We start from the raw sequence: 72089 nt of genomic DNA on the forward strand, positions 1-72089 counted from the left end.
ATTTTTAAACAACTTTAAATTTGGACTTCATTGTATTAAAATTCATTGGGCTATAAAACTGCATACCCAATTTTTGTTTTAGAAGTTATATTGAAAAACTGGAATAACGATAAAAAGTTTTTTAGATTTTTCTAATTTTTGTATTAAATTTCAAATTCGGATTTATTTGGGTTTCTTTAGACAGTGAGCTAGGATTTTTCTTAAAAATAATTAACATTCAAAGAAAAACCTAAAATTGATCAAAATTGGTCAAAATGTTGAGCTGCTTTAGTTTTTTCACTTACTGTTGATACAAATGCGCCAGCGCTTCAAGTATTCGGTGCGGCGGTACCTGGTAGTTCAGGCAAAGAAAGTACTAAGCGAAAAGGCACTCCACTTTGTTTTAATTTTTCTTATTTTTTGGGGGAAAAATACGCAAAAAATATCGAAGCAAAATTCACAGTAATATTGCGCTGCACCAAGCTAAAAGAGGATGGCTAACAATTCGCCTACGTGTTAAGGGTTTAGGTGGGAATAAAAATAAAATATCTTGAAAATTTACAAATATGTAATTCTTATATTTAGTATTTCACATACGAAGCGTCTGGATAGCTTCCATGCTTCGGATTTCATTCCTAATTGGCGCTAGTGAGCATGAGAAAGAAGAAACGATTGGCGCATTTGACGACGAAAGCTTTCAAGCTGAAAAGAATAAATATCGCGATAGTGGAAACGAAGATCCATTTGTGAGCCACTGATAAGTGGAGCTCTCAATTTTGTTTGCATATTTTCAAACAGTCCAGATGAATGAGCAACGAGTACCCGCATGCCTGTTCAAAGCTCATTTTTCGAAAATTATCGAGCGTGAGCAAGAGTATATGAAGCTTTTGCTAGTAGTTCGAGCGGTACTTTTATTAGTTTGACTATTTTGTCCGGCCTTTTTTTAAATTTTACAAACTATTTACCCGCAGTGCGAGTGTCGTTGGAAAATCAAAGTATGACTGACAAATGAGCTGATGGCCTTGAAGCGCTGCTCATCATTATTCCATTAAGCTTTTATTTTGTTATGAGTCTAATAAATTATAATAATGAAATTAATAATAAGAAAAAAAAATACAATTTTTGTTTATCTGCTCAATTTCCAACAAACATTTGAGCAGTTGAGCAACGAAGGAGTTTCAAGCTACTCGCACTGCTCGATACCCGCGTATCTGAATCTCTACTGCTAAGTGAGCCACCGAAAACTAGGCATTAAATTAAATACAAAATTCCGCACGTGCCTTATCGTGCATGTTTCGGCACCTCATTAACACCTATGGAAAACCTACAAAAAAATCGACAACGGAATTATGCACCAACCTCCTCTAAGGACAAGGACACATTTTTGGGCGAAAACACTAGAAGCAAAAGCAAAAATACTCGCTCATCATTAAAAAAAAAAAACATTTACAAATCAACATAATAATCAAGACATTGACAATGCTCAATTTCATGCTCACCTCACAAATAACATAAATATGCCAATCAAGAAAATAACTTCGAAAGAAATACGAATAGCAATTCAGAGAAAAATTGACGTAAATAAATCCCCAGGATGTGACGGAATCACATGAAGGATTCTAAAGGAGTTACCTGACAAAGCCACTCTCTACTTAAGAAATATATTTTACTCAGCATTACAAATGAAGTATTTTCCACTGCCTTGGGAGGTTACTGAAATCATCGCAATACCCAAATCTAAGAAAGACGCTCTGAAGCTTCTTCATACAGACCAATTAGCTTATTACCATCATTATCTAAACTTTTTGAGAAGCTTATACTTGACCGCCTTGACCACATACTACAGGCGCGAAACTTATTTCCTTCACCCCAATTTGGATTTCGTAGAAAATATTCAACAATAGAACAGGTACATAGAGTAACAAATAAAATATTGTCAGAAATTGATAAAATAAATACATGCGTTGCTGTGCATCTTGATGTAGCGAAAGCTTTCGACAGTGGCTGGCACAAGCGTTTAATATTTAAACTTAAACAGTATATTCCCCCCGAATACTATTTGTTAATGAAAAGCTATTTAGCAAACAGATACTTTTATGTGAAATATAGAGACAAATACTCTAACATGCAACTCATGGAAGCCGGTATACCTCAGGGCAGTGTACAAGGGCCTGTACTACATATCGTCCCCTTAGTATTAAAATAGCCTATACATTTTTTGATGTTTTGAGAAAATGAATTTCAAACTTTTTGTCGAAAGTAGCTCTCACTCAAATCTCGTTATGTCTGTAAATATTTATCATTTTTTGACTGACGTTTTGACCCACTTTGTGGAACTAGAATTTGACAAAATTTTGACCACGTATAAAATCGACGATGGAGAATCCAAAATTCAATAAAAAAATAATAGCCTATGAGCACATAGGCTATTGTTATACTAAGGGGACGATATATTGTATGTGCTGTACACAGCTGATATTCCCTTGCCTGCAAGTAACGACATGATAGCAACTTTTGGCAGCTCATAAAACCTTAGAACCAGCAACAAACAAGTTACAACAGATTTTGAACAAAACTCTAACATGGTTTAATGCTTGGGACATACTACTGTGGGCAAAAAATAAGGTGAATTTGGTTGTAAAATGAAAAAGAAATTGGAGTGGTCTCTTGAGTTTTGGGAATAGCCAGAAGTCACATGGAGCCAAACCAGGCGAATACGGTGGTTGCGGAACGATATGCGTGGAATTTTTGGCGAAATGGTCACGAAGAACGAGTGCAGTGTGAGACGGTGCATTATCGTGATGCAAAAGCAAGAGTTGTTGGCCCATAATTCTGGTCTTTTTAGACGAATTGCTCCACGTAAACGAAGCATAACGCTCAAATAATATTCCTTATTAACAGTTTGGCCAGATGGAAGGAATTCATAGTGCACCACACCACGAAAATCGAAAAAAAACTGTCATCAAGACCTTTACTTTTGAACGACTTTGACGTGCTCTTTTCGGTCTGGCCTCGCCTTTAGCACGATATTCGCTTGATTGGTCGGTTGTTTCAAGGTCTTAAGCATAAATCCAAGTCTCATCTCCCGTAATGATGCATTTGAGCTTGTCCTGAAAGTCTGAAAGCATTGTTTCACACACATCAATGCGACGACTTTTTTCCAAGAAATTGAGAGTTTTCGGTACCAAACGAGATTTGACTTTCAATCAAATCAGACATTGTAAAAATCGAAAAATGCACTCTTGGTCGTTTGGTAAACATAAGCGTAAATATATTACTGATAATGACATTCACATGAAAGTTGACCCAGATGTTATTAACAGTACTGCCAACTCATGAAAAAAATAGCTAGAGCGAAATTTTAATCCCGCGAAGTTTGACAAATAAATTCACCTTACTTTTTGCCCCCAGTAGTAAACTCATACAAAAACTTAAGCAAAATGTTATATTCATAATGATTAATGTTATGAAATCCAAGCTGTAGAAAGAATTACTTAGTGTCAGACGGCAGGTATAATTAATAAAGGAGGCAAAAAAAAAAATAACATTTGCTCCACTGCATGATTTTTGAACTTTTATACTTAAGCAAAATACCTCTCGTGCGTCATTTGCGTCAATGGATAGAGGCACTAAGTCGTTCCATCAATTTTTCTTCAGTCTTCAGTTCTTCAGTGGAGGATCCACCATCTTTTGAGTATATCAAACTATCAATTAATGTTTCTAATCAAACTTGCACTTGAGAAGTTTACGATTTCACTGTGTAACCTAAATTCGAGTAAGTCTAAATATTTTTAAATATTTCGAAAAATTTCCGTCATTCAATTTTTCCATATTATTTCAATACATATTTTTACTGTACTTATATTACTTTGTCATTTCCGTCAGTCGCATATTTTCAGGGCTTGCATGACGAGAATAAATAAAAAACAAAAATGTTGTTGTCGTTGCCATTCATCAACAATGTATAAAGCCATGCAATGCCACCAGCGCACTCTATACACACACATACAATACGTGTGTATATGTGTGTATGCATGTGTAGACCATCATTTTTCTACATCAAATTTTTCACCCATACAGCAAATTTTTATTAGAATTGTTTCGTTTTTCTTTCGTTTATTTTTCTTTTTCAAATTTCATTTATAACTTTTCAGCGAAACTTTTTTTTTGAGTAGAATTTCATTTATGTAGTTTTTTGTTTCTATTTTAGTTTCTATTTTTTATGTTTTATTTTCATGTTTGGTTGCCTGATTGGTTGCATGCAACGTCTGTCATGGGTGCTGTTATGCAGGTGATAAATTTATAATGAAAATGCGCATATGACAGCGCCAAATAACAAGAACACCAACAACAATATCAACAGCTGAGTGTGTGCCCGTTTGAGTGCCGCATGTAAACTGACTTGCCGCAATAAATTTTAGCAAAAGCAAGCAGGCGCATTCAAGAGCCCATAGGGATGCCGCATATGCAATGATGCAGTGGGTGTAAAGTTTTTAGAATTGTTGTTTGTTTTTCCCCCCGTTTTGTTTTATTGTTGCGCAGAAACAATCAATTCACAGCAATCGCCCAAAAGCGATTGACTAGACCACATGAAATATTTCTGGGGTATAAATGAGATTGTGTTCGTACAAAAAACTTCAAAAAAAAAATAGAGAAATTAGCTGAAGCCTACTTCTTGGCGTTAGGCCACTTTTGAATTGATTGAAATAGCTAGATGTAAATGAAAGTCGTTTATTTGATTATTATTGGTTGAATTATAGACCCCTAATGACTGCAATTTTGTTTTGGGTGGAAAATGATGTCCCACGTTGCATAAAACTAGGCGTATCACTTAAAATAATAGCTAGTTAACATTGTTTTTCGTGCAACAAATTACTAATTTTGTAGCTCTATATTATTATAATTATTAATAGAAGGCCACTACGCACTGCGATCAGAGCTGATCTATTGTGAAAGGCCTATTTTGTAACCCTAGAGTTTTAGGCTTTTTAGAAATTTTAGCACAGTTTTGGGTTTGTTGTTCCAAAGATTGCATGGAGATACTACGATACCACCAAGGGGATGAAGTCTCTCTCTGCCCAACGCAAGACATTCACAAATCACATGTTCTGAGCTTTCTATGTCCATTTCGCAAAAGCGGCAGACATTGGTCTCAGATAGACCAATATTATTTAGATGATAGGTCAGGCTGCAGTGACCTGTAAGATATCCTGTTAAAAGACGCAGATCTAGTCTGTCTAGTGAGAGAAGCTTGTCAGATATTCCTTTGCTGGAACTTAGGAATAGTTTGGCTTGACGCTGACCGGCACAGTTTAGCCAGTGTGCAGCAAGTTTTCTTTCTTCCCATTTCCAAAGGAATTCATTAATGTGACCTTTTGTGAGTCCACAGAAAGGCTCAGGACCAGTAAGTTGCATATTTGCTCCTTGTTTTGCAAGGTCATCAGCCATTTCATTTCCCTCATGTCCCGGAAGCCTAGTGTTACTATGTTGAGGTTCCCTAACGTGTTGAGAAGGCTTAGGCAATCATTTACCAATTTGGCGGTGATAGTTGTTGATAGAAGGACTTTTAGAGCCGCTTGGCTATCTGAAAGTATGTAGATGTGAGTACCTCTCATTTTCCTGCTAAGGCATTCTCTCACACATATTTCGATAGCATGTATTTCTGCCTGGAATATTGTTGGGTTGAATCTCATCGGAATCGATTTTTTGAATTTAGGTCCATTGATTCCTGCCCCTGTTCTACCATTTTCCAATTTGGATCCATCAGTAAACCATAGCTGGGAGCCAGGTTTGAAAGTGATAGAGTTAGTTCTCCAGTCTAGCCCTATAAAATTTTCAATATTTTTTATACCTACGCGCACTTAAGCCTAAAGTTATAATGATTTCCTTCACGTAACGGTTGCATTTAATAACAGAAAGAAATCGAGGAAGTTATTGTCACATAAAGTATAGACCAAGATGCTCAGAACGATAAGAAAAGTCGATTTATCCATCGCTTTTCGTCAATTCGCACGGAAATCTAACAAAAATAAATATTTTTCATTGAAAACTCCTGCATTTTGGTATTAAAATAGGCTCAAAACTGCGCAATAATCACGCCTCCCTCCCATATAATGGTAATTTCCATGACGTGACATCTCTGTTATACGTAAATTCAGCGAAATTACTTGAATTAGGTAGAAAAGATTAATCCAAGAAAAATAAGTTGGCGTAAAATGAAAATAAATAGGCGGTGCCACGCCCACCTCCTTTGGATACGACATAATTATTATTTTTTCCTTGTTCACTCCTCTCGGGAGCATAGAGCCTCGACAAGACTCAGTCTTGCGTGGGTTTCGTTAATCTGTTTTGATTTCTGACAGGGTAGGTGATTAGCTACCAGTCCTAAGTAGTGGGTATGTCCACCTGCTGTTGCTTAGGAACAACGCCTTCTTACTGCTTGGAACGCCATCTGTGTTTCAAATTTTTCTGGCAGAAGGATCGCACAGATGGTTGCAAACTTCGCTAAATTTGGTGTATCTGCGCTATTATCGCGGTCGCCCGCTTCCTCTTGCTGTACTGCTGTCTTGCGGCACTGATGCAACGTGTAATTGTGTGCTTTTCTTAGTTTTTTGCTTGTTTTAGTAGCCACAATGCAAGTAGTGCGCTGACTATTTTGCGGGAGTAAGGATGGTAGGAAAAGTTTGGGGGGTTGAGAAATGGAATTGGAGATTTTTTTTTTAGAAACATGGAAAGTAGATAAATTTGGAAAAGTGCGAGGACCGTGCATTACGTGGGATTCGAACTCACAATCTCTGGGATGGCAGGCTAGTGCACTTACGCTAAATTACTTACTGAAGTCATATAAAACCACGGCCAATTTCTATATGTTAAAACTAAGTTTCCGAAAAAATTTCATTTTTTTTCAAAGTTTTAATAATAATAGAAAATAACTGTAAAGTTTTATTAATCCACACTGATGGCAAACATTTCAAGGTTTTATAGCCGAAAACGGCATATAAATCGGTTGAGCCGTTCCCGATTTATGGCAGTTTGAAAATAAATTTTATGGTTTTTTAATAAACTTTTGCTCATAGCCACACCCCTTTTTCAGATAAATGCAACTTATGTCCAAAAGAACCTTCCAGCAGAGGTTAGCTTCAAATTGCAAAAAATCTGTTGCAAATCGAAGTGTTCTGCGCAAAGTTATTAGCGCACATACAAATTTGTAACTTTAATTTGGAAGATGCACAGATATATTTTTTATTGCAATTAGGCACATTTACCGTAAACTATGTAGTGTTCATTGTATTCAAATTTCTTTGCAACTTTGTTCACGCATTGCGCGCCATGCTGCTGTTATCCTACAACTATGCAATAGAAATGACAAAGTACCGTTTACAACAATTTTAATGCACTTTTCTATTGTCTCTGGTAATACTTTTTTACGCGAAATTTTGTGCTACATAATAAATGTTTCCTATTATCATTTTCCAATCTACTTTCCTCATTCATTGTCGTCGACTTGGCGTTCGCTTTTCCGCCCATAAGTATGCAACAAACTATGCAAATTCTTGCTATTTTAGTTTTTGTGTCGTTAAAGTTAAATTGCGTTAAATATTTTCATTTAATTGTGCGTAACAACGAACGCAACGGCGAGGTTGCTGTTTTTGCCATTATTTTGCGTGTAATTTATGCTTACAAATGTGTAGTCACCACCAGTGCTTGGCAAGGCATTTATGTTCAAGTGAGCGGTGGTATTAGGACATACTTTATTCTTTGTGGGAATCGGTATGCTGAGTCACGACAAACTGAAGAAATAAAATATGTAAAATATGAAGAAAACAAATGCAAAATTAATGGAGTTTTAACTGAAACGTCTCAAGCTGCGGTCTAAATTACAATGCAAGGTGACGTTAAAACTTTTTCGGTTGGACTTTAGTGTACTTTTTTATATTTGATGGCTTAAAGTTACGAAATTCAAAAAGAAAAAAAAATTGGAATGTTTTTATGTAATAATTCGTTAGTGGTTCCAACTCAACGTGTATTTCCGAATAAATATTCAAGTCATGAAGGACGATTCGGCATTTGGCGGCTCGATTTGAACATCCTTTGAGCCATTTCAGAATACTGAAATCAACTGAATGACCTTAAATAATTCGGTAACTTGGAAACATCCTAGCTGTGAAGAAAATTGGCACAGAACAGACATTAAAATCGACATAAAAAGCATAACGCGAGGACATTCTTTCAAAGAATTTTGAGCAATGATATCTTCGTACAAAACTTAGACGGCCCAACTGCTTATGGCAACCACCCACAAAACCCGTGAGTTTTGTGTTCCAAGTAAAAGTATTCGCTTTAAATTTGATTGCTGTGGAGCTGCTCTAAAGAGGACAAACGGAAGGTGTGAAAGTCAATTGCTCGGATAGCAAGAAATGTTCGGCTGTTTGGACAAGGCTGTATGAAGAATGCCCACCAAGCCATTTACGTTCAGAGTGAGCGAGTTTGACATGCACCTTTACAGTTGAGAGGCTTATGTGATTGTTGAGACGTGAAGCTGTTCAAGACAGTAAGAAGAGCTCATTCAAAAGCTGGTTCGCTAGAAAAATTCATTGGTTAGCAACTGGCTGAGCGATGCCGCTCAACTCCGCAAACGAATTTTGGTACAGAAACGTTATGACTGCAGGTACCTACTGGTAAACTAATCAATTACTTAACACTCCAAACAGCCCCATACAACCTGCTGATACTGGGAGAATGTTATTTGGGGTCTATGGATTATTGGCTGAATCACGCGTTTCATTTCCTTGAACGAACAACTCAACAAAATTGGGATAAAATATTCATATTTAATTGAAATGAGTTAAGAAGATGTCAAGACTGCGTTCGATTACATTTGTGAAGGTTGATTGATGCACAGTAGAATAAGAAAATGTGTTTTAGCAGAACGATTTCTATGCATGCTCAACCTAATGAGACTCTTTCGTTTAACGAGAGCACCGCTTCACCTAGTTCAGGCTTAGTTGTGTTGGGAACCTTAAGAGAAGTGGTTGATAAGTGATGTCAATCCGCCGAGCATAAATAGAAGAAGAAAGCCGAGATGGTCGAAATGGCAATGGATCCAAGAGTAGCCTAAGATCCCCGCCTGCAAAGAACGCACACATTTTGCATACAGCTGGAAGCGGACCAGCCCCCACTGCGTTCAAAAATACCCAGTGAAAAGAACACCAGCGGGCAACCACTTCAGCTGAGCTGTAAGAAAGTCCGTGCAAATGAACTCAGCGGGAACAAAACAGGAGGGATGAGAGCTGGCAGACAGTCACTAAGAGGGGTAATCAAAAGTAGCCGAAGATTAAGCTAGCTGAGCCAAACAAAACGAGCAACCCGCGAACACAACACGTAAAGCCAGAAGCTGTTGTGATAAAACCTGCAGAAGGCCATAGTTGTGCAGATGTGCTGAATGATTTGTGCGCGAAGATTACGACTGATGAGTCAATCAAAGCGAGGCCTGTCAGGAAAACGAAGGCTGGGGCTATATTTTTGGAGTTTTGGTGGGGGAGAAAAGGTTACGGCAGAGGTCGTGCATCAGCTGAAAAGCACTCTGCAGGACACGGCTTCCATCCCGGAGTTAAAACCGAGCGCAACGATTAAGATACAAGATCTCGACGCTTTGGCGGCCAAGGGGAAGTGAAAACAGCAGTCCAGTCCAGCAGCAAACTGCTCACCAACCATGAGGAATAGTGCTTTTATACTTGCTCTATGAGATCAAGAGAAAGTCATAAAATAAAATATGGAAAATCGTGACAAAAACAAAATAATTCGTGAAAAAAGCTTTTTTTCTTTTTAAATCAAACTCATGTAAAAAAATTATTAGTATTAGACGCTCTTAGCTATCAACGTTCGCTCTTTATAGACAAAAGCACCACCTAATTGTAGTGTTAATTATTCTTTTCTTTGAAAATTTGGGTCATTTGTTATAATTTTATGTAGAATTCGAATTTACTGGCAAAGGTTTCGAGAAAATTCGTTTCATACAAAGGGGACCACCCCAATATATTTGTGGCAAAAATCGCGGCAAAAATAGATGCATGCATTTATGTGAAAATGAGAATAAAAGGTGGTTAAATTTTAAGGGCCGATGTTGAGTGTGAACCACACCAAAACGTCAAGCTTTTTTTTACATTTCATTCAAGATTTCTCAATCTAAGACTAACTCAATTTGAATCATGGAAAGATACACATACGCGCAACGCGTTACAGTTATTCAGGCTTATTTTGAAAAGGGGCGTTCAAATCAAAACGTATATCGCACACTTCGAAGAAAATCATCGTGATGAGGCACATTTTCACCTCAGTGGATTCGTCAATAAGCAGAATTGCCGCATTTGGGCGAATGACAATCCAAGACTGATTACCGAAAAACCAATACACTTACAAAAAGTTTGGTGCAGTTTATGGGCCGGCGGTATCATTTGGCCGTATTTTTTCCAAAATGAGCCCGGTCAGGCAGTTACTGTGAATAGTATTCACTATCGTGAGATGATAACGAACTTTGTATAGCCTGAATTGGAAGAGATGGATGTGGACGATATGTGGTTTCAACAGGACGGTGCCACTTGCCATACAGCTAACGAAACAATGCCTCTTTTGCGCGAAAAATTTAATGGCCTAATAATCTCACGTCGCGGCGATGTCAATTGGCCGCCAAGATCATGTGATTTGACACCGTTGGACTTCTTTCTTTGGGGTTATTTGAAAGGAAAGGTGTACGTTGATAAGCCAGCAATAACTCAAGAGCTAAAGGATGAGGTAATTCAGCACATTAACGGCATATAACCTCAATTATGCCTCAGCGTCATCGAAAATTTGGACCATCGGATGGGGGTATGCCGCCGAGGCCGCGGCGACTATTTGGCCGATATTTTGTTCCATACGTAATTGAGCCACACCAATATTATCATAATAAAGAGAAGTGAATAATTTCCTAAAAGAATGTATTTTATTGAAAATCCACACCGGCCCTTGAAACTTAACCACCCTTAAGAATTCGAATTTACTGGGAAAAGTTTAAAGAAAATTCGGTCCATACAAATGGAACCTCCTCAATATATTTTGGACAAAAAGCGCCACAAGCATTGATGCATGCGTTTATGTGAAAATGAAAAGAAAATATGTACAATAAAGCAAACATATTTTGCTCTTTTGAAGGCTGCCAGTGGATTAGATTTGGCAAGAAATTTAAATGAGCAATTAGTAAATAATATGCGATTTCCCGATATTGTAAAAACCTACTCCTTTTTGAAAACCACAAATCTCAATGTGCAGCGTCGTTATGTCTACCACAATTGAATAATCATAACGCGAAAAAAAAACAAAAAAAAAAACAAAAACCAATAATATATTAGAAAAGTGGCAAAAGTGGTGATATCTAATGGATTTCTAGGAGTCACTATTTCACTTTCAGCAAATGGCAATAAAACGTGTAATTGCTTGTATAATGAGATTGATGTTGTTGGTTTTGCTTGCTGCTGTTGGTTCTTTTTCTTCTTCTTCTTCTTTCGCTTTGTTAGTACTACTGGTGCCAATGTTATTTCAACTCTTACGTAGCAAAAGGCTTTCATGCACCTACATAGTTGGCTGTTGTTGTTAACAACGCAAACAACTCGAGTTAGCAGCTCCAAGGTATTCCTGCTACACACACACACACACACGTTTGCAGTCCTTGTTGCTCAACATACCATTTTGTTGTTGCTGTTGTTGTTGTTTATTGTTTTCGAAGCATTGTTTGTCTGTACTTGTTGTTGTGGCTGCTACCGTTCACTATACCAACAACTTTGTTTGCGACTTGCGTTAGTTGCTTATGCAAGCAGCTTAGAGTCCAACCAAACCAAGCCAACCGAACCAAACCCAAGACCCAATGCAATGAAATCAAGGATCCAGAAGCAGCCCAAAGCCTCAAAGAGGCATTGCTGATACTTAGTTCCGAAGTAGAAAACAATAACTCCGTGTGGGACGTTGCATTTCAGGAAAGTTTGCGCAACATCAGAAGTTTGTACCTGTATCGATGCAATTGCATGCATAACCAGTAGACGGATGAGGTGGGGTATGTGCTATTATATGACTGCCCTTTATGCTTCTTCTTATTCTGCTTCTTCTACTGTTGACGCTGGCAAACAATGCCTAATCACACAAACACTTATGCACGTATGTATGTGTTTGCGCATATACGTAATTTTAAATTGGAAAGTTGAAGTTGAGTGGCTTCGCTTGAAGGTATATGCGTGTACGTATAAATGTATGTGTTTGCATGGCTTGGCACTTTTTTCCTTTCTCTCTACTTTCTTGTTGCAATTTTTCTTATAACTATATTACATATTTTGTTTTTCTGCTTCTACCTCAGTGTTTGTAGAATATTTCGATTTTCCTTCACTTCAGCGCATTTATTCAAGCCGTTTTTTAGCTTTGTTATTCAGCTGATTGGTAGCATTGCTGGGGTAATACTAAAGATACATGCATATGTGTGTGTTTGTATGTATATGTATACATGTGTATGTATGCTTGTACCTGCATACAATTCCTAACAGGCTTCAGCCCTTCAGTCAAGTCTATGTGTTGCATGCAACGCTATTGTTGGTGCCAAAGCGTCCACCAAAAACATGGTAATAGTAATAATAACCTTAATAAAAAATCATAAAAATTCTATGCACCTTATTTTCTGCTGAGGAAGACTTTGATTGAAAGGGGAAAAAATAGTAGAAGAGCAGCTACAGCATTTAAGTCTAAGTTCGGCGCATGTTTTGTGTGAAATGACGTGGGCATAGGCTAAGTCATATGGAAATAATAATATTTACAACTGAAGATTGTTTTAAATATTTGGAGGCAGGGATTAGAGATGCCAATATTAGTATTTCTCGGGATTCGCGATTCGGCATATTTTTCGTATAACTCCGAAATCCTAAAATTAGCGCTTGTGCATTAATTTCTCAAACAAGGATTTAACAAAATTTTTGCTGGATAGGTTTTGATTATTACTTCTTCTTGTTCTTAATTGGCGCGATAACCGCTTACATGCTTTTGGCCGTTCGTTGCAGAGGTCGTTATCAGTAAATGAAGTTCTTATCCGAGGTTTGGTTCGTGTTCTCATTGGGTGGAGATTTTTACGAGGTGGGCCCCAAACTTAGCGCACAACCAGCTATCCTGCCACGCTTCGCCTTCTCACGGTGGCACGCGCCCGAACGGGTGTTCAGAAGCTTCCCAGAGGATACTTGGGCTAATCCCGGAAGCTGTGAGCTGCTTGAGCCATACGTAGAAGAATCGTCCTGGCCACTCCCAAGTGAATGGCGAACAGTAACTTTCCCCACTTGCGTGGACTTCTACATATGGAACCATCCTTCAAAACAACGAGACACGAGGATCCCGTGATTGGTATCTCTAACGCATTTCATTGTCGCTGAGTGAGCTCTCAGGATGTAAAATGCAATCAATTCGAGTTTCAGGCTTAATTCGAATAAGTAAAAAACAAAAATTCAATAAATTTACAACAGCTCAGGTTAAGTTAATTGGTTGCCCATATAAGAGCCCACTTGTATAAAACATCGAAATCGTCCCTTGTGACGTATACGATGGCTTTGCTTTAAACGCTTCGAGATACAGATGTGTGTTACCTAAACCTGCTATATTGGCAGATGTAGCAAAAAAGTGAGTGGCCTATTATCTGAGTCAGCATTGATTACGAGGTTGTAAGAGACTTCGTTTATATAGAAACCAGCATCAACACCGATAATAATTAAGTTTGTTCTATTTTGTGGCTCAAAAGCTTAGACGATGAAAACATCTGCTGTGGCGTTCCTTACCATATTTGAGAGAAAGATTCTAAGAAAGAATTATGGACCTTTGTACGTTAGCAACACCGAGTATCTCAGGCGATGGAAAAATGAGCTTTACGACGACATAGACAAAGTACGGCCACTTCGTTGGCTGGGTCATATCGTCAGAAGATGGATACAAACACTCCGGCTCTGAAAGTATTCGATCTGGTATCAGCTGGTGGTAGCAGAGGAAGAGGAAGGCTTCCTTTATGTACAAAAGATCAGGACGAGAAGGACATGGTTTCACTTGATGTTTCCAACTGGCGTTGATTAGCAAGAGAAAGAAACGACTGACGCGCTTTGTTCAACCCAGCTAAAACTGCTTCAGCGGTTATCGCGCCAACTAAGCAGAAGAAATTGTCTGAGTCTTAGCCCTGAGACAGCAGGACAGCTGAGGAATAATTCGAAGCAATATCAACTGCCGGCTGAGCTATTCAAACATGGCGGCGAGGAGCTGGTAAGGTGCATGCATCAGCTCCTATGCAGAATATGGTCGGATGAAAGCATGCCTGCCGATTGGAATTTAAGTGTGCTCTGCCCAATCCATAAGAAGGGCGATCCTGCAATTTGTGCCAATTACCGCGGGATTAGTCTTCTAAATATCGCCTATAAGGTTCTAGCGAGCGTATTGTGTGAAAGGCTGAAGCCCACCGTCAACCAACTGATTGGACCTTATCGGTGTGGCTTCAGACCTGGAAAGTCTACCATCGACCAAATATTCACAATACGCCAAATCTTGGAAAAGACCCATGAAAGGAGAATCGACACACACCATCTTTTCGTCGACTTCAAAGCTGCATTCGACAGTACGGAAAGGAGTTACCTATATGCCGCTATGTCTGAATTTGGTATCCCCGCAAAACTAATACGGCTATGTAAGATAACGTTGCTCAACACCAGCAGCGCCGTCAGAATTGGGAAGGACCTCTCCGAGCCGTTTGATACCAAACGAGGTTTCAGACAGGGTGACTCTCTGTCGTGTGACTTCTTTAACCTGATGTTGGAGAGCATCGTACGAGCCGCAGAACTTAATCGCTCAGGCACAATATTTTATAACAATTGTTGGCGTATGCCGATGATATTGATATCATCGGCCTTAACAACCGCGCTGTTAGTTCTGCCTTCTCCAAACTGGATAAAGAGGCAAAGCGAATGGGTTTGGTGGTGAACGAGGACAAAACGAAGTACCTCCTGTCTTCAAACAAACAGTCGGCGCACTCGCGTATCGGCACCCACGTCACTGTTGACAGTTATAGTTTTGAGGTTGTAAAAGACTTCGTGTATTTAGGAACCAGCATTAACACCGATAACAATGTCAGCCTTGAAATCCAACGTAGAATCTCTTTTGCCAACAAGTGCTACTTTGGACTAAGTAGGCAATTGAGCAGTAAAGTCCTCTCTCGACGAACAAAATTAACACTCTACAAGACTCTCATCATGCCCGTCCTAACGTATGGCGCAGAAGCTTGGACGATGACAACATCCGATGAAGCGACGCTTGGAGTGTTCGAGAGAAAGATTCTGCGTAAGATTTTTGGACCTTTGCACGTTGGCAACGGCGAATATCGCAGACGATGGAACGATGAGCTGTATGAGCTTTACGACGACATAGGCATAGCGCAGCGAATAAAGATCCAGCGGCTTCGTTGGCTGGGTCATGTCGTCCGAATGGATACAAACGCTCCGGCCTTGAAAGTATTCGATGCGGTACCAGCTGGTGGTAGCAGAGGAAGAGGAAGGCCTCCTCTGCGTTGGAAAGATCAGGTGGAGAAGGACTTGGCTTCACTTGGTGTGTCCAATTGGCGCCGGTTAGCACGAGAAAGAAACGACTGGCGCGCTTTGTTAATCTCGGCCAAAATCGCGTAAGCGGTTATCGCGCCAATTAAGAAGAAGAAGAATATCAAGTTTAACCGCATAAATACATAGAGGACAATGTCCGGTGAGAAAAACCCACAAAATTCAATAACAGCGGCTTTGTTAGTCTAAGAAATTCTCTCGAACACATTCGTGTCCAGAAGGATCTTGCGACTTCGCACGTTTGCGTACTGACTCAGCGCTCACTGCGTTGATGCGAGGGCCATCTTTCTAGGAGTAGATCACAGTTTCTCAAAGGAACTCAAATCCCTCCAATTTGCGAGAAAACCGCTTCGAGGTTCCCCTGTTTAGCTAGCTCATCTGCCTTGCAGTTCCCTGCTATGCCACCAAGAACCCAAATGCGCGTACTATCGAAGTATTCGTATACAACTGAAAAAAATCAGGTATTCCCCAACTAATTTTGGGCATTTCAAAAACGAGCTCAAGACTCTAATTACCGCTTAGCTACCAGAGTAAATGTTTACCTCTCTCACAGTAGTTACAGAAATAAGCAACCAATCCGCTTCTTTTTCGATTGCGACTACTTTCACTTGGTCTTGTAACCTAAAATATGATTTTTTAATCTGGAGCTGATCGTAGAATAGTCCTCCACCAATTCTTCCCACCCATATTCGAGCTATCCGTAAGCATGTCTGCCATGCCCTGTCTCCAAATTCTGCGCCCTGTGCACTCCTCCCTTAAGGAAATATGAGCTGAAAAAGTATCACTCGGACCGCGCAAGGATGTGCATTGAAAATGTCCATCAAAATATTAAATTTTTTAATCAGAAAATTTTGAAGTAATTGCAGTATGCAGTTAATGTTTTATATTTCGGTTGATTTAGACTAGTTGCGAACTAGTTTCCAACGCACTAGTCCGTAATTGGGGAAATAAGCATATATCCAATTTTTAAAAGTTTAATATAAAAATCTTAATGTTTGATGTAATTCCCTGTTTCGCTTGATTTAGACCAGTTGGGAACTAGTTTCCAACGCACTAGTTCGGAACTGGTGAAATAAAACTAAACCTAGCTTTAAAAGATTAATCGAAAAAACGTTGTATATTTAAGTTTCGCCTTATTCCAGTTCATTTGAATCCGTTGGGAACTAGTTCGCAGCAGTTCGATTTTGGCGGAATAGTACTAATACCCAGTTTGTAAAAGAAAAATCAAAAAATCTTAAGATGGAATGTTTTTCCCTATTTCGGTTGATGTGGACCAGTTGGAGAACTAGTTTCCAACGCACTAGTTCGTAATTGGTGAACTAGCACTGAGGCACGATTTGTACAAAGCGATTGCGTAATATGTTGTTTTACTTCATTTGATTTGTACCAGTTGGCGAGCTGGTAGTGCACTAGCTTACCTCGCCTTGAACAAGCATTGTATAACCAGCTACTTAGGCGCTCCCTACTCAGACTTTCCCTGACTTTGAGAATGTTATTATGTATTTACGTATTCATATGGGTAGCTACGTATTCATATGGGTATGTGGTATTAGGAAACTGCTGCAATTGCAATCATAAATTATTGAAAATAACAATTTTGCGCACAAGCATGCATACCTGCGAACACTGCGAGCATTTGTTTATATACAGTTATTTTCTGCCTTCATTCGGTTGCGGTCAGACTTAAGCGGAAATTTGCATTTGACTTTATGTCAAGCTTTCGCAACAAATCTGCCTGAATTTCTTAAACAACGCATTACTTCATGGCACGACTGTTGTAGCAGACTTTTGCATACTTCAAGGCGCACGTAAATTGATTGGATTTTGCATGCCATTAGTTTTTTTGTTTTCATATCAATTTTAGTTATATTTGACTGCACTCCATCGCATTTCAATTAATTTCGTACAAATTTTCTCCAATTTCTTTCATTTTTGGTGGCAAAAACTAAATAAAAACTTTTGCCATCCAACTTCTTTTTTGTGCATTCAACATGCAAGTGCACTAATTTAATTGAAGTTGCATTTTAAATGCATTCGAGCATGTGTTTTTTGATTAAGCGCACAAAAAGCGTAAATACAGATGTATAAGCGATGGTAAAATGTGCACTTGGAAATAATGAGTGGCACTGCTTCTGTAATTTCGTGCAGCAAGTCAATGTCCTGCATTACTTTGCTAGTCACTACGGAGTGAGTTCTTGTGCACACATACACACACGCAGGCATCCACAAAGAAGTTGTTGCAAGTAACACGCACGCAAGAGCTTTCAAGTTGTTTTTGAAAGGATTCTAAATATTTAATATTGTAACGAGTTTAATAACAAGCGCTTTGTAATTAGTACAGTCATTTAATTTTTTGCATGCATCGCCTGTGCCAACACGGGTCTGTGGAAATGTTTAATTCGGGTAAATGAAAGCTCACGCGAATGTTGGTGGTACGTAATTTTGAAGTTAAAGGGAATTCTCACTTGCTTCTTGGCGAATATTTTTACAAAAGAGACAGGAAAGAAGGGGGTTCACTTATTAAAGGCGTAAAAAAGCAAATTGGAAGAATTGGAGTCAGGTAAGCCTTCGAGAAAGTAGGTGAAGCTCTAAGCTTCGAAAAATTATATAAAAGTTACTGCTATGGTCAGACCTGCACCTGAATTGCGCAATTAAAAAATTTAAACAATTATTTAGATGTGCTGAATTTACTATGCGCGAGCTAAATTAATAAATTTTGCAAATAATTCCTAATTGGCTTTATAAAGGCCAGTAATGCGCAACTTGAATACTGATCTTGAGATATGATGTATATCACCTCTTACTGCCATTACTCCCAACTTGAATTTTTCTAGCGGTGAAACTGATAGCAGCAACATCAAGCTGGGTACCTCACAAAGTGGGAAACCCCAGTGGAAGGGAAGGAAATAAAAGAAGTGGATGATGTGGCTCGCCTAGAGGGACGATCCTGAGGCTGGCAACCTGATGCCAGTATTTGTTTTTGAATTCTCAGTGAACCATTCGATGCTTCTGAATTGAAGTAATTCCAGTCGGTTTATCGATTTTCCTACTAAGAAGAGCTCTTTTTACAGAACGAAAATCCTAAAACTTAAAGCCTTCTCTATTCTTGTTACAAAATAGTGAAATACGCCTTCCTTCATGATTCTCTAATACGAAGATCCACTTTCATTTCAACATTTTCATTGTTTTCAGTTGGTTAGTTCAGGTTACATTCGATAAATTTATTTTGGGTTACGATAAGTTAGGCCACGTCACACAGTGCGGCCGATTCCCAAAAAGCTGGCCAAAACTCAAAATTTTAAGTAATTGATTCAAAATTTCTTACTCGGGGGTTGTCGGGGTCGCTGATTACGAATTTGATCTTAAAATTTTGAAAATCCACCCCCTTCCACCCCTATTGGCCACCCCCCTCACGTGAAATAGCGTATATTCTAGAACATAATCAAGATGCATGTTAATGTATATGTTTTCAGGGTCGCTGATTACGAATTTGTTCTTAAAATTTTGAAAATCCACCCCCTTCCCCCCCTATTGGCCACCCCCCTCACGTGAAATAGCGTATATTCAAGAATATAATCAAGATGCATGTAAATTTATATGTTTTCGGGGTCGCAAGGTAGCAAGTGGTAGCAGCTGAATCTTGTTTTATTCAGTAACCATTACTTTTTTGAGTAACCTTTATTAGGTTTCAAAGCAGCATATGACGCATATGTATTACTATACAGTTTGAAAACTCAAATTTTATAAAAAAAATTGCAAAAAATGTATCTACGTATTGCTGCAGCTAAAAATTTTGTGTCGAGGTATTGATATGTACTAAAGATGTCTCGTATTTTACTAACCTTCCGAAGATGATTCCATATGGGTTTGTTCAATTTACTCCATTACATCTTTCAAATGTGTACAACTTTCACTATTCATCGACAGTAATACGATGCTCAAACGAAGGCCACATTGCGACTGAAAATACAGAGGATACTTAGGCTACAGGACGTTGCTATGAACGGTTTTCACTACTCAAGGCATTACTGTAGCCAACTCAAAGACAAAAAAACTCTATCTAGAAACTTTTTTTTCGACTTTTGGCCAGCTTTTTGGGAATCGGCCGCACTGTGCGTCAAGCTAGAACAGGTTATGTTGGATCACTCTAGGTTTAGTAAATCTTATGGCATGGGAAGATACTTAGCTTTCCGCCACGAGTGCGGATGGTATGGCGGAACATGCATCAAGGCACGAGGAAGAGCAACAAGAATGCGTTAACGACCAATCTTGAATGGCCTTCATGCAGAGTACAGAACACGAAAGCAGGATCTGAAAAAGCAGTAAGAGAAAGCAAAAATCGTTGCTTCAAACAAATGCGAGATGGTGGCGACTGGCGTATAAAACGGTCATGCAAAAGGTGAATGGCCCTAGAGCACCGCAGCCCACGTGTCCACAATTGCTGCAACATATAATAGTGGCGCTCTTTCCACCACAGGTCGAAACAAGCGACGCGGAATATGAACTAGATGCAATTCCAAACGTGCAACCGGTGACACCGAAAGAAGTGCTAAACACAGTAAAACGTGAAAAGGCGGCTGGCCCAGATGAGGTTCCTAACATTGCACTTAAAACCGCGATACGGGCAAAACCCGACATGTTCGCAAGCCTATATCATGCTTCTCTGGCCGAAGGAACTTTACTGAAGCGATGGAAATTGCAGCGCTTGGTGATGCTGCTTAAACCAGGCAAGCAACCTGACCAACCATCCGCATACAGACCTCTTTGTAATTTCAATACAGTAGGGAAAATTTTTGAACGTATCGTATGTGATCGCCTGCAGCAGGGCTTAGAAAGCCCCAGCGGACTCTCTGATAAACAGTTTGGCTTCCGACGAGCAAGGTCAACCGTGGATGCCAACTGAATAGTCACAGTCACAGCTCGGGAAGCTATCAGCGGGGAAGCTCCTCCATGAAATATTCCGCAGGATGTAAAGAATGCTTTCAATTCGGCAAAATGGTCTAACATACTGCTAGGCCTAAAACTTTTGAAAGTGCCATGTTATCTCTTGCGCACGATCAGAAGCTATTTCAGCAACGTTAGGTATGTACGATGGGGTCTTAAAATTGAAACTTCCCGATAAGGTGGAGATCGTAGGATATGCTGATGGCTGTAGACAAGCGGCTAGATCAGCTGGAAGCAAAATGTAACGATGCAGCAGCGAGAGTACAGCGATGACTCGGTAATGTGTGCTTGGAGCTGGCAGCCCAGACAACAGAGGCCGTGCTTATAAGCGCGCGGAAGCAAAAAGGATTATGAGAATCACGGTTGGCGGACATGAAATATTCTCTTAAGTATCTTGGAGTCATGCTCAGCACGAGGCTATATTTCAAGCATCATTTGGCAGCAGTTTATTATAAAGCAGCGACTGTCAATGGTGCACTCGCAAGAATTCTGCCTAACATAGGTGGCCCACAAGGAGAGAGGAGACGACTCATATCGATGGTGATGGACTCTATCGTATTATGTGCAGCGCCGATATGGGCTGAGTCTTAACATAGCCATATGCGTGAGGTAGTTCGCACCCACAGACGCATCGCATTACGCTTACAGAACGGTATCAGGTTAGGTTACTTGCGGCAAGGCAAGGTTGTTTCAGTTAATGTAGCCTCGGTAAGGTTAACATCGTTCAACTGAAGTATGCCGTTTTGCAACAGTGAAGAGTGAAGGCCATCGTAAGATAACTTAGTTTATTTCACTCTATGTTTGGTTACGTTAGAGAAAAAAATAACCTGGGTTCGGTTAAGCTGAGCTAGGTTAGGTTGAAGCATACCTGTATATGTAGGCGTAAGCTGAAACTAGGTTGGATTAGACTCGTTGAAACTAGTTACGTTAAGTTAATGTATGCTGGGTTTTCATTTAAGATAAGTTAGAATAATGTCGTTGAAGTAAAATTAGCCTAAGAGACATTACATTTCATTATAAGTTAAAGCAGGTAACACTTAAGTAAATTAGTCTAGGCTAAGAGGGGTTTTGTTAGGCTTCAGGATTAATTAGCTTAAGTAAAACTGGGTTGTATTTGATTTACGTTTATGAATACTTAATAGCTCGCACTTTTTAATTAAAGATTGGTACTTAAGTGATATGAAAGCCATTTCAACCTGATCTACCTGATGTCTTAAAAACTTAGTTAAACAGTTTAAAATCTCGACGTTTAACCGGACGCTTGCCTTTTGCAACCCATGTCCACTAAGTGTAAAAGGGTAACCATTAGATCTATAATTTCTGATTGGTCTACAATGGGCAGCATTCGCGCAGGGCTCCGCAGAGTACTCTGGAAAGTCAAAATGTCATTTGGACTTTCAATGCAAGTAGTTGGGCTTTTTGAGCGAAACTTTAGTACCTGAAAAGTAACAGAGTTTTTTTTAATATTACTGCAGAAGTTCAACAAAAAGTACCTTTGAGCTTTACTGATGATATTCTTGAAGATTTTGTAGTCATGTTTGAAAACTTTTGAGTCAAGTCTGAGGTTTTCGCTGAGGAATTTCTGGCAATTTTTTTACAAACAATTCATAAAATTTAAACCGTTTTTGGTTTCAAAACGCACTTCTGGTTAGGCAACTCTAAGGCCTGTATTAAATACTCATTCTGCTGTTTAATATTCGTGTGGCTTGGCTATAGCTGGTAGGGTAGATATCTCTGAGTTAATTCTAGTATAACCGCAAAGTATTTGTAATAAACTGCGCAAAGAACTTTTTAGATATCCCAACAGTCGCTAAACCACAAAAAAATGATCAAATCGGGGACTAGTAGATTCTTTTGTGAGATTAATTTAATTTAATTTCTTTCTTTGACTTAAAAATCATTCACATACACATATATCTACTTAGGCATCAGTGTATTATGTAATATTCAGCACACCATAGTGAAACGTCTTCATTCCATTTAGTAATTTTAAACATCAACATTCCTCCCTATGCCCCTACTCCTCCCATCCAACCAAGCGCCATTTTAATTAAATTGCTGCAAAATGAATTGATTTGCATTGTAATTTATGTATTTCACCAACAAATTTGTGCTTCTCTTGTTTTGCTTGTCTTTCCTTAATTCATTATTCTTCACTGCTTAACGAAATTTCCTCCTATCAGCATTTTGAGGCTATAAATTTGCCAAAAGTTCATTGTTAGCATATTTGAAGGGACTAAAAGCCAGTCAGTTGCTATTTTTATTTCCAACTTCTCTTGACATATTTCTTGCACCAGCAAAACATGTAAAACTATGCAGAAAACAAGCGAAGAAGAATAGATTAAAAGGACAACAAAGAAAATTGTCACGTTGGCACTCAATTCATGTCTGCTCGTGGTTGCCTTCTTGACCTGTTTCAGGGCGAAAGGAGCTGGTGCCCGAAAAAATAGGTTAGAGTGGAAAATTTTTGAATGCATGCAGCTAAATAAATCTGAAAAGTAGTTGAGTTTAAAAAGTTTTGAAACCATTTACACACATACATGGTGATGAATTAATTAGGTAAGTAAGAATACATAGGCTATTGACATGGTTATCATAAAAAGAGCAACATAAATTAAATGAAGCGATAAATTTAATTTTGTTTCTGAATTTTAAATCAAGCTGCTGTATCAATAAATCTACGCACTAAATATCTTAGAGGAAAAATTAAAAATTGTGCATAGTGAAGGGGAGTGAAATTACATGTCAAATTATATTTTGATTTTCTTCTTCTCTCCGTTAAGGGGTTAGGATACCCTAAAACTTGCAAATTATATATTTTTTTGCTCAAAATAGAGCAAAATTTTAATTTTAAATTTTCCGCAGCTCTTTTCAGTGAGATACATATCGTATGGAGAACTTTTTAAACAAGGTGGCGCAAAATTAATCATCTGTTTTGTTTTTTAACAATTTTTTTCCTAAATTTTTGACAAATTGAACCAAGAAAAAATTATTTCGAGTGATGGTAAATTTTATATTGATCTTCACGCGTTCCATCGCCTGTCGGTTTGTGTACCGCAGCTGTGCAGAACACAAGTGTCAAAAGTGAATGATGTACAACACCATTTGTTAAAAATATAAATCTTCCGAAAAGGTGATTAATTGTGATATATACCTATGAAATTAGATTTTTTTCAATTTCAAACGTTTAATAACGAAAAATGGTTACAAATTTAATCTTCAAAATATTAGCCATCGCTAGCGACACATTTCTCCCATCTCTCAGGCAATTTGTGGATGCCGCGCCAAAAAAATTGGCCGTCTTTGGCCGCAAACCAATCATCGAGCCATTTCTTGGCTTCTTCGTGAGAATTGAAGCGCTGCTCGGAAAGTGCGTGACCCATCGATGCAAACAAATGATAAGCAGAAAGCGCTAAGTCTGGTGAGTAAGCCGCACGCACCAGCGGTTCCCAATCGTACGTCTCCACCAATTCCCGGGTCGCTCTTGTTCGATGTGCAATGCACCGTCGCATTGTCATCAAGTCAGTTTATGCGGCACCCATCTTCCGACCTTTAAAATCATGCCCATGTCTTTCAAACGTTTGGAAATGGTTTTGGGTCACTCCCAACTGCTCTGCCATCATTTCTTGCGTTTGACCATCATCTTCATCCAACAATGCTTGCAATTCGGCGTCCTCAAACATTTTCGGTGACCGGCCACGGTTCTCGTTCTCCACGCTAAAATCACCACTTCGGAATTTTTCAAACCAGTGCTCTACTTAGATCAAGTGCACCATAAGCTTCTATTAGTATTTGATGAGCTTGAGAAGCGTTTTTCTTCAATTGATAACAGATAATCAACGATGTCCGCAAATCGTAGTTTGAAGGTCGAAATTCGACATTTTTAAGAGTGACAAAAATGCATTGTTGTATGAAACGTAACAAGCAATGAACTGAATATTGTTGACAGATGACAGACGAAAAAAACAAGACATTTAAGAAGGTTTAAAAATACTCCTAGCAACATCTATAGACTAATACCTGAAAGTCTTATTTCATAGTTATATATGAACATATATGAGTACGTAATAATTAATAAACAGTTTTGTATTTTTATATAAAATATTTGAATATTTTTCTTTTAAAAACTTTGAATAGTTTTTCGTTAGATTATGTCCTTCTTTTAAACTATTTTTATGCAATTTTTTAAATTTTTTGGAAATAAATTTTTTTTTTTCGAACTCATTAAACACTTTTGCAATTTTTTTCTTTTAATTTTGAACTTTTCTTGGTACATGAAAAAATTTTTCTTTAAAAATTAAAAAAAAGTTAAAAAAAAGAAATAAAAATTCTTGGACAGTCTTTTTAATTTTGATTAATAATTAATAATAATAATTTTGATGTACGATTGGTTTTGAAAATTTTTAACTTTTTTTGTACTAGTCTTTTCATTAATAGTCTTTTTCATAATAATCTTTGCGTAATTGAATTTTTGTAAAATTAAACATTTTTTTTCGGTACATTATAAATTTTGCGTATACAATTTTTTTTATAAAAAATGGATTTTTATAAAAACTTTTTTTACCGGTGGTATTTTTCTTTAATAATATTTGGGCAATTGAAATTTTAGAAAAGTTAAAAATTTTGTTTCGCTACATTATAACTTTTTTATAAAAAAATTTAAATTTTAGAAAGTTTTAAATTTTATTTCGGTACATTATACATTTTTTTTATGAAAAATTTTTCATAAAAATGTATTAACTCTTGTTTTTTTTTTTAATTTTGAACTTATGTTTACTTTATAGCTTTTTCCAGAAACAAATTTTGAAAATTTTTTACTTTTTTGTACTACTAGTATTTTTCCTTAATAATCTTTGAGTCATTGAAATTTTAGAACATTTTAAATTTTGTTTCGGTAGATTATACATTTTTTATAAAAATTAAAATTTTCTAAAATTTCGGTACATCATAAATTTGTTTATACAACAATTTTTTTAAAGTAAGGAAAAAGGGAAAAAATTGCTTTAATAAAAAACTTTTTAACTTTTTTTGAACTTTTGTTTGTACTTTATAGTCATTCCAGAAACAATTTTTGGACGTTTGTTTTTCAAAATTTTTAACTTTTCTTGTATTGATAATCTTTTTCATTAATAATCTTTGGATAATTGCATTTTTGTAATATTAAAAATTTTTTTCTTAATCAATTTTTTGAATGTTTTTCTTTTGAGATGAAAATTTATTTTATTTTTTTTTTTTGTGTTTTTTTTGTTGTGTGAATTGCACCTTTTTATGTGAACCATTTTTTGACGCCTCTGTTTTATTGAAAATGGCGATCTTTTCTCGTTTCCAGTTTTATTAAAAATGCAAAAACGATGTTTATGAAAACTACTTTTTTGTTTGAAAATTTAAAGCTATTTTGCCATACATTCGCCCATTTTCAATACAAATTTGTTTAACGATTATACAGGGTTGGCCATATTAAACTGACCCATGTGATTATTAAAAAAATATGGAAAAAGAAACACTTTTTTGTGTTTCATTGTGAAAAACATTTAATCTAGTTCAAGGAGATTCGTTTACATCACTTTTTGAATATGATATCGCACAAGTGGTCGCCCTTAGCTCGTATAGCGTAATGTGCCCGTTTTTCGGCGTTTTCCATAGTTTTGGCCAGCGTCTCGGCCGATATGGCGGCTATTTCCCGTCGGATATTGGCCTTAAGTGCGCCTAGTGTCTTTGGCTTGTTGACGTAAACCTTAGATTTCAAATTACAGTAAAAAGTTATAGGGTTACTCAATGGGTCAGTTTAATATGGCCAACCCTGTATATATATATATATATATATATACTAGCATTTCCCAGTGGGCTTCGCTCCACCATACATAAAATGTTTTTTTTATATCGCAAGAAATTTTTTATATTAAGTTTTCTTTATAGAACTCGTAAAATGTTTAAACAGTTGAATTAGTTGATTTTTTTCATTCAGCATACTTTCTAAAGATGTCACAATAGCCTTTTCTGTACTTTTTTAAAATTTGATTGTGGTGGTCACCTATATACAGGTAAGGTGAAAGAGCCGATAAAAACTTGTAATTAAACTTTGATTCTTTAATTTCCATTTCAATTTTTTACGCTAAATAAATAATGCTAAAATAAATAAAGTTAGAAAGGTTTTTCCAGTTCCTTGAATGCTCCAGTTTTATTATATTTTCGTTCAAAATTAATATTAACATAATACACTTACAACCACAACAGTACAACAGAAACGCTCATAAGCGGCTGTGTATTTGTTGTTGTTTTTCCCATACAGGCATTTCGTATGAGAGGAAACCATTACTCATATAAAATGTCATAACTCAGGAACGGCTCCACCGATTTCAATCAAACTTCACGCAAACCACCTCCTAAAAGAAAGAAAAGAACTCTAAAATTTTTGTATCAGTCGGTTTGGCGGTTCTTGAGTTATAAGATTACCAAGGAAATGTAACTTCTTTTTATATATATAGATATATATATATACATATATAGTTGGCGCGTACACCCTTTTTGGGTGTTTAACCGAGCTCCTCCTCCTATCCTAGTTTATTTAAGGCAAAAAAAAGGGTTAGTTTGTCCTGACGTTAAAAAAATACTGCAATTTCTTCCAATGTTCATATTTGAAACTTTCTTCCATTATCGAGAATAAAAAATAATCTGAAGTGGCAGTTTATAGTTCATCAGGAGATATAGTTAATATAGGTTTAACATTGGCTCTCTTCTTCTTTTCCCAGTGGAGCATAGAACTTCAATCAATAAGATACTTTCTAAATGTTAAACTTACAGCTGTCAATCTCCACAGTCATGTGTGAGAATTTTGAACTTTGAGCTATTTAAGAGGTGCTGCATTTTTCCCGTGCCCTTGCGTATGCTCCTATTTCAACCCAAGTGCATTGAAGTGAATTAAATTTTGTCTTCGGCAATAATACTTTATACAGCTCTCCTTAAACATATTCAAAAACTCGCATGAATGCTCAGCGCGTTGTTACTTGTGAAGTGTTGGGTTCTCTGCAGCCATCTTGCGCTGACTTTAAACATACCAGCCGCTCATAGAGAGTATCCCAAATGATCGCAGATTATACTAGAATCATTTCTGTATTTGTTTTATAGTTCAAAATTGCATCTTCCAGTAACTTAAACTGTGCTCTATTGATGTTGATTCAATCGCCCGGCCTGAGCGCTGATTGTTTTCAAATGGCTCTCTACCTTGCTTGAATGGTCTCATCAGCTTATACATTATTTTGATCAATAATTCGCAAGAGTGATTTCTTTCTCACTTCCTTGCTTAGTGAGGAACTTCAGCACGACATGAAACTATTTTTTTCTACAGTTGAAATATTTCTCCACCTGACTTGCCTCAACTCAAAGGCTGATAAACCTATTTGACTGAAACTAAGTATTCATACTTTTATTAGGTTGGCAAGGAGAGTCATGTCAAAAAAAAAAAATACCACTCCCCGCACCAAGCCTCCCATTCATCTATTTTTTTGTTCTCCCTTCGCGGAGCTTTGATTGTATTTCGTATTCCCTTGTCTCTTTCTTTTTCAAAGTGAATCCAAAGAGGGAACTAATCTCTACTCAGCTAAATACTACTCGTCTGATTTGTGTAGAAGCAAAATTTATAATTTTCCGCAGAATACTTTACTTTACTACCATAAATGGACACCAATAAAATAAGACACCTTAATCACACATCCGCTTTGAGTTCCATTTACTCGACAGCTTTTCGCTTGACCGACATTTAGTTGCGTGCCTTGTAATTTAGGTAATTGCATTGGTTGTTCTCTGCTACTGCTACTAATATTACAATTTCTCTAATAATAGAAGCAGAAGCTTTGCGCTATTATCCTTGCCTGTGCATGAATGGAAGTATAGGTTTTAACTGTCGTTTCGCTTGTTAGACAAAATACTGTTATTGCCCTTTTAACGAGTTTTAATTACGATTATTGCCAGCAATAAAAGGTTGTTAAGTGCACAAAAATTCACAGCCAACCTAGTTTCAACACCAAAGCTCAAAGTCTACATAACTGATTAAGACATGACTGCAATATCTATGGAAGTTAGAATTAAGTTCGATTACCGACTTTTTATCGCTAGTAGATATATAATATTTGCTTACATATATTTACATGTATTACATGGTTACGTAGTCATACTTTAAGTAAAAGTGCATCGAAAGTTACTTCGTATCGAAAAAATATGTTGAATTGGAGAGAAGAACTTTCTGTGATCCAGTAAAAAGTAGGTAAGCGAAGGAACAATTAGACGATATTAATGGATGTGCCTTTCCTCATGGATTGATTTTAAAAATGCAAGCGTTTGGGAATGAAAACAAATTTAGTCGAAATGCCTACAGGTCTTCATGTAAGATCACGGAAAAGTCCAAAAGCTTCTGCCGAAAGCCAGCAAGGATTTTCAAATCTAAACAATAAAGTGGATTCAAAGGGCAGCAAAAGCACAAAGCAGGTTCTAGTACTAAGCGGATGGGTTCCGTGGACGATAGCTGTGTGTGGCCCAGAGCGAAAATGGTTTCCATGGCAAACCTAGTAAGAACATATTTATAACTATTCCTTTAATAAACCTACGGTAGGTAAAAAGTAGGGATTCATAACTCATTAGAAAAATCCACCAATGCAATTCATGCACGGTCGCGTGAACGAACCGAGACAAATCCACAAAAGGAGATAAACTTAACAAGTTGAAAAGCGCGGTGTGTGCCTTAACCACAAGGGCGCTAATCTACAGACCGATACAAGCCCTCGAAGTTTTACTTAACCCTGTGAGTTTATCCGTACAACCTTTGGACATAGCTCAAAAGATATGAGAAACAGAGTCAAGGGGGGCTATATGACTTCGAACAGCAACTGGATGAAGAAATTCCGAATAACAATAGCAAAAAGGGGTGGAAAAGAGGAAAGAAACCTAGCTCAAATATGCTTGATATAAAGGGTGTTTTTTTTAGAGGTTAGGTTTTCAAGTTGGCACTACTTTTTTCGTAGATGGTCTTTTTGACAGCTGTCACTTGATTTATGCTCAGTTTGGTTTGCCATTTCATAATGAATAGACTTACACCTGAACAAAGTTTGCAAATCGTGCAAATTTATTACGACAATAATGGTTCGGTTCGCGCGACGCATCACAAGAAAATTTTGTTCAGCGATGAAGCTCACTTTTGGTTGAATGGGTATGTCAATAAGCAAAATTGTCGTATTTGGAGTGAACATAATCCACAAGCCATTGCTGAGACGCCGTTACATCCTCAAAAAGTCACTGTTTGGTGTGCTCTATGGGCAGAGGGAATCATTGGTCCATATTTCTTTAAAAATGAAGCCGGCCATAATGTTACAGTCAATGGAGAGCGCTATAGAGCCATGATTTATGACTTTTTCGTGCCTGAATTGGAGGATGTTGATGTGGACGACCTTTGGTTCCAACAAGACGGCGCTACATGCCATACAGCCAACGCAACAATCGATTTATTGAAGGAAACTTTTGGTGAGCGCATTATCTCGCGCCGTGGACCTGTGGCGTGGCCTCCAAGATCGTGCGATATAACATCGCTGGACTATTTCTTGTGGGGCTATGTGAAGTCGCTTGTCTACACAGATAAGCCCGAGACGATTGACGTCTTGGAAGAGAATATTCGGCGCGTTATTGCTGACATACGGCCCCAATTGCTGCAAAACGTGGTCGAAAATTGGGCCTCTCGGCTGGAATTTATTCGAGCCAGCCGCGGCGGCCACTTGCCCGAAATAATTTTAAAAACATAATGGCAAACCCTTATCTTTATAATAAAGCTAAATTCTTGGCCATAACATTAAATTATATACGTTTTATTTCATCTTGAAGACCTAACCTCTAAAAGAAACATCCTTTATTTACTGACGGCTCGAAAATGTTAGACGGAGTAGGTTCAGGGATCTATTGAGCGGAGCTAGGCGTCAGGCAGACAGTATCTTTCAAGCAGAAGTCTTTACTGTAGGAAAAGGCCCTTAGAGATGATCTACAATGGCATCGTTGTAGACATGAAAGAACGGATAGGCAATAGGTGTAACAATCTAGCCATTTAAAAAACCGCGAAAATCATGTGCCGACAGAATGCAGATAAATCCGCCAGATTCTTACTAGCCCTGTTTGGAAAAGAAAGCAGAACTATCGTAGGCATACTGACAGGCCACAATTTGCTAGCGGCACACGCATACAAGATAGAACAACAACAGCTCCATATTTTGCAATGAACTTGAAGAGAGGGAAATGTTAGCGCACATTCTATGTTCTTGCCCTGCGTTAGCCAGAACCGGATTGAAATGCTTAGGAGCTCAATAATTTGAGAAGTTAGACTGCCCCTCGCGGTTAGAGCTTCAGAGCTTACTTAGATTCACAAAAGACGCAGACGTATTGCAATATGTCTACTTAAATGAAACGAAACTAGAAGATGGTAGAATAGGGGCGCAAAACAATGGGCTCAAATTAAAAAGAAATCGATTCCAATAAGTCTCTACCCAACTAACTTCTATGCAGAAATGCATGCCTTTGAGATATGTGTGAGGTAAGGTCTCTGTAGAAAAATGAGAGGAACCCACATTTACATACTTTTGGATAGTCAGGCGGCTTTCAAAGCCCTTCTATCAACTACAATCACCTCAAAAACGGTATATGACTGTCTGAGTCTTCTTAATATGCTAAGGATCGTAAAGATAATATTATTGGGTTGGATTCCTGGATACGAAGGACACGAGGGAGACGAGAAAGCGGACCATCTAGCAAAAAAAAGGGCAAACATGTCCCTAATTGGTCTTGAACCTTTCTGTGGACTTACAAAGGGCCACATTAACGAAATTTTCAGGAGCTGGGAAGTGAAGAAGTTCGTTGAACCCCGGTGAAAGTCTATTGGTCAGCGACAAACGAAATAATTCCTAATGCCAGACAGAGGAACTTCTGATAAACTACTTGCACTTGGCAGAGTGGATGTTTGAAGATGGCAAGCCTTTTTGCCACCTGTTAATAATAAAAACGAAGCCGCGACTGCTCGCCTTTACTCCAATATTTCAAGTGCCGTATTTATTCAAGCATAACTGAATTTATACAATATGTGTACATACAATTCCAATAAACTCTCTTTAGTTCTTAGAACTTTACATGTTAGTTAGTTGTTGTTACATATTTGTCGCATATCGGTTTGCTTAGTAAGTAGGTAAAACTAATTTCAATACATGAGTGAGCGAGAAAAGTAATTGGAAAGATTGAGCGAAGTGAGTAAATTTGCAATAACGTTATGCAAAGGCAAATTCCAATGTGCAGACATAGCGGTCGCCTTCAACCTTTAGGTGAACGTATGCGTTAACCCTTGGACATGCTCCCCCCGTTGAGAGCCTTGAGGGTTTTCAACTTCCTCTACTGGTAGTAGGCATAGCTTTGTGATTGCCCGCCGGGTGACACCTGTGCTAGTTTTGATGACTGCAACACGAACCACATCATCTTTACCCTTGATTAATTCGATAACTCGTCCCATTTGCCACTTCATGGGTGGAAGATTATCATCCTGAATTAGAACCAGTGCATTAGGTGGAATGTTTGGTGTCTTCGTACGCCATTTTCCGCGCTCTTGTAATTGCGTTAAGTAAGCAGTGCTCCAAGATTTCCAAAAGGATTGTTGTATGCGACAAGTCTTCTGCCACTGACTTAAACGATTGCAGTCGATACTAAGCAAGTTCGGCTCTGCCATGGCTGTGAGTGCTCCACCAGAAAGAAAGTGAGCAGGAGTCAAAACTTCCAGGTCGTCTGGGCTTTCTGAAATTGGACAGAGAGGTCTTGAATTTACAATAGCAGTAATTTGACACACCAGTGTCCGAAGCTCTTCAAAGCCGAGAACAGTAGAGCCAATGGCTCTGCGAAGGTGATATTTTGCGGTCTTGACCGCAGCTTCCCACAGACCGCCAAAATGCGGGGATCGGGGTGGTATAAAACGCCAATCAATTCCATCGTCAAGACATTGTTTGTGAACTTCGCTAATATGTTGTTCACTAAGAAACAGCGCGCGAATCTCTTTCAATTCATTTTTTGCGCCAACGAAATTGGTAGCATTATCTGACCAGATAACCCTAGGTTGCCCACGTAAGCAAGTAAATCGCTTTAATGAGGCCAAGAATGAATTTGTCGATAGATCTCTGACTAGCTCCAAATGAGTAGCCTTTGTTGCGAAACATATGAAGACGCAGATGTAGCATTTCGTTGGTGGTCTGTTTCGCACTTCGGATTTGTAGCTGAACGGGCCGCAAAAATCTACACCAGTGGTGTAGAAAGGGCGTTGACTCCGGACTCGCTCGGCTGGTAGATTACCCATTATGTGCCTCATGAGTATTGGTTTTGCGCGAAAACATCGCAAGCATTTGTTGAGTACAGCGGTCACGCTTTTTCTTCCTCCAATAGGCCAATACTGCAAGCGAATTGTTGCAAGCAGCGCTTGAGGACCAGCATGAAGCAGCTTCTGATGAAAGTATTTAATGATACCATTTGTTAGTGGATGATGCTTGGGTAGCACGATGGGGTGCCTTGCATTGAAACTAAGATCTGCATTCTGAAGACGTCCACCAACTCGTATTAGTCCGGTCGCGTCCAGAAATGGGTTTAGCGAACGAAGATTGCTTGAAGAGCTGACTGCGCGTCCAGCCCTCAGCTCGTTGTAGTCGAGGCTCATGGCAGCTTTCTGCACCATACGAAGGAGCAAATGCGTTCCTGCTTCAATTTCTTCGAGGCTTAGTTGAGGCGATTCCCAGCGAATATTCGATTTAATTTTTAGAAAACGATTCACATACGCGTAGATCCTTCTCATAGAACGAAATTTATGTATATGTTTGCAGTCAATTGTATAGTCGATGATTTTAGGTGTCAAGATCAAAATTGTTTTCTTCCTTTCAAGTAATGCGTTGTCTACTTGCCTTATTTTAGGCCATTTGGCTTCATCCTGTTTCAAATATGATGGTCCTTCCTTCCATAATGTAGCTGCATCAAGTTCCTTGGGAGAGGCCCCTTTTGATAAGATATCTGCTGGATTGAGTTGGGTTGGCACATGCCTCCACGACATACCTTGAGTTAGTTCTTGAATGTTGCTTATCCGATTGGCGACAAATACATTAAAATTAGCGGCAACACTACTTACCCACGATAGGGTAATAGTGGAGTCTGACCAGCAGAAGAATTCACCCTTAAAAGGACCTAAAGTTTGGATAGAATTTAGCAACTCGGCTAACAACATTGCAGCGCACAGCTCTAATTTTGGAATTGAGAGTGTTTTCAATGGTGCAACGCGAGATTTGGAGCAGAGCAAAGATGTGCGAACTTCGCCGCCAATTTGTGATCGAACGTAAGCGCAGGCTCCATAGGCTGCCATACTGGCGTCGCAAAATCCGTGTATTTGAATGTTGTCTGCATCCAGCCCAACAAAACGAGGGAAGCTCATTTTTTCCACAAAATTCAAATTCGCACAGAGTTGAATCCAAGCAAAGTGTAATGACTGAGGAATGCTTTCGTCCCAATCTAGCTTCTCTTTCCACAAACTTTGTAAAAATACCTTAGCCTTTAGCACAACGGGACCAATGAGGCCAAGTGGATCGTAAAATCTAGCAATTACTGATAAGACGTTTCGTTTCGTTGCTCGTGCCGGTTCAGGAAGTGGATCCCAGAGGAAAAGAAAATGATCGCGTTTAGGGTCCCATGCCAGCCCTAAGGCTTTAGTGATATCAATGCCATCCCCGAACTTTAAAAATTTCTCACGATGTGCTGGGTCAATTTTTCGCAAAATGTTTACACTGTTTGAGCACCATTTTCTTAGTATGAAGTTACCCTTTTTTAAAAGCTGCTCCGTCTGTGTCATTATTTGCAACACTTGTTTCTCAGACGCTCCGCCTGATATTAAATCATCGACATAGAAGTCGCGCAAGACGATTTCTGAACCAAGGGGATAGTTCCTTGCTTCCTCAATTGCGAGCTGCTGCATTGCCCGAATGGCCAGAAATGCAGCGGGCTTGGTACCATAAGTGACTGTATCTAGCTTATATATCTTGAACTCCTGGTTGGGCTTATCGCGCCATAATATGCACTGCAAAAAACTATCAGATTTGGATATCTTGACGGCCCGATACATTTTGCAAATGTCGGCTGTCAAAGCGAATTTGTGCGATCGAAATCTTAACAACGTGTCAATTAATCTGGATTGTATTGTTGGACCTGACATCAACAGGTCATTCAACGAAAATCCAGAACTGGTGGGAGCGGACGCATCAAATACTACGCGCAATTTAGTGGTGGTGCTGTCTGCCTTTATCACGCAGTGATGAGGTAGGAAGTTTGTGTGAACATCCCTGGGAATGACTCCTACCGGTGACATATGTTTAAGTTGAGCATATTCAGTTATGAACTTAGAATATTGTTCCTTTAACTCGGAGTTGTGTGTGAATCTTTTCTCGAGATTTTGAAAACGACGTACTGCTTGCGAATAAGAATCGCCTAATTGCGAAATACTTGATTTAAAAGGCAAACTAACTAAGTATTCTCCTGAAGTTAATCGGCAATAATTGTTGATAAAGTGTTCTTCACAGGCCAAATCTTCCTTAGAACGCTTCACATTTTCCATAGTGTGTCCCTCTACCTCCCAAAAATTTTTAACTAACTCATTAAGGTCGCAATCCATTCGATCAGATGTGCATTCCCTAATAGCAACGGAGTGTACAAATTTAGTTGAGGAGCAATCGAAATTTCCTGACACGACCCAACCTAACCTTGTTTTTTGCAGTACCGGTAGGCCTTTGCTTATGCGAATTTGTCCTACGCATAGCAGCTCAAAAAACAGACTAGCTCCGATCAAAAGATCAATTTTCTGGGATTTGAAAAAGGTTGGATCCGCTAACGAGATATTGGATGGAATCTTCCATTCGACGTTCGAGATGTTTGCTTCAGGTTGATATGTGGTTATTGTTGGCACAACAACGGCCGAAATAGGTGTTGAATATGTACGATCTACCGATTGTAATAGCGTAGTTGCATACTCGCTCGAGGTTATGTCTGATTGACCGATTCCCGAAATATGTGTAGTAGCCTTTGACTTCTTAATTTGCAACTGATTAGCCATATTTGCTGTTATGCAATGAAGTTGAGAAGCGGAATCAAGTAGGGCTCTGCACGGTATGAAAGTACCTTGACGACTTTTTAGCATCACAATGGCAGTGGCTAGCATTACTACACCTTTAGGAGATGGGTGAAAGGTCTGCTCGGGATGCTCTACGACAAGGGATGTCTTGGCACTAGGAGGTGCACCTGTGTCTTGCGCAATTGTTTGCGGAGATTGCGAAAAATGAAGAAGTGTATTATGCTTAGCTGAGCAATGCTTGCAGCTGCTTGACTTACAATTTTTGACGACATGTCCCTTTTTTAGACAATTAATGCAAAGTTGATGCCTTTTAACTTCTTGAAAGCGTAACGAAGGTGAAAGGTTTAAAAATAGAGAACAAGTGAAGATTGTATGTTGAGTTGCATTGCAAAATACACAATTTTTGATGGCGCTAGTGGTAACAAACGATTGACTACGATTATTTTTTCTACTTGTCACCTGTTTTGTGGGGGCTGCAGTAATTGTATTGACGCTTTCCAATATGCGAACTCTCCTTTCCAAAAAATTGGCAACAAGATCCCACGAAGGCAAATTTTGAGTTGGTGCTTCTTCTTCCCATTTCGCTTGAGTACCAATGTCTGCCTTGCTGATGACTAAATGCGTGAGTAAACCATCCAGCAACTCCTCATTTGTGGCGATGGTTTGTAATGCACGCAGATGACTAGTGACCTTGTCGCTGAGCTCCCGTAAGCAAACTGCTGAACCATCGGGCACTTTATCCAGCCCGAAAATATCCTTGATGTGTGCCTGAAATTGAACTCTCTTAATGTCAAATCTTGCCTTTAATAATTTTACCGCTTTTTCGTAATTCGCATCATTTATTTCCAAGGAACGGACTACATCCAATGCGATGCCGCTTAGGCATGACCTCAAGTGCTGGAACTTTTCGATGTTGGTCAGTGTCGATTCTTGACCTACGATAACATGAAACATGGCCCAAAAATCCGGCCATTCTGTAACCATTCCGTTAAATCGGGGCAGCTGTAAAGCCGGCAAACTCGATTTATTTGGACGCGATGATGTGTGCCCACCTAGTTCGTCCGCCATAGAGTAGTTGCGCGTAGATGATGTAGCACATGATATTGAACGCGAGCTAAGTACCTTGGTAATGTTCGCTTTGATGGACACATATGCCTCCGAAAATATCACCCTTGCTTCGCCTTCAATTTCCGCGATGTCTTCCCTCTCAAGTTGAGACTGCGTCTCTTCGAATTGAGTCTGCAGTCTGTCAAGTTGCTCCAACTTCACTGCCAGTGTTGAATCATCAAGACCTTGAAAGTTATTCTCGTCCGCTTCGACCTTCAATGTGCGGATTTGTTTGAGGAACCATAAACTCTTTCGTCTTAAGAACATATCGCTCGAGTTTCCTACTGGGACACTTGTATCACGCTGTTCGTGTGTTTTTGGCATTTTACTGTATGCAGGCTTCAAGTTCCGCTGAGATATGCTTCGACTGCCGGGTGCCTGCGCTTCCGAAAATACGATGAAATGTTAGCTATAATGATTGTGCTGCCCAAATGTGCAAATGCGCAGCCCGGTATGATATCCGAAGAAAAATATATTGTTGCTACTGACGCTTGCGCCTTCCATGTACAACGCACCAGCAAGATCTTCACAGCTTGGCTCACGATTTGAAGGTCAAGCGAGACTTCCAATGAACGCCCAATAATATAGCTGTGCCAGTTGCGCCTTCAAATGACGAAAAATGTTGATTTGATAGCGATAAATAAAATGCGATTCCAATAACGACAAATTAAACGGTTCGATATAACTGATGCTAATTTACTGTTCGAATAACAGGTAAATTAGCTTTATGCGACGATGTACTATAACGTGAAATTGATCACGTCGGGGTCACCAAATGTTTGAAGATGGCAAGCCTTTTTGCCACCTGTTAATAATAAAAACGAAGCCGCGACTGCTCGCCTTTACTCCAATATTTCAAGTGCCGTATTTATTCAAGCATAACTGAATTTATACAATATGTGTACATACAATTCCAATAAACTCTCTTTAGTTCTTAGAACTTTACATGTTAGTTAGTTGTTGTTACATATTTGTCGCATATCGGTTTGCTTAGTAAGTAGGTAAAACTAATTTCAATACATGAGTGAGCGAGAAAAGTAATTGGAAAGATTGAGCGAAGTGAGTAAATTTGCAATAACGTTATGCAAAGGCAAATTCCAATGTGCAGACATAGCGGTCGCCTTCAACCTTTAGGTGAACGTATGCGTTAACCCTTGGACAGTGGACTTAAAACTTTTAACTGATTACCTCACAGACCAGTGTACCCTGAGATATCACTTAAACAGAATTGGCCCCTCTGAGACCATCACCTGCCGATTCTGTGAAATGGACATTGAAGACTCAGCACACATTATTTGTAAATGTCCTACACTAGGCAGAAAACGACTACAGCACCTTGATAGTATTGCTGTACCTTCATATGAACTATGGAACAATAAACTCCAGAATGTGCTGAAATTTTTAAAAAGCCTCAAAATATAGGGTACCTCAGCAGGCTTTGCAGAGTAGATCTACTTCGGTCGCAATGCGCAGTAGCCTAATAATAATAAAAGGAAACGTAAAGGTCTAGCTCCAGCTGGTACCATTAGGGTCGATGTGATGGCTTTCAGCCAGGCAGGTCAACCTAACTTAACCTATCCTTGTGAAGCCAACTAGAACTTACGCTGCAAGTATATGGGGCAAAGCCATGCAGTTTAATTATATTCGCCGTCTTCTCCGCTCGTTCCAAAGAAATTTCGCTGTACGAGCGATTGGCCAGTTTCGGCCAATTCGGCTCAGGCGCTAGCAAGGTTCACGACGCTGCATCTTAAGATAAAGGAAATTATGCAAATCGAGTGCCAATCTATCTGGAGTATATGATGAAGCATTAAACGTTATGCTTGAACAACGTACTGCACCTAAAAATCAACTACATCCTTCCGACCGTCAGTCTATACTTTTTGAAAGTATAGCATCACAACAGGAAGCTGACAATATTATCGACGCAAATGCGACCCACACATCTATACCGATGGAAGCAAATTTGAAACAGGCGATTGTGGATCAGCTTCTGTTGTTCATAAACAAGATGATGACTGGACGTCACATAAATTTAAATTAAATGACATATGCACTGTCTTACAGGCTGAAGCGCTAGCAATTGACGCTGCACTTAGGTGGGCTCAGAAAGAATTGAAAATGGAAAAACTAGTCATATATAGCGACAGTCGCTCTTGCTTGGAAGCTATCCAATCGGAGAAATCTTAAGCCCTTAATAGCATCAATTCATCAGCACCTGCACCTTCTTCGCCAGGGACACAGAATTGACTTTTACTGGGTCAAATCACACATCGGTATTGAAGGAAACGAGCGCGCAGATGAGCAGGCAAAAGAAGCTACAAATCAAGGAGTTGATCGTGTATACACTGCATTTCCTTTAAGCTACGCTATTCGGCAAATTCGTCTTAAAATATTCGAGTCATGACAACAGGAGTATTCCGACGATACAACTGGCTGCATTATGTTTTCAATAAGGCATACTTAAAGCGATTCAAAATCATTGACGAAGACTGGTGCCCGTGTGACCAACTCACTGTGCAGTGTGTGCATCATCTTTTGCACGACTGCCCACGCTTTCACAGTGCACGACAGAGACACGAAACGTTCTATGCACAATATGATATTCCAGCATTTAATATTAAACAAATTTCAAAATATCCTAGTTTGATAACATCATTCAATGATTTTGTCAAAAAAATTATCGATAATTTAAAAAACTGCAATACTTCAAACATTCGTACCTCATGACTTAATCATAATAGTAATAGAGTAGAATAACTGATGAACTGTCTGTATCCAATCGCAGGCATTTTTATATATATATTTCAGTTGGCTTTGTTAAACTATAAAATATCATATTGCACACACATATGTATAAAAATATTTGCACTAAAATACAAATTAATTGAAATAATAAACTACTCGAAACGCAGTAAGCGCGCAGATACTAAGGGGAAAAAACCCTTGTGAAAAAAGCCGTATAAAAGACAGACCTATGACGAGTTTTGCTAATTGCTGCCTACTTCAGATTAATATAAAATGGGTAGTATCTAAACCTGTCGTATCCGCAGGCGTAGAAAAATGATGCTTAGATCTTCGCTTTGCGACTGAAAAGAGGATGCTGAGATAATTTCATCCAATTCTGCAGGTAGCTGTTACAGCAACGATACAAAGTAATGCCAAATATCATCCTCTCCAGCCAGTGTCGTCAGACGAGGTACACCAGAATTGAGTCCATAATAGTACAAGGTTGCCCATATTCGACGGACCCGACGGATTTCGATGACTCTTTGGGCCCATTCCAATCGACGAGGCTTATCCGCAGGCAACAATCTTTGCGTCAAATGAATCTTATACGGGAATATATGCAAATCAATGCGCATTTTGGGATGTCCTTGGTGACGCCTTGGTCGGTTTTGATTTGGCGTCTTTGGATTAGAAAGAGCATCACCAGTCGAAAACCTTTCATACAAATGTTTAATGGTGTTCTTAGAAGGGGCACTTTTCACATTATTTAATTTTTTACACGCACGTTGAGTTTTCAAAATTGAGTAAAGTCATGTCTGTATACGAATGAGTAAAAAACAGGGTGGAAATTTAGGAAGTGAAATTAGAAATGGGCACAGCATTCATAGCTGAGATTCAGACCTCGCCTAAAGTCGATAAAGAACAGATCAGTTCGCCCTTTAGTTCAGAGAATTCTCTTCTCTTACGGCATCATATGATGAAGACCATTGCTGTGCGCTGCCTAGCGGGAGAATGCTAATGTATGATTGCTGCAATGACGACAAAGGCATCGAAAGCGTTGAAAACTATCTCTACCACTGTTCTACCAGGCTAAGGCACGTTGGCTCTACTTAGAAGAAACATTTCTTTGACATCCTTTTACACCTTTGCTTGAGGAGCATTTACGCATTTCTAAGCTTTCTTAAACGGATAGACTGAATCTATTGCCAGGATATGTGATATGTGAAAATAAGTGCGTCTGCTTTCTGAATACGCGGGCTCCATAAAATACCCCACATCTAACAGACACCAGATTATAATATACAGATGAATGAGTTACTTCATTCAACAACTTTGTTCACATTCTATATTTCCTAGCATACTTTAAGGCACTTAAGCGTTAAAATGCCATCAAACCCAGTTGAAAATGTGTGTCTAATTAGCATAGCATTAATTAAAACTCGTTCCTTTCAAATACCTGGTGAGGTAATGTGCTTAGAGTGTTAAGCTGTAAAGCCAACCAAACTGGGGAATTGGCGAAAGTAAAATTTTGAATTGAAAATTTATGGCGAAAGTGCAACAAAAAAGTGAATGAAAAAGTTGCTTTACTAATACTAACGCAATCGAATAGAGCTATTTTAAGCTTAACTAATCCTGTAGTAAATTAAATTAGTTTGGAACTAGCGCAGAACTAGTGCATTACGGATTGGTACTAGTTCACGCGCTATGCCCAAGTAAAGCTTTTACTGGCATACTTTTACAAGGCGGCGCCCTGTGAGTTGGCTATTTTTTATCACTTCTTATGAACTATTATTTGCTTTAGACAATTCATTCCCTTGTATATTGACCGGCAGAATATTGGTATGAAGTTTGAAGGTTGTAGGTGCGATTCTGCGAGAGAGCACACAATTTTTTTGCGTTTGTTGAAGCTATGAACGAGAAAACGGTACTCGTCCTGAAAGTGCTGGCAGGAGACGATTTGGAGGCTTTTTTCGAATTATGGAATACTTGACAAGATTCACATGGGGATGGTTGAAGGCAAAAGAAGGATTTCACATAGAAGATAACAACAAGTAAATATTTATGGTAAATATGTATGAAATATAAATAAAATGTTTGTAGCTTCAGTATCATTACTAAATACCCACACCTCGTACAAATATGTGGCATAAAACACCCTTATGGATATTAGCAGTTAATTCTACATAGCTATCAGTCAAAAGTTATTGTCCAGCAGTAAATATACATCAAATTTTTGTATTCCATAGCTGGATGTATACTCGTGCATGTATGAGTGTACACTTCTTCACTAGCGCATAGTTTTATGAACTCACGAGCGTAGTGAAGTGAAGTGAAGTGAAGTGTGCTTTTGGATTTGCATTCAGCTGTTGTAGCCAACATTCAACCAACTGGCAACCGAGGAGCTGCGAGGATAATTCACTTTTCATGTGTGTAGTGGTTAACTACATATGCGAAAAAAAAATTTTATTACTCGCTCGAGTTGCTATCGTTCAGTTTTTAGTTGATGCGTGATAGTCGTGCTCTTTCTTTTTTCTAGTTTTCTTTGACCACGCTACCCAACGGCTACTTCATTTCAATGAGCAGAGTTAGTAGAGTAGCTAAAATTTATGGCGCTGTTTGTGCTTGTAGTGGGACTCCCGCATTTCCGAGCGACTTGTTGTTAGGTTGATATAGCACAAAGATACAGGCATACAAACATATGTGTGTAAGTGACCTGTGAGGTCACAGTATAAGCTGGTTTGTGAGTTTATGGAGAAGAGCTTTTAAAGAGGAGAATCCAGAATCAGCCCTGCAGGGAAATTCGTTTTTCTTTCCTTTGCCAAACTTTAGCCAATACAAGATTACGCTTTAATGGGGACGATTTAAGATTGTAGATTTGTGGGGGGTTGGACAAGTCCAAGCACTTAGTCTGGAAGACTATTGTACTACACCGGGATAGATTACAGTGGAAGGAATTGAGAGACAGGATAGTTGCATTATGGATGGTAGGAAGGAAAAATTGGGTTGAGGTCACTCTTCCGTGAATCTTTTGGATTAATTCATGAATCTTAAGAGATCAGGAAGAGGAAAAATATGAACTTTATCCATACTCAGAACATCGCACCCCATTAGCCAAAGTTTATTTCTAGAAAACGCCGGATAGCTACATAGAAAATGATCTGCATTCTCTTCGTTTTCCCGGATATGCAGGATAGGGATATTGGGTCGTTAATAATTCCTATGGTAGCCATATTATGGCCACAGACGTTGAGCTCTGTGATTACAACCCTCAGTACTCTCAGTTCCTTCCTACAAAGTTTTAGCAGAAAGTTCGCTAGTTTCCTATTTGGTTCTTTTACAAAGCACTTGGCTACTGCAGGAGCCGACCTCAGATCAACGACTTCTATGGGTAGACCGTATGAAGTCGTCAATCTATAGTTGAATCGATGCAGAATTGCCACCTAGAAAGGGTTCAGGGCCTAGTGGTATGCTGGCTTCATTAGCGAGTTTAACAGCCAACTCATTCCCTGTAATACCACAATGTCCGAGCTACCAAATAAGACAAACTTTGCTGATTGTAAGCTAATTAATAATTAAAAGTTGGATCATCAGAAGAAGTTGGATGGATTGACATGAAAGTGCGCTGTGCACTTCAATTATGAGATCCATTTCGTCTTCCGCTGCTCAGAACACTTAAGCCAGACTCATTTCTCCTAAGAAATCTAAGTTAGTATTGCGCTGAGCTGAACCTAAACGCATTTCATCTGCCAATATCAGACCCAGATGTTTTCTTCTTTTTCTCGAGTTGGATCTCATTCGAGCAGCAGGTGTGTTTGTTTCCTCGGGGATTAGATGAAATGAGACGATGAGGGTCACTAGACCGCATTCCGGAGCTTCTGCTAAGTAAACTTTTGGAATTTAAGCTTTTTCAATTTGCGATTTAACAGGTTAATAACTAACAGAAGAACAAATGTTTAAAGTATCATCATTGGTGGAAAATTAAAGCCGGTGTTTGGAAAGTGAAATTAGAAAAATATATATCTTATAATTATTCAATTACCCCTTATTGTGTGCATCTTGATGTTGTTCCACAAATAAAGAGACCTGCAATTTTAAGCCGCATCCGAGAGGCAAACGGAAGGACCCTTTTCATGGCCGAAATGCACACGGAGGTTTGCCGTTGCCTGCCGAGGAAGAGCCCCACTTACTTAGGTGGTAACTACAATCGATGGTTGGTCTTGGCCGCTACCAAAATGTTGCGCCAATCGTCTCTGTATTTCGCGCGTTGACGGCAATTCGAAACACCAACGGCAATCAGGTTGTCATCGACTTGGTCTTTCCAACAACGTAGATGAGGATGTCCTTTTTGCGTCCTTTTTTGCGAGTTCTACCAGTACTTTTCGTGATTGTTCATTCACTCAACGTGAATTAGCCAAAGCAGGCGCTGAATTTTAACGCACTTCACTACCTCGTTGTCAGCGTACAGCTCATGCTTCCTTCTTATTCGGTATGTATCATTCACTTGATTTCTTTTTCAAGACTGAAGAAAGTTGCACTGCCCGCTGCATAATGCTGAATATCATCAGCATGACACTTTTATAGAAAATAGGGCCGAAGATGTCGATATTGGCGGCGCGAATAGTTTTCTCCATCATCAAGTTGAAATAGTCGCATAATAAGGAATCGCAACCGCTATTAGAAATCATTTTTTGTATCATTTGTTGTTTCATGCACGGATATTCGAAGCTGTGATCTACCGGACTCGTGCACGCACCAACCCATTTGGCCACGGCAGCCGCCTTAACTTAAATAGTTGACTCAAACACTTAGCGAAATTCTTGCATAAAACTTAGGGCTTACTTTTGATATTTTCCTTTTTTTCATAACAATAAAATATAAAATTTTAAATTTGCATTTCCCAGTGCAAAATTAAAAATATTTTAATAAAATCATAATTTCTTAGACGTACACATCCTGTTCGTCGATTTCAAACAAGCCTTTGATAGTATCCTCTGAGACAAAATCCCAGAAGCGCTCTCCAACTTGGGTATCAGCGACAAACTTATTCAGCTGGTCATTGCAACACTAACTAACACCACTGGAAAAGTAGTTGTACAACAAGCAGTGTCAAAGCCCTTCGAAATCCCCGTGGCGTAAAACAATGCGACGCGCTTTCCACATCTTTATTTAATCTCCTTCTTCACTATGCGATAAAACACGGAAACCTCTTTAGTCGCTCAGGAATATCAATCGCGTACGCGGATGATATCGCAATAGTGGCAAGGAACAAAAGATATCTCATTGAAACATTTTGTAATATTGAATTTCGTGCAAAATCAGTAGGCCTTAGAATAAATGAAGGCAAAACTAAATATCTGAAGGGCTCCGGCAGCGAAGAAAGAGGAAGTCCTGAAAACATCCAAATCGGGACATTAACCTTTGAAGGTGTTCAACACTTCAAATATTTGGGAGTGTTAATAAAAAATGACAACAGTAGTTACGGCACAATACAAGACAGAATAATGGCAGCAAACAGAGCATATTACGCCCATACAAAATTGCTGAAGTCCAAACTGCTCACACGTGAATGTAAACTCTGCCTCTACCAGTCAATAATACTACCGGTGCTGTCCTACGGCTGCGAGTGCTGGACATTGACAAGCAAAGACGAAAGTAGCCTAAGAGTTTTCGAGCGAAAAGTACTCCGAAGGGTGTTTGGCCCCATACGCTGGGCGCATGGAAGACAGCCGCCCCCAAAAATCTTTTTTATCAACAAATTGTCTAATGACCCGAGCACGAGGACGACCAAGGTTAACCTGACTTGACCAAGCCATAGCCGACCTGAAAAAGCTACGAGTTAGGAGGTGGAGATCTGTTGCTATGAACCGTGCAGATTGGGAGAGGATTGTGGATGAAGCTAAAGCTCACCCTGAGCTGTAATCGCTACTTGATGATGATGATGATCATTTTTAAACCTGTGGGGATTAGTGTAGACAAGGTTATTATCATCTTTGGGGTGGCTGATGTGAAGCTAAATCCGAAAAAATTACGCTATTATTTTGTTACTCCCGAACTTTCGGGACAATTTTTTTTTTGTAAAGTATGCGCTAAGCATCAAATTGGAGATAATTATTAATATACCGAAATTTCGGGATTTAAAAAAAACAGTACCGAAATTTCGGGATTTCAAAAATTATCTCTAGTTGAATGTTTTAGCGACTACTTTACAAGCCCCATCGCAGGCAACATTTTTTTCATTAATTTTTTTTGTAAGCCGGATTCAAATAGCCTTAGCTTAAAAACTCGCTTAAAAGTTATTAGTTTAAAGTGAATTTCAATCACATATTGAGTTTAAGTCTTAAGGTTTTGTAATTTTGTAATTTGGATTTTATAAATTTAAAAATCACCTGGTATAATTTTTGAAAAAAAAAAAACTAATAGATCAACTAACTTCAAATGACTTGCCTTTCCTGCAGGGCATCCTAGAGTACTCAAATGGACCACTTTGAGCTGACCAGCGTTCACGTATCAGTGCGATGTAAGTGTATTACATACACTCATGCACATGATGAAATAGCATTTCAGATTTTTACACATACACACACCTATGCAATTATGTGTTTCTGTTGGATAATAAAAGTTTACCGCTTAAGGATAAATACACACATTTTTTGCTAATTAAAAATACACACAGTGGTGCCGGAACTTTTTGAATAGCCAACGATAAAACTGCATACGTCCATAAGTGTATTCCGCTCCGAAATAAATACATCTATTCATACATAAATACTTACATACATAAACACCAATACATAAGGTTGCAAGCGCAAAATTTTAAGGTAGCGTACACATTTTTTATTATGACGGATAATAGCCATACTTTTGAAGGTATATTGGGTAATGAAACATTCGGCTATTCGAGGACCATTTACTACGTCAAATAATCATGCGAGTCAGCGAAAGTGCTAACAATCACCAATGAAGCCTGAGCAAGATTTAAAGTAAAATTTTTTTCTATTGAGTTAACTGGCTCAAGACCTGAAATGGCGGCTTAAGATGCCAAATACTTTCCGGTAGCACCTCAGTATGCCATTTATTTCTTCTTTTTTACTACCCGGCTAGTATTTTATGTCCTATATCCTCGACGTATTGCCTTAAGCTTTGAGGTAAGCGAAAATGCAATCAAGACTAAACCCAACCTCCTAAAGGATAACAAAATTTGATGGTACTCGACTCATCTGCACAAGCAGCTACCGGAGCCATGACTTCAAAGATATATTAAATTAGTTGTTTACAAAGAAAGTTAGGGTTTGCGACATGATGAAAAAAATTAAGAAAGTGTGGCCAATATAAGACCGTTAAACGGCTCAGGCGAATGTGAAATAAACAGCTGATTGGCTGACGTAACCGGGCCTATAACAGAGAATTGTTTGCAAAAAAACTTAGATTGTGTCAGTGAAATAAGAAAAAATCGGCACAGTTTTCGCTCATGTTACTTCTTTGCCATTCAAACAACGACTGATTGGACGATCAGACTTCTGTTGTCGAGTCTCCGTGACGTGGCAGCCGAAGTTACTTGCTCAATGTAGTTTTTCGCCATAGCTGAAGATCAAACCTGGTAATCTATCATTCTTGGGTTTGGCATTTATAACTTTGCAGCATGTACGAATCGCGCGATGTACCCAAAATACCTTGCGTCGGCAAAACTTTTACTGTTTGTTATAATGAAAAAGAATATTAAAGGATTACCAAAATTTTCTATTTTCCTCAAACTTTAATTTAGTAAGTAGTAAATAAGTAATTTGTTGCGGATTATTCTGTGTGATAAAGAGAGTTTTTGCACCCGCGAACTATTCTGCTCTTGGTGGTAAGAGAAAATTTTTGATTGCGGATTATTTCGACGAATGATGCAAAAACGTTAAATATGCATATATGTATGTTGAATTAAGCTTCTCAGTACTAATGGAAGAGAACTCACTTACGCTCTAAGAGCCTAAAAATAAATTACAATAGCTGGAGTTTTCAGTTCAGACCAATTGAGGGTTGATCAGCTGGGGTATTACATAAAACAAATTGTTGTTTCTTTTCCTTTTTTTTTGATAATTAATTGATAGCTGATTAAATTAATAGATCTACGTGAACGGTTATGTCTACGTAAATCATTTCCCTTTTGGCGAAATCGTCTTCAACTAGAATTCTGTATTTCGACAATTTTCGATACGAACGCATCGTCACCCAGTGAAATGGCTTTCGATCGGGTCAAGCTGTTAAAGTTCGTAATACCAAATCACGAGCAGAAGAAAATTATGTTTTGTGCGATATATAGAACCTCGGTCTGTTTTGCATATCGCTCCCTTACTTGAAGAACGTAATAGGTAAAAAAAAAATGTTGTATAGATAAGTGCCAAAAAATAACTACCAGCTCTTCTCTTAAGCTGTGTAAAAATTTCAGTGTAGTATCTATTATCATTATGAGTATCTCATTAGAAAAAGTATCTCCTCATTTTTATTTAGTAACTCAAAAATCATAATGCCGCCTTCCACTATATTTTCGATTTTTGGAAAATGCTATCCTTTCAGCACAAACTCTCTTGCGCTAAGTGTTTATAGGTCCAGACCCATAGAGGTAACTCGTAAGGAGCTTGCTTTAGAAAATGCTACAAGTAACGCCATACCTCTTGTTTTTATAATCGCGAAACTTCTTCTGTATGCCTACTAAGTAGCTATTAAAATGTGATCTACCTTAACTCCGAGAAAACTCTCCATCAACTATAAAATATTTCTGCGTATTCTTCGATAGATAATTCGATTTTCACACTACTTAACACTGGTCTTATCTAATTACATCGAATTCATACGAATATTCATGGAATTACTTCAGCTTATACGCCTTAAACTAAACTCGAGCAGTGCAAGGCTACTTATGACTTAATGTAACTAATCGAATATAAACTTTGAATTTGTTGTATGTCTCTTATGCTAGTCCACATACCCCTCTATTTATGCAGCCTGCTGAGAATCCGTTCGTCTGTGTTACTTTCCTGTTTGTTGGCATTGTGAAAGCAAATAACTCTCCAAATTTTTCATGTTAATTTGCACTTTACACCCACAAATATTGATATTTGCGAAATTCTCTTGCCAGTCCAACCCAAATGCTGATAAATGCACAGCTCTTTGAATCAACCCAGAGCGATTCTATTTACATCCAGATCTCTGTTGACCACTAACACATAAATGACCAAAAAATTGGAAAGTTTTTATGTTTACCATGTTTGAGTTGAGTTGTGCTTATTTGTTTGTTGTAATGTACTTCACAAAATATTTATTTATATTTTCATGTTGAAAAAACCTTCTAGTCATTTGTAAATTTGTGTGTCCAAATACATACACAAGTACATACACACATACATATGCACATTTATGTTTATCATTTGTAAGTAAAAGTGCAAAATTTGCAAGTGGTTAAACATCAAACAGAAAGTTTTTCGGTACAAAACCGAAAAATGTATTCTTATTTGACTACCATTAGAAGAGCGAAAAGTGTAGCATACTTTACGGCTCTCAACTGACATCTTCTAAGGGGGTGAAGTGTCTTAACAAATCAACTATGAAAGTGGGAAAGTTTGCCGTTAGAATTTATATGAAATTGCTTGCAAATAGTTAAATTTTAATGGGTTGCAATCTGTTGGGCAAATATATTATGTGGCATATTTCTAAGAGTGCTTGGCGATAAAATGAGATAAATACTTTAGTAAACGATTTTGCGATAAAATATATACGTAAACTAATGAAGCACATTTATATACATACGAATATGGATAGAAATAGGGATGTGGATATTGATGGATATGGGTGTGGATAAGAATGTGTATATACGAGTATGTACATATGAATGTGAACATGTATAGGGAGGTGGATATGAGTATGGATAAAAATTTGGATATATTTCTGGAAGTGGATATTACTGCGGATAACCTAGGGATATGGATACGGATATGGATGACTGTGATAATGAAAATAAATAACAATATGGGCATGCCTGCGATGAAAGATTTACGGTATGGATTAGAATATGGATATGAATATGGATGAGGATTTTGATATGGATATACGTATAAGTAAATATGGACTTGGATAAAAATATGGATAAAGATATACATAGAGATTGATATGGTTATTAATTTAACTATGGATGTGAGTGTGGATAATGAAGTGGATATGGATATGGGATCCCTAAGTTATGTATACGGAAATGGATATCAGCTGGGATCCCTAAGTTATGTATAGACGAGATATATGTAGATATGTAATGAAAAAAAGTTTATGGGCATGTATATTATAAAGATGGATATAGACTCGTATGTGGATATGGATATGGATATGGATATGGGTATTGATATGGAAGTTGATATTACCGCGGATAACAAAATAAATATGGATACGCTTATTACCTTAGAAAAACTGGGGATATGAATACGGATATGGGTGAATATAATAATGGAGATGAGTAATAAAAAAAAGTTTATTGACATGAATAAAATTATGGATAAAGACTTGTATGTGGATATGGGCTTGGATAAGAATATGGATATAGATATACATATATATGTGTAAGGATTTTAATAAGGATATTAATATGACTATGGATATGAGTATGGATAACAAAATGACTATGAATATTAGCTTGGATAACCTAGGGATATGGATACGGATATGGATGAGTATGGTAATTGAGATGATTAAGAATATATGTAACAATGTTTATTGAATGTATAATATAGATTAAAATGAATTGAATGTATAAATTGAATATACTTTAAATACAATGAAACTCGACTTCTTCGCTCGGCTGCAACTTCACGACTTGACTCAACTTCGGCGACTTAACGACTTCAACGTTTTTAATTCTGACAACTTTGCTAACTTGGCTACTTCGTTAGGATAATTGAACGACTGCTGATGCCAACGACGAATAATGATGCCACCTCCCTACATATATGTAGATTTGACTATGAAAAAAGTTGATGGATAAGCCTATAAAAAGGGATATTTGCGTATCCTTCATAAAATATGCACGCATTTTCATTTATTTCCACTTTTGGAGAAATAAAGATATGGGTGTGGATATGGATACAAATGTTGCTGTGGATAGCGCATGTATACAAATGGGACTTTGGATATGAATGTATGCATACAAATAGTCTTATGGATATGTAGATGTCTAAAGGGGTCTATATTGATTGGGATATGAATATCTAGGTAGATATAAGGGTAAGACTCCGTCAGAAAATATGAGATTTGCAAGTGGTCTTTCGATTTCTTTGAAACTTTGGGAAATATTAGTTCTAGGTAAGATACATTCGAGCCTAAAAGGATTTTGAAAAATTTTCAAAATTGAGTCATCTACGCCATGTTGAAAATCGGGACTGTGTTTTTTTCAAAAATCAATATTTCTTGAACCGTTGGATGGATTTCAATGCAATTTACAGACAATATAGAAACAAATAAGTAGTTTAAATTAGTATTATGTTAAAAAAAAAGTTTCGAAATTTTGACCAAAAAAAAGTCAAAAAAAAATTTTGAATCAATTTTTAGTTGATTTGGCCAGTTTTTTAGATTTTCTGTTATACACCTAACGATTCCTTATGATTTAACCTTTATTTTGAAAAAAAAATTTTATGGTGTCTATAATAATAGGACTATGAATAAGTTCGTGCGGTTTTACAACAGATGGCGTAACTTGATTATTATTCCATCGATCCACATTTCCAAACATTCATTGGAGAGCTACTGTCGTAAGGCACAAACGTCAGTATAAGTTTTTTATTTGAAGCGTAAACAACAATATTTTTACCACACTTGAAAATGTCGAATTTCGTGCCAAATAATGTGTTTTTGCGGGGAATTTTTTAATATGAAGAAAAAAGCAGCCGAAAGTCATCGTATCTTGGTGGAAGTTTATGGTGAGCATGCTCTAGCTGAGCGAACGTGCCAGAAGTGGTTTGCACGCTTTAAAAGTGGTGATTTTGGCTTGGAAGACGAAGAACGCGAGGGTGCGCCGCCAAAGTTCATGGATACCGAATTGGAGGAATTGCTCGATCAAGATCCGGCTCAAACGCAAGAAGAGGTTGCAAAAACTTTGGGAGTTGATCAATCAACCATTTCCAAACGTTTAAAAGCCATTTTAACGTCGTTTATGGCATGCGAACAACTGCTTCAACGGCACAAAAGAAAGGGTTTTTTGCATCGAATTGTGACTGGCGATGAAAAGTGGGTCCATTACGACAATCCAAAACGTCGGGCAACGTATGGATACCCTGGCCATGCTTCAACATCGACGTCGGCGCAGAATATTCATGGCCTGAAGGTTATGCTGTGTATCTGGTGGGACCAGCTGGGTGTTGTGTATTATGAGCTACTGAAACCGAATGAAACGATTACGGGGGATGTCTACCGACGACAATTGATGCGTTTGAGCCGAGCACTGCGAGAAAAACGGCCGCAATACGCCGATAGACACGACAAAGTTATTTTGCAACATGACAATGCTCGGCCACATGTTGCACAAGTGGTCAAAACATACTTAGAAACGCTCAAATGGGATGTCCTACCCCACCCGCCGTATAGTCCAGACCTTGCGCCATCCGATTACTATCTCTTCCGATCGATGCAACATGGCCTGGCTGACCAGCACTTCCGTAATTACGATGAAGTCAAAAAATGGATCGATTCGTGGATTGCGGCAAAACCGACCGAATTTTTCACAAAGGGAATCCGTGAATTGCCAGAAAGATGGGAAAAAGTAGTAGTAAGCGATGGACAATACTTTGAATATTAAATTTGTAACCATTTTACGTCAATAAAGTTTCAAATTTCGAAAAAAAACCGCACGAACTTATTCATAGTCCTATTAGTTCTCGAGATATTGCGATTTTAGTGGAAGTGCGCACCGTGAAGTTCGCGGTTATGCAGCGCGGGAGTAGAAAAACGCGCACAGACCTGCAGCAGTCTGCTCCAGTCACTTCATACAGGAACACATAACGCAGCGCGAACCGTGCGTGCGTACGCGAACCGTGCGTGCGCGCTTCCACTAAAATCGCAATATCTCGAGAACTATTATAGACACCATAAAATTTTTTTTTTCAAAATAAAGGTTAAATCATAAGGAATCGTTACGTGTATAACAGAAAATCTAAAAAACTGGCCAAATCAACTAAAAATTGATTCAAAAAATTTGTTTGACTTTTTTTTGGTCAAAATTTCGAAATTTTTTTTTTAACATAATACTAATTTAAACTACTTATTTGTTTCTATATTGTCTGTGAATTGCATTGAAATCCATCCAACGGTTCAACAAATATTGATTTTTGAAAAAAACACAGTCCCGATTTTCAACATGGCGTAGATGACTCAATTTTGAAAATTTTTCAAAATCCTTTTAGGCTCGAATGTATCTTACCTAGAACTAATATTTCCCAAAGTTTCAAAGAAATCGAAAGACCACTTGCAAATCTCATATTTTCTGACGGAGTCTTACCCATAAGCTTGGATATATAAGATAGACAGGCAAACAGAGATTGACTTGTGTATGGATAAGGCTGCGGATATAGATATGGCTACGGATTAGGATATGCATATGGATATTGATATTTATTTGGATATGAATATGGATAAGGATAAGGATATGAACACGAATGTGCGTGTGGATACGGACATGGATACGGATAAGAATACGGGTAAAAATATGGGCATGGGTAAGGATATGGATACGGATATGGGTAAGGATATGGTTAGGGGAAGGGTAAGGATACGGATTTGGGTATGAATATGGATATAAATACGGACAGGGATAAGGATAAGGACGAGGTTAAGGATATGGATACGGATATGGGTATTTATCTAGTCACAGATAAGGATATGGATATGAATATGAATGAATATAAGGAATGAAGGTGAATATATGTATGGTCATGGATGTAGGTACGGATAAGAATACAGGTAACGATATGGACATGGATAAGCATATGGATACATACATGGAAAAGGATATGGATAAGAATAACGATATGAATACAGATTTGGGTATGAATAAGGACATCGGTAAGGATAGGGATGCGGATATGTGTATGAATAAGAATGTGGATATGAATATAAATGGGGATAAGGATATCAATAATATGAAAATGGCTTGCAGTATGGATATGGATATGGATATGTATATGGATAAAGATATGAAAGCGGATATGTATGCGTGGATACGGATATGGATATGGATATGGATATGGATATGGATATGGATATGGATATGGATATGGATATGGATATGGATATGGATATGGATATGGATATGGATATGGATATGGATATGGATATGGATATGGATATGGATATGGATATGGATATGGATATGGATATGGATATGGATATGGATATGGATATGGATATGGGTATGGGTACGGATATGGGTATGGATATGGATATGATCATGAGCATCGATGTGGATTATGATGAGAATAAGGAAATAATATCAATATTCAATTCTTATTTCCGAAAATGGGAATGAGTATGCATTTTCTGTAGACTTATCTGTTATCTATATCGACCTACTGGCAAATTATTAGATATGATATTAGATATGCCAACCATCATTTTTCAATTTTTTTTTAAAGGAGCGAACATTTCTGCTCTTTTACATCTTCTTCAATTTCTGCATTTACCACTCCTCTCTTTTCACAATTTTCACATTTATTTCTCTCCCTCACTCCCTTCCTCTCTCTGCTTCTAGTTTAAACTAAAGTCATGATACGAGAATTTACAACTTTCCTCCAACGCCAGCGAATCAAAGTTTCCCATGTATGTATGGTAATATACAGCGCTTGGCATGTGGCATATGCAAGGCATACCTTATGAGCAAGTGTGTGTGAGGAGTGCGCGCTTGCGGCATGTGGCAAAGATAATGGTTTAAATTAGTTGCGCATGCAACAAAGCAGCAACAAAAAAAAAAAACAACAACGGCAATATGGCCGGGATTGTTGTTGAGAGCGATAAGATGGTTAGTTATAAATAAACTTTTTTTGCAAAATTTCACACAACTTTGAAATAATTTTACAGTTACACGCCTGCAAGTATGCAGCATAACACAATGTGCGTGCCGTGTGAAGGTAATTTAGCGAGAGCAGGCTGCACTCGATTTACCTACTTTAGATCGCTTTATGTTTATGCCCATATTTTGCATGAAATTCATTTGCTGCGTGTTGCGTCTTAAAGTTTATTGTGATATGTTTACGTGCATATTTACATTATATTTTATATTGTATGTGAACGCACTTTCATAACTGTCATTAGGCGTACATGCACATATAGAGGACCAGACAAGGCAAGCCTAAGGATATTACAGCGCATTAACGTTCAGGCGCCTAAAATAGTGCTAAAAGAGCATATAGCTGACAGAGTGCATGCATATGACTTCATTCGCCTGGTTTATTTTACTAAAAATTTCTATACGCGTATATTTATTCAAGAGCAATATATTTTGTTGTCTCGCTTTTATCGTGAAGCTCATAAATAAATTTGCTAAATTATATTTTCTATTACAAATACAATATTTTTAAGTGCTCCTGTTTCTCCATTTTTCCTCGCTTGCCTGCAAAATGAAAATTAATTAATTTGATTTCCTGCATCCTGCCATGGCTGCAGCGAAATATATTCGAATTTCATTGTACCTATACTTTGCTCCAGCTCAGGTTTTTGTTACCGCTCACTTTGGTGCAACTTTATTGTTTAGAAAATTTATTTACTATTTGCAAATTAAATAGCATCATAGAGCCGGGTAGCTACTAGAGCGTATGCACGTTGGTGTATTTCGTGCCAGGGCGCAAATGCAACAAAGGCTTGTGCGGCAATGCAACTACCAAGGAAAAACAAAGGTTCAGAATTTTATTACAAAAATACCATAACAATAGCAAATAATTAATTTTGTTGAACGGTTGTGAAATTGGAATACAATTCAAGGCATTTTTTCACGAATTTCAAATAAAACAAGATGCAGGAATTTTCAGGAATACATCATTTCATATAAAATCAAATAGCAAAATCACAAAAAACAAAAAGCTGGTCGGAAGAATAAACTTCCGAAATCTTAAATTTTGTATACGAGCGTATGCACACAAATATTTATCTACATTTCTGCTAATAAAGTACACCCAAGAGAAAATAGGAAATCAATTTTAGTACTTATCTAAGATTTCCGTGGTTTCGCAATTCCAAGCGGACGTCCGCAGTGCTAGAGCAACGCAGACTCACATGAAAAATATTCGGAAAATAAGGAGCACTCTTTCACAACGCATACAGCGTAAAATGTATGTAGACAAGTGACCCAGTAAACATTTTGGAATACGTAAGAATCTTCAGTAGTCCCAAGCGTGGATTATTTTATTCACTAACAAGTACTTTCTTTTTTTGATGAGGGACAATTTTTCATTCAATATAACGCATTAGCTTTGCGGATATGAGATTGTCTATGATTACGCATTTTCATGAGGACTTTTTATACTTTTTCGAAGGAATCTTCTCTAACTCCATATGACTTCTGTAATTCCATTCTTTCTAACTGGAAATAGACTGAAGTTGCAAACAAATTTAATTCACTTGTGAGGAATCTAAATTATATACCTCCTTACAACATTGGGTAATTTTTTCTGCTCGTTTTTTTGCTCTGAGTTTTTCTAAACACGAAGTGCTTTGAATCGGAAGTTTTCTTCCACTCTTTCAAAGCTATGTACTTTGACTCCTCACGACATTGCTTTAAAGCACTCGCGAGTAATTTTTTGGCTCGCGAGTGAGTTTTTCTGACCAAGAAGAGCTTTCAATCGCAAGTTTTCTTCCACGCTTTCAAAGAAATATTCTTTGAATCCTCGCGATATTGACTTGAAACACTCGCGAGTAATTTTTTTTGCTCACGAGAGAGTTTTTCTGACCATGAAGAGTTTTCAATCGGAAAAATTCTTCCACTCTTTCAAAGGAATGTGCTTTAACTCATCACGGCATTGATTTAAAGCACTCCCGAGTAATTTTTTAGCTCGCGAATGAGTTTTTTTTACCATGAAAGATTCTTTCCTCTCATTAAAAGGAATATTCTTTGATTCTTCACGACATTGACCTGAAACACTCGCGAGGAATTTTTTCTGCTCGGGAGGGAGTTTTTCTGACCAAGAAGAGTTTTCAATCGGATTTTTTTTTCCACGCTTTCAAAGAAATATTCTTTGAATCCTCACGATATTGACTTGAAACACTCGCGAGTAATTTTTTCTGCTCGCGAGGGAGTTTTTCTGACCATGAAGAGTTTTCAATCTGAAAATTTCTTCCACTCTTTCAAAGGAATGTGCTTTAACTCCTCACGGCATTGATTTAAAGCACTCCAGAGTAATTTTTTCTGCTCCCGAGGGAGTTTTTCTGACCGTGAAGAGCTTTCAATCGGAAAATTTCTTCCACTCTCTCGCGCGTAATTTTTTGGCTCGTGAGCGAGTTTTTTTACCATGAAGAGTTTTCAATCGAAAGATTCCCACGCCTCTTTAAAAGGAATATTCTGTAACCCCTTACAACATTGACTTAAAGCACTCGCGAGTAATTTTTTCTGCTCGCTAGTGAGTTTTTCTGACCAAGAAGATTTTTCAATCGAAAGTTTTCTTCTACTCTTTCAAAGGAATATTCCTTAACCCCTCATGACATTGCTTTAAAGCACTCGCGAGTATTTTTTTCTGCTCGTGAGAGAGTTTTCCTGATTACGAAGAGCTTTCAATAAACAGTTTTCCTCAACTCTTTCTAAGGAATATTCTTTGACTCTTCGAGGCACTGATTTGAAGCACTCCTGATCACAAAGTGTCTTGAAGCGCAAAAACATGTATTTACCTGGTCAGGAATATGCCAGAGGATTCATATAAAGTCATGCAGGAAAGTCTTCCTCCACTCTTTCAAATGAATATTCTGTGACTTGCCGCCCACGAGTGCATTTTTTGATGACAGTTAAGTCTTCACCTTGTGATCATAACCGACCTTTCATGAAATGTCTTCCTGAGCTCTTGCAGAATAGTCTTATATTATTTATATCTGACTTTTATTCACTCGCAGGTGGTGTTAAGATCACAGAAAAGTTTAGAGCTGTGACAATTTTTAGACAACTTTTCTCTACTCTTTCAGAGGGATCTTCCGTGACTTCCCTCAGAATTGAGATTTATAACTGAGGAGAGATTTTTAGGATTACACAAAACTCATTGTAAAAATCTTGTGGGAAGGATGAAAGAAACTGTAGACGAAGTCATCCTTTACTTTTTCAGAGAAAATTTTATATAAAACCGCATAGCAATAGTTTTAAGAAGCGACGGCGGCCGCCGTAGCCGAATGGGTTGGTGCATGACTACCATTCGCAATTCACAGAGAGAACGTAGGTTCGAATCTCGGTGAAACCCCAAAACATTTTTCTCATAGCGGTCGCCCCTCGGCAGGCAATGGCAAACCTCCGAGTGTATTTCTGCCATGAAAAAGCTCCTCATAAAAATATCTGCCGTTCGGAGTCGGCTTGAAACTGTAGGTCCCCCATTTGTGGAACAACATCAAGACGCACACCACATATAGGAGGAGGAGCTCGGCCGAGCACCCAAAAACGGTGTACGCGCCAATTATATATATATAATAGTTTTAAGAACTCACGAGTGCATTGTGTGATCATCGAGATCTTCAATCGTGCAAAACGTTTTTAATCAATAAAAATTTGTATAGAAAGTTTAAGAACGCATGCGCATAAAAACTGCTCCTGAACTCTCTCGAGAAGATTGAAAGACACATTCCTTGAATGAAAGCTCGTAATTTTTTTATTTGAAGACTTAACTTTTGAGGTGCCCCCACAGAAAACAGTCCATGGGGGAAAGATCGGGCGACATCGGGATGGGTGGCCACGATATGCCAGCGAAACGACTTATTAGTTTAATAGGCAAGAAATCACGCAGTATCGGTTCTCTGGTCGCGTGCGGCGTGGCGACACTTTGTTGAAACCATAAACACAGTCTACAGAAATTACTGGCCCTCGATGATATAAAAAAAATTCGATCCAATCCCTCCACCGCTTCACAATGTATATCAAGCCGTCACTTTGGGACTGTTCATTAGGTAATCAACTGCGGGAGTTTTGCTTATTTCCTCTTCTTCTTGATTGGTGCCATGACCGCTTAAGTGATTTTGGCCGAGTTTAACTGAGCGCGTGAGTCGTAGTTGGTAAGATCACGTGGAGAAGGACTTGGCTTCACTTGGTGTGTCTAATTGGGGCCGGTTAGCACGAGAAAGAAACGACTGTCGTCGCGTTTTGTTAAATTCAGCCAAAATCGCAAAAATGATTATCGCGCCAATCAGAAAGAAGAAGAAGAATTACATAAATATTACATTTTTCACATTTTCCGAAAGTATCGTTTTATGGAGGGTAGGCACAGCTTCGATTCGATTTCACCCATTTTCATTATCAACTTAGACTGGACAGAGTATAACGAGTGGATCAAGTGTTAATGCGAAATCTTATTTAATTTGAGAGAAAATGATTTTCGACCGGTGCTCCATACTCGTTGAACCACTGTGCGTGCATTGCTTCGCGTAGGTTACATTGCGAATTGCGCTATTGAGGTGGCGAGTTTTGAGTATAATTTTTTCGTGATAATTTTTAGTTGTCGCCAAGTCAAACAATCGTTCTGACCTCAGGCAAACGTCATCTAGCTTTCATTTGAAATATTCCTCTATGCATCACCTTCCAGTCATCTGCCAAACGCTAGCTGGGTATACCGAAATGCGAGTGTGTGCGTGCCTATGTTGGCATAGGTGGTCCATATGAATGTGACAACCACAAAAGCAACTGCACTGAACGTTGCTGCCTGGGCACAAATCTACATTACATTTTACTCGTATGCTAGTTTTTGTGTTTCTGTCCCCCTTTAGCAAAAAAACATGAACATACTATGCGTAAGTATGTGTGTATGTATGTACCTGCTGCATATTCAAACTACATTTGGTTGTTAGAAACTTACCATTGTGTGTTTTTGTTGCGTTATGTTTTTCGGATCCCCTATTGTTGATGTCGTTACAATTGTGCTGCTGTTTTTGTTTTATGTATTTTGTTTCAAAATTGTTTAGAACATTACAGAATTGCACGCACGTGACTGCAAATAGAGAGCAAATAGAAAAAAAGAGGCAACTATTAGTTTACATTCACGTAGTTAAATAGCTACATACGAGTATATTTACTTTCTAGTTTTATTAGTTAAATCAGTGGGGTAGTTTGATATGAAAACTACAAGTTCGTAAATTAAAGAAGCCCTAAAGGCAACTCAATACTTACATACATAACTATGATGTAGGGACGTTGTTGTGCATGTTGAAATAAGAAGCTTTTTCACTTGGGGATAATAAAACTATACAAATGTGGTATAAAAATGTATGTATAGGGGACAGCGCTTTCACAAAATTTGCTGCAAAATTTATTAGCTTCAAATAATATTTAATGTTTCCTATCTTTCGCCATCAATTCATACAATAGAAAGGTGGGTTTGCGAATTTAAACGTTGCTTACAAGCCTTGAAGCGATGCACGTCAAGGGCATCGAAAAACAGCAACAGAACCAACCAGAAATCATAGAAAAAATGTAGAATATCGTATTAGAAAATCGTTGAGTGTCTGAAAAATATTTAGTATAAGCTATAGGCATCTAATTTTAACTGAAGTATTAGGTTTCAGAAAGCTGTATGCGAAATGGATGCCGCATTCGCTAGCAAAGGAACCAAGAAAACACATTCGAGTGCGACTTTCTCAGGACAATGTAGATTTGGGGCATAGATTCAACACTATGGATGATACTTGGGTCTATCAACATGATCCTAGTCAAAGCAAGAGACTAAAGAGTTCTGGTTTTTCAGCTCAGCTCCGAAACGAGTTCGTGTCCAGAAGTCAGCCAAGAAGATGTTGGAAAGAAATTTTGTTAGTCAATTACTTGCAAACTGGCAAACCAATAAATTCTGAATATTACTGTTACCTTTTAGACCAGCTGAAAGAAAAAATTCATGAAAAAAACCCAGTTCGCAAAAGAAAAAAATTCTTTTTCATTAGCACTTTTCATGTACCGAGTCACAAGAGCATTTAGGCAATAGCTAAAATCCATAAATTGAAGTCCAAATTGTTGGAGTATCTTCACCAGATTTTGCCCCTAGCGACTTCCGTCTGTTTCCAGCTCTAAAAAAATGCATGCTTGGAAAGTGCTGCTCATCAAACGATGAGGTCATAACAGCTTTGAAGCTTACTTTGCAGACCTTCCAGATTCATAACTCAGGGATGGATGTATTGATATTTAGAGAGACTATTTTCTTGTTCCTTGTTCACTCTACTCGGGAGCATAGGGCCTCGACAAGACTCAGTCTTGCGTTGGTTACGTTAATCTATTTGCTTTCTGACAGGGTAGGTGATTAGCCTGCCGCTATCAGTCCTAAGTAGTGGAAGTGCCCACCTGTCGTTGCTTAGGAACAACGGCTTCTTCCTGCTTGGAGCGCCATCTGTGTGTGAAATTTTTCTGGCAGAAGGATCACACAAATGGTTGAGGACTTCGATAAATTTCTTGTGTCTGCGCTATTACTACGGTCGCCCGCTTCCTCTTGCTGGCGCCACTGATGCAACGTGTAATTGTGTCTTTTTCTTAATTTTTTGCTTGTTTTAGCAGCCACAATGCAAGTAATGCACTGACTTTTTGTGCGGGAGTAAGGATTGAAAGGATAAAGTTTTTGGGATTGAGGAATTAATTTCGTTTTTTTTATAGAAACTAGGAAAGTAGGTAAATTTGGAAAAGTGCGCGGACCGTGCTTTACGTGATACTTGAACCCACAACCTCTGGGATGGTGGGCTAGTGCACTTACGCTTGACTTACCGAGGTGTTTTTCCTATAGAATCGCAAAATTTATTGAACAACTTTGTAAGTAGACTTTAATCTGAATCGGGTTATGTACCTAACATTATTTTGACCAGTTCTTATATTTTTTTTTTATTTTGCTTTCTTTAATGTTCATTATTTTCATATAAAAGTATGATTTATTATCTGATAAAAACCAAAAAATCCAATTTCCAGAGTTTATAACAAAATTAGAAAAATTCCACATACTCTTCAACCTAACTCCATATTTTATGTAGCATCTCTCGAAGAAATTTTGGGTCGGCAATTTCGTAACCTATTAAATTTTAATATTATAAAAACCAAGTTTCAGGTTGCTAAAAAATTCGGTTTATTTTTTATCATTTTTTCCTTCTACCACACTGCATTTCTTTCCACTAAAGGAAGAAAACACTTTGGATTTGCGATGGAAAGTTTGTGGAATTTTTGCATAAAATTTAAAAATAAATGATGATCAATTTAGAGCTATCGGATTTTCAATAGGAATAAAACAATGAAAACTCAAATTAATTGGGCAATACTTATATTTTTGCGTAGAATCACTTTTGTTTTTCAAAGATTATTTCAAGTGATGGTCGCAACTGCGCCGTAATTCGCCATCCGGAAACACCAATTTTGAATGACTCGCTGGAGAACTTCGGTCCGTATCTCGGTATCTCATGAATAACTTTAGTAATGTTGGCTCCAGTGTCTTAATCCAAGCTGGTTTATTAACAAAACATTTAAACTTTACATACCCCCTCAAATAAAAGTCCACTGGACGGAGACAAAGATAAGTTGCTTACTGAAACGATGAAGCAGTAGATCTATTGATTCACGGGCTGTATCGCAAGTAGCGCCATCTTGTTGGAACCGAATATTGTGGAGATCACGGACTTCAATTTCCGGATTTCCGTCATCAAAAAGTCGTTTATTATGGCGCGATAGCGTTTGCCATACACTGTTACATTGGCACCAGCCTCGTCTTTGAAGAAATAAGGGGTCGTGATTCCTCCAGCCCATAAGCCACACCAAACGGTTGTTTGCAATAGATATAATGGCTGTTCTTGAATGGCTTCAGGTTGTTCATTAGCTCAAATTGGCAATTTTGCTTATTGATGTAGCTAAACTAAAAATCAGCCTCATCGCTGAACAAAATTCAGGTCCCAAAATGCAGCAAGTTTTTCAAGAGCCCAACAACTAAAATTATGATGCTTTGAAAGATCGGCGAGCTTCAAATCTTGGACTAGCTATATTTTATACGCTTTCAAACCAAGATCTTTGCGTAAAATCTCCTAAGTAGTGCCATAAGATATGTCAAGCTGTTGAAATCGACGCCGAACGATTCTACCGGGTCTGTCAAAACTTTCATTCACAGCCGCTATATTCTCTCCCCTAGACATCTCGGTCTGTACGTGGTCTAATCGGTCGACTATCGCCCAATAATATAAAAATATTCTCAATTTTGCCGATGGTTTGCGAAATAGTCCGTTCGGTAGTACGGTTATGTATGCGTACGCTCTAAGCTGAGCTGAGCGCGCGATGAACATTTTCCACCGAGCTTCGGTGTTCGTAATAAAATTGTGCGATTTGTAAACGTTGTTGAGGCGTAAGTCTTTCCGAGATGTAATGTCAATGAATACCGAATAAAATGATGTATTCATTTTGACAGGAGTTAGGCCTGTTCTATCAAAAAACCATATTGGAAAAAGTTCCTTCGATCCGATCACCATTTATAAACCTTTTAAACTGCTAGACAAAAACATTCCCATTAATTCCACTCTGAAGTAATTTAAAACCTGGTTTCACTTGCAAAGTTGCCAATATTATATAAGATTCTCTTTCTCGTACTCGTTTTGCCATAATGCGTTCTTCGTTCCGAACAAATTTTATGTATAAATGGAGCATTTCTGCTCTTACTCGGCATTAGTCTTAAAACCTTTATACTAGGCCTCTTCTATTCGCCACTTCTCAGCTCGCTATCACTCTGTCACGACTGACTTGACGAAAAATTTGAAAACAACCACAAAGTTATCGAGCCAGATTCGCATCTCATAAAACTGGTCGAACCCACTATTTTGCAAACAAATGTAATTTTAGGCTGCTCTATTCGAGCTTTACCAAGATATGTTCATTTATACCCGTCGCTTCATCTATTCCCCACTTGCTAACGCAATTTGTCCAAACAGGATCCTTGTATCCATCACTTAGCTCTCATAGCCTCAAGAGAAACAAAACTTTAATAAATGCTGACTCACTTTGGACGCTCATATGGAGCACCTCTACCTTTAGAAATCCTTGGTCGGCTCATAGTTGCATTTACTATTTATGTTACTTAATAAAAGCAGCAGAATTGTATATAGAGTTCAGTGAGATAAAGTGAATGGCAGCACATCTTAACGGCATCTACTCACTCATAAATTTGCTCATACCATCGCTCTCTGCACTTACCCATGCATGTATGTATATGTATGTATGCGTGTGACCCCAAACGTGAGCAGCACAAAGGTAGCGAAAGAATTTCAAAAGCGACGCACTTATACAATTTGAGCACACACATACACACATGCATATGTGCATACATATAAGTGTATAAACTTACATAATTTTGCGTCAAAGCTCTTTACCGTATAACGCTTTTGACGACGTTGCACGCTGTTGCCAGGCCAGCTTATTCATTCACCCTGTTCTACTGCTTTTGCCATATTATCCCCCTGGTTTCGTTTTTATTTAACTTTTTCACCATGCAGTCTCTATTTCATCTCCCTTTAGCTATTTGCGACACACACACGCCTGCACGCATACAGACACAGTAGATACGGTTTATCGCAATTGCGTGCATCGTGCGTTGATTTCCCAACCGCTATTTGTGTTTTTTTCGCCCGGCCGCTTTTCGTTGTTGAAATGGGGGTCAACAGCTGTGCTATTGTGTGCGAGATGAAAGCGGCGCTGCTGCAGCTGCTTCATGAGACTTGGAAGTCAAAGTTTTTAAACCACATGCGGCCAAGTCGCTTGATTGTAATATGGGTGGCTGTAGGGGTTGCTCACAATTTATTTATTTTTTGCAGAATGGACTATGATGTTGACTGCTTGATTAGCGGCCTGCTTTATGCTTTTATTTTGGTCATTTCATTTTTTTTTTTTTTTAACACTTAGCCGTTCAATTATGTCAAAAAGGATTTTACATTGACGCGCAGCCAGCAGCTGAGGGCGAGTTGTGCTGTTGCTAGGCGGAAATGTTTAAAAAGGTAAGGGGTGTGTTTTTTAGACCTTTACACATTTTTAAAGGGATATTTGTCAAATCAGCTAACTAAATAAATATGATACATGTGCTTGATCACTTTGTTCAGATATTCTAGCGAATTTGGATGGGTCGGCTAATTTGGCTGAAATTTTGATATCGCCAAAATTTAAAAGTTTCAGCCAAATTAGCCGATGATATCATGAAACTATATATACAAAAGATTTAGCAATGAGAATATAGCATAAAAAATACTTTTAAAATTTTTACAAATTTCTAATGAAAAAATAAAAATATCTTAAAAATTTTTTTTTTTAATTTTGAATGAAAAATATTTTAAATTCTTTGTAAAATTTCTATAAAAAATATTTTTAAAATGCTTATAAATTTTTTGTTTTTATTATCGCTTAGAAATTACAAAACTATATTCGGAAAATAGGTATAAAAGATCTAGAAAAGAAAATATATAATAACATAAGAAATACTTTTAAAATTTTTATAAATTTGTAATGAAAAAAATAAAAACATTTAAAAATTTTTTTTTTAACTTTTAATTAAAACTATTTTTAAATTCTTTATAAAATTTTTATAAAAAATATTTTTAACATTTTTTTAATAGGACTATGAATAAGTTCGTGCGGTTTTTTTTCGAAATTTGAAACTTTATTGACGTAAAATGGTTACAAATTTAATATTCAAAGTATTGTCCATCGCTTGCTACTACTTTTTCCCATCTTTCTGGCAATTCACGGATTCCCTTTGTGAAAAATTCGGTCGGTTTTGCCGCAATCCACGAATCGATCCATTTTTTGACTTCATCGTAATTACGGAAGTGCTGGTCAGCCAGGCCATGTTGTATCGATCGGAAGAAATAGTAATCGGATGGCGCAAGGTCTGGACTATACGGCGGGTGGGGTAGGACATTCCATTTGAGCGTTTCTAAGTATGTTTTGACCACTTGTGCAACATGTGGCCGAGCATTGTCATGTTGCAAAATAACTTTGTCGTGTCTATCGGCGTATTGCGGCCGTTTTTCTCGCAGTGCTCGGCTCAAACGCATCAATTGTCGTCGGTAGACATCCCCCGTAATCGTTTCATTCGGTTTCAGTAGCTCATAATACACAACACCCAGCTGGTCCCACCAGATACACAGCATAACCTTCAGGCCATGAATATTCTGCGCCGACGTCGATGTTGAAGCATGGCCAGGGTATCCATACGTTGCCCGACGTTTTGGATTGTCGTAATGGACCCACTTTTCATCGCCAGTCACAATTCGATGCAAAAAACCCTTTCTTTTGTGCCGTTGAAGCAGTTGTTCGCATCCATAAAACGGCGTTCAACGTCTCTTGGCTTCAATTCATACGGCACCCAATGGCCTACCTTTCGGATCATTCCCATGGCTTTTAAACGTTTGGAAATGGTTGATTGATCAACTCCCAAAGTTTTTGCAACCTCTTCTTGCGTTTGAGCCGGATCTTGATCGAGCAATTCCTCCAATTCGGTATCCATGAACTTTGGCGGCGCCCCTCGCGTTCTTCGTCTTCCAAGCCAAAATCACCACTTTTAAAGCGTGCAAACCACTTCTGGCACGTTCGCTCAGCTAGAGCATGCTCACCATAAACTTCCACCAAGATACGATGACTTTCGGCTGCTTTTTTCTTCATATTAAAAAATTCCCCGCAAAAACACATTATTTGGCACGAAATTCGACATTTTCAAGTGTGGTAAAAATATTGTTGTTTACGCTTCAAATAAAAAACTTATACTGACGTTTGTGCCTTACGACAGTAGCTCTCCAATGAATGTTTGGAAATGTGGATCGATGGAATAATAATCAAGTTACGCCATCTGTTGTAAAACCGCAAGGAACTTATTCATAGTCCTATTATAAAAAATATTTTTAACATTTTTTTATAAAAAATATTAAAAAATTTTTTTTTATAAAAAATATTTTTAAAATTTTTATAAAATTTTTGTAATTATTATCGCTTAGATATCACGAAACTATAAAAATATTTAGAAAAGGGAATATAACCTATCAAAATATTTTTAAAATTTTTACACAATATTTATAAAAAATATTTAAAAATTTTTTTTAAAGATATATTAATTATATAATTATAACTTCAAATTTTTTATTAAATTTTTACGAAACTATATTCGGAAAAAACTAAAAGATTTAGAAAAGAAAATATAACCTAAAAAATATTTTTTAAAATTTTTACACAAAATATTTCTAAATTCTTTATAAAATTTTTATAAAAAATATTTGTAAAATTTTTATAAATTTTTTTTTATTATTTAAAATCTTGATAGTCGTCATTTTTGGAAAACTGCTGGGCTCATGAGTTGGCTAGATAGGAGACTCTGAAGACGGATTTACCGCAAAATGAGAGGATTTGGACCTTGAGAACCTGGACCACTCCTGAAAAGATGGGGCCCGCCTCAACGCACTGAGCGCTGGGTTAATGCGCAAACGTATAGAGTCGCGAGATTCTTCTGGCCACGGGTAGATCGAGGGTACCCGACGAAACCTCTAAGGCTAGCAAAGCAGCATCTTTTGAATTTTGTGGGTGTCTGTTAGGTATACATGCAGTGAGCCTTGAGATTACTTCGGGTTTCTGCTGCTGAAGCTGTTTGGAGCGTGAGGTCTAATCATCTCAGCACTGTCTTCTCAGCTGCCTTATTCTCATCGAGCTAAGATTCAGACATCTGGGCTCTCACTTTTTTTTTTGTACTTCGTCCCAACAAAATACATTTCGAAATCGAGTCTTGCCGGGATTGATCATCAAAGAAACCCTTGTATACATATTTTTCCTAAGTGGTTTTTACATTTGCTTCTTCTGAGATTATTTGATTTTTTCTGTGGAATGAGAACCCCTAACGTCCTTTTTCTGTATGTGCCGGAAGTTGCCATAATTTTTGTGCGTGAAAATACTGAATGCTTCATAGTTCATAAGCCCAACGAGTATTTACTACCTATTATCCTCTCCACAGCCGCTTCTCCACTCCCGCCAAGAGTTTCCAATGAATCAATTTTCCTGGTCTATGAACGGGACCAATCTCGTAGTACGTCGCCCACGAACATAAACTTTAAATGTGTTTTTATATTGTACAGTATATTAGATGATTGGAATCCGGCTAAAAAATTGAAAACTTTGTTTGTGGTGTCTTCTACATTTTAATGAGCTGCCAATTCGTTATCTTTATGAGGCTTTGAAAAAATCAAAAAAAAGGAGCACACCGACTTCGGCTGGCTTGTTGGTACATATATTTTCCTCAAAAAATTTAAAAATAAACAAAAAATTACTGGGGTTAAAATTAAAAATGAGGAGGCTCGAAACGCATTTGCTTCTAGGGAGTTTTTGTTCACAATTGTCGTTACAATACTTCAGTTGCTAAAAAAAGGGAGAGAAAATATATAACCCACCCTAATGTGCATACTTAAATAATATAAAATTCCAATAATCGATTGAGAGCTGAGAACTACATGAGTTATAGACCAGTGAAAGTACTATTAATTAAATTTTTTTTTGCCCAAATCCAACGTTAAATTTTCCATCAACTCCCAACCGTCACCTTTCGTTGCCACTGATGTAACAAACAAGCAAATAATATGAAAAAGTACCCGTATACGTAATTGTCATGACCTGTAAAGCAAAATAAAGTGTTTCAGCTGCCGACCAAGTCAAATGAATGAATGTAGCCAGTGTGGGGCGACCAACGCCACGCTATGCTTATTGTGCGACCGCGTTCAGGTGCAAGCGTCCAACTGACACTTTGGCCCATCGAATGTCATTTTTCATATTATTGTCACACTTTGTTGTTGTGCGGGAAAAAAACGTAGTTATAAAAGTGGCATTTCGCAATAGACCTCTAAGTGAGTAAGCGAGTAAGTGAGTTAAGTATTTTATTTGTTTGTTTGTATTGTTGCACAAAAATAGTACTAAATTTTTCCAGCGCCTCGAGCAATTGTTAAATTGTGACTTTGAATTTTTGTAAAGAAAGTGCGCCAGCGCCTACTCTTTTTTTTTGGCAATTTGCCCAGCGAGTGCAACCCAAAGGCAGTCAATAGGGCGACGGCAGTAACAGCAACCAGCAACAGCAGCAGGAGCAGCAGTTACACACAACAAAGTCGGAGTCGTTTGCTGTTTGTCCAGAAACTTTGCAGACACATTTCTTGAAGCTTTTGATATCTTATTGCTTGCCTTTCTTAGTATTGTTGCTGCTATTGTGGCTTTCAGAAAAATATGAGCTGAGATAGTGGCGATTCTGAAAATCATTGTGAGCGCACAAAAATAAATAAATGTCACTTAAATTGGCTGTAAGCAATTATTTTCCAAAAGCACAGCGAAAGCGGACGTAAGAGTGAGTGGATTGGAGTTGAGTTTGTGTGGAAGCGGCGAATGAGGAATTGCAAAAAAATTGATATTTTCGGTTGAGATGAGTACCATAAATAATTAAGTGTGTTTTTCTTGAATTGTACGCACGTACATGTGGGTATTAAGATTGCGAACCCTTAAGTCTCGCTGCCTTTTTCTATAAAAGAAGAAAAGTACATTTTTGCCAGCTTCTTGAATTTTCCACTGAACTATTTGAAGGTTGCACGCTCTCATGCGCATTTGAGGCCGACATCATCAGTAGCCGCCTTACCGTCTGCGCCTACCAGCATGCGCTATAACACACACACTAACATGCATACACATTTCCATGAAACCTGCATAGCAGTTACGTACTCTGACTTCAGCCATCTCCAGAACGCAGCGGTGACTGCCACTGCCAGTCAGATTGTTTTTGTGCGAAATTCATTGGAACGCATGTTATTTCTTTTGCTCACATTCACTTTCGTATGCAAATTGTGTGTATGTGTGTGTATGTGTGTGTATGTATGTAGAATCTTGCAACATTAGCCCCGTAGACAAACTTGAAGTGATGAAGTGAAGTTTCGTTAAAGCACTGATGCTGTTACTGCAAATACAGACTACTCTGAAAGTAGCTACATTTTTACCAGTTAAAAGTCGACCAAAATGGAGATTGTTTGTAATCCACAGGTTTTCTTGTTTTTAACGGCCAAGGGAAAATCGCGGAAAAATCAGGTAACTATTTTTGTCTATTTTTATAATTATACTTATCTACTTCACTCTACTCTATACTTCACTGAATTGCTACTCGATCTGCAAACAGCTTCTGCTTAAATTTTTCTGCAGTCACTACGTCAACATAAATGTCGGAAGCTGGAGTACTTTCCGCACGTGTCGAAACCCACCTGTTCGCATTGACTCAAGGGAGCCAGAAAAACATACGGCAGCTACTAAATCGAACCACATATTTCCAGGCCTTGAACGGCTATCGTCGATAGCCCATCAGCACCTCCACCAAGCCTTGTCTCAATAATCGAATGCGATCAAATGCGCAATCATAAGACCTGCGCTACGCAAGGAAATTGAATTGAGTTTGTTGAATCAAGCCGTAGTTTCGTACCGAAAGGGAGGCATTCCATTGAAGAACGCTGTGGTAAGTATCGGCTGACTAAATAGAAACTAGCAGAAAACGGACTAGTCATGGATCAGCCACAAAGCGCAGGGGAAATTTCCCTGCAGGGATATATAACGGTGGCAAATACATACATACGTCCATACACTTATATGCAATACTTGGCCTTAAAGGAAAAAAACCGCACTCGTATTGAATTACACGTGCTCATAATACTGGCCAAGCTATTCACTTATACATACATATATACATGCATACAAACGTACATGCGAGTTAAATTTATTTTTGAAAATAAAATAAATTGTTGAAGTTTTATTTTTTAGTTTATTATAATTTAATTTATCTTTATTAAAATAGCACAAGTTTGAATTTGTCTTTACTCTTCAAGGTGACTTTGAAGACTCCTTTAACATTAAAAACTATACTTATTCAATTTATTTTAACAGTTAGATTTATACTTAAAATGAAGAGAGAAAGAGCTCCCCATTTACTATTACAACAATTACAACAATTAAATATATAACTTACATAGCTAATTATTACAGTTAGATAATGAAGAGAGCGAGAGCGAAAGGGGAAAGTTACTTATAATATATAACTCGCCTCTCCTTAAAGAATTCGAGTCTCGTCGAATCTTTTACAAATATACAATTTGAAAATTTAATAGTTTCTTATAGTGATACAGATTTAAATCACACTTAACTAATAACTTGAAATATATTTAAGTTGTTTAGCGGTTTTTTTTTTCAAGATAAATATTAAACTATATTAGCCATAAATATTCATTTCTTATTCTATAGTTTACATTTTAAAAAAAATAAATATAGTGTGACTTAATATATTATAAAAAAAAATATTAACGAATAGTTTTCCATGTTTTGCTCTACAAATCCATTTCATTTTTTTTTATTATTATTATTATTTTTTTTTTATTTTTTATTTTTTTTTTTATTTTATTTTATAGACTTTAATGGGCGTCTAAATTGTGCAGTGTCTACTTTATTAGGGTTGCTGTGGTGGTATCTGTTAAATCTTTTAGCAGTTTTTTGTCTAATTGCAGTAGGATTTTTAATATATAAATTAGATTTTTGTAAATTAAGTGTAATATTTTCTCTTTTAATATTTTCTCTATCAATGGTTTTCTTTTTAATTGCTTCAGATCTTACCTTAACCTCTTTTAAATTTATGTGTAACTTATTTATAAAATCAATTGGTTTTAATTTAGTCGTGCTGTGAATTGTATTATTATAGTAATTAATTGCTTTTAGTACTAATTCTTCAGAGTCATTAATATTTTCAGCGTTTTTTAATATTCTTATATGCTCTAAGAGAGTCGAATGCATTCTTTCTACATCTGAATTTCCTGTGTGCGAATTCGGTGTTGTAAAATGAGTTTCTATATTATTTTCTTGACAGAACAGCTTTATAAGTGCATTATTAAATTCATTATCCATAATAATTTTATCAGGTTTTCCTAAAAATGCGATTCGCTCTTCGATTTTAGTTTTAATTGTTACCATATTTTTGTCATTTAGTTTATGTGCCGTTCCTAATTTCGTAAATTTGTCTATTGTTGTCAAAAAACTAGTCTTTTGTATCTGAAAAATATCTATATGTACTATTTCATTTGGTTTTTCTGGTGTTGGAGTATGTTGAAATATTTTATTTATTGGTTTTCTGTCATATTTGTTTTCATTACATATTCTGCAGTTATTGCAATATCTATTTATAAATTTTAATAATTTAGGATTATAATAATTATCTTTTAATTCTTCGAAATTCTCCTGGATTCCTCTATGGTTACCTTTAATATGAATATCATCAATGATATTCAATAAAGATTCCTCGGATTCAATATCACTA

At 37.8% G+C, this 72089-nt stretch overlaps 1 protein-coding gene across 1 annotated transcript; it reads right to left on the minus strand.

The window, feature by feature from the left end:
• Positions 1-31908: 31908 nt before the first annotated feature.
• On the minus strand, positions 31909-37161 carry LOC129247367 (uncharacterized). Its single transcript, XM_054886482.1, has one exon. The coding sequence runs from the start codon at positions 37159-37161 to the stop codon at positions 31909-31911; it is 5253 nt and encodes a 1750-aa protein (XP_054742457.1).
• Between the last annotated feature and the right edge of the window lie 34928 nt (positions 37162-72089).

The sequence above is a fragment of the Anastrepha obliqua genome, chromosome 5 (genome assembly GCF_027943255.1).
Source record: "Anastrepha obliqua isolate idAnaObli1 chromosome 5, idAnaObli1_1.0, whole genome shotgun sequence".
NCBI classification, from domain to species: Eukaryota; Metazoa; Arthropoda; class Insecta; order Diptera; family Tephritidae; genus Anastrepha; species Anastrepha obliqua.

What these genes read in the sequence shown, in the direction of transcription:
- LOC129247367 (XM_054886482.1), bottom strand. Translation starts at nt 37,161, where the DNA reads ATGCCAAAAACACACGAACAGCGTGATACAAGTGTCCCAGTAGGAAAC.